Source organism: Lactuca serriola, chromosome 4, assembly GCF_051521515.1.
Source record: "Lactuca serriola cultivar US96UC23 chromosome 4, Lser_US96UC23_V15, whole genome shotgun sequence".
In the NCBI taxonomy this organism is placed as follows: domain Eukaryota; kingdom Viridiplantae; phylum Streptophyta; class Magnoliopsida; order Asterales; family Asteraceae; genus Lactuca; species Lactuca serriola.
Genome location: NC_136411.1, coordinates 229,484,216 through 229,556,304, shown reverse-complemented (window position 1 = coordinate 229,556,304; position 72,089 = coordinate 229,484,216). Strand labels below are relative to the sequence as shown.

General features: G+C 34.9%; 3 protein-coding genes, 1 non-coding gene and 1 pseudogene across 6 annotated transcripts; 1 reads left to right on the top strand and 4 right to left on the bottom strand.

The window, feature by feature from the left end:
- Window positions 1-8,032: 8,032 nt before the first annotated feature.
- On the bottom strand, window positions 8,033-9,888 carry LOC145096812 (allene oxide synthase CYP74A2 pseudogene; annotated as a pseudogene).
- A 10,925-nt stretch (window positions 9,889-20,813) lies between these two features.
- Window positions 20,814-23,358, bottom strand: LOC145099224 (protein FAR-RED IMPAIRED RESPONSE 1-like). The gene is made up of 7 exons (XM_079036816.1): window positions 22,968-23,358; window positions 22,693-22,873; window positions 22,385-22,580; window positions 22,082-22,206; window positions 21,780-22,015; window positions 21,637-21,701; window positions 20,814-21,434 (listed from the first exon to the last, which is right to left on the bottom strand). The coding sequence occupies exons 1-7, from the start codon at window positions 23,356-23,358 to the stop codon at window positions 20,814-20,816; spliced, it is 1,815 nt and encodes a 604-aa protein (XP_078892942.1).
- A 17,476-nt stretch (window positions 23,359-40,834) lies between these two features.
- Window positions 40,835-47,805, top strand: LOC145096811 (glycerophosphodiester phosphodiesterase GDPDL5-like). Of its 3 annotated transcripts, XM_079034170.1 has the most exons (17): window positions 40,835-41,680; window positions 41,766-41,845; window positions 41,973-42,056; window positions 42,137-42,187; window positions 42,456-42,524; window positions 42,662-42,772; window positions 43,715-43,764; window positions 43,868-43,960; window positions 45,078-45,190; window positions 45,267-45,851; window positions 46,102-46,345; window positions 46,458-46,496; window positions 46,576-46,813; window positions 46,886-47,039; window positions 47,185-47,232; window positions 47,314-47,460; window positions 47,542-47,805. In XM_079034170.1, exons 10-13 carry the CDS (start codon window positions 45,843-45,845, stop codon window positions 46,746-46,748), a joined length of 465 nt encoding a protein of 154 aa, XP_078890296.1. In that variant the 5' UTR covers window positions 40,835-41,680; window positions 41,766-41,845; window positions 41,973-42,056; window positions 42,137-42,187; window positions 42,456-42,524; window positions 42,662-42,772; window positions 43,715-43,764; window positions 43,868-43,960; window positions 45,078-45,190; window positions 45,267-45,842; the 3' UTR covers window positions 46,749-46,813; window positions 46,886-47,039; window positions 47,185-47,232; window positions 47,314-47,460; window positions 47,542-47,805. The 3 variants fall into 3 exon arrangements, with proteins under 3 accessions (XP_078890296.1, XP_078890294.1, XP_078890295.1); XM_079034168.1 differs by lacking the exons at window positions 43,715-43,764; window positions 43,868-43,960; XM_079034169.1 differs by lacking the exons at window positions 43,715-43,764; window positions 43,868-43,960; window positions 46,886-47,039.
- Window positions 42,895-44,853, bottom strand: LOC145099223 (RNA-binding KH domain-containing protein RCF3-like). The gene is made up of 4 exons (XM_079036815.1): window positions 44,570-44,853; window positions 44,092-44,476; window positions 43,692-43,940; window positions 42,895-42,948 (listed from the first exon to the last, which is right to left on the bottom strand). The coding sequence occupies exons 1-4, from the start codon at window positions 44,851-44,853 to the stop codon at window positions 42,895-42,897; spliced, it is 972 nt and encodes a 323-aa protein (XP_078892941.1).
- A 936-nt stretch (window positions 47,806-48,741) lies between the features above and the next one.
- LOC145103576 (small nucleolar RNA R71) lies at window positions 48,742-48,848 on the bottom strand. Its single transcript, XR_013706660.1, has one exon. It is a non-coding gene; the product is annotated as a small nucleolar RNA R71 (small nucleolar RNA).
- Window positions 48,849-72,089: the final 23,241 nt, after the last annotated feature.

The window sequence follows — 72,089 nt, the reverse complement described above, 5'->3', positions numbered from 1 at the left end:
AAACAAAAACCAAAAGCTTTGATACCACTAATGGGTTTTATACAAACAATCCAATGTGTGCATGCAACCCTAATTTTGGATCTATTTTTTCTCTATTAGACATGAAAGCATTGAACACAAAATAGAAAACCGTAATATACATCTAATATTTTGAAATCTACATTACAAAGATTAGAACATATAACTTTGTTGCTATATATTAATAACAACCAATTCTTGAAGATCCTTGCTTTTTAGAACAAGTACCACAAGCTTAGTACCTCTAATAGCTTACAAACACACTAGGGCAAGAGGATGAATATGAGAGAGAGGATATATAAGTCACTTGCTCAAAAATTCGGCTCTTCTAGGGTTTCTTGGAGGTGCACGAATTCAATAGGCCAAGAGGCTCTATTTATACTTGAGGCTAGCTAGGGTTTTGAGGTAGAAATCCTAATCCCTTAGCTTAGGGCCTAAGCAAGTCCATAGACTCCCTTACCTAAGGGCTTGGATGAAAATCTCTAGAACCTTCTAGGGATTTTCAGCCTTCCCTAATAAGGGTGATCCAATGGCCTAAAACCATAACTATTAAATAATTACAAAACAACCCCTGCACTTTTAATCAGTTCCTTTGATCCCAAAATTAACTTCTGATTAAATACTAATTAATAATATGACTTCCAATTAATATATTATCCTTATAATATATTAATAACTAATTTTTATGCACCAATTTATTATTCCAAATAATAAACTCAATCTCTCTCTCCAACAGTCATCCTGTCTAGTTGCCAGTATGAAGGCAACCCAAAAGGATCATGTTACTATCAAATCAAGTACATACCAATTATAGTTATGGGATTAGACACCTAATCCAAGACATTTATCATAAGGATATGGGCCATGGGGAAGGAGATTTAGACCCCTTAGATGTGGATAATGTAGATTAGATGATCCAAGAGTTCGGATTTTGTTTTAGAGCCCAAGGGTATAACCGTAAAGTGTTAGTTTAGGATTTTTATGAATTTTGGATTTAATCTCATGAAGTTTTAAGGTAAAGGAGAGTGGATATAATTATAGAGCTACTCATTGCATTTATGTATATATAAAACATCGAAATAAGACTTAGAACGAAGAATTTATGACATTTGGAAGATTGATGGTTTTGGTCCCTAGCCGAGTACGCTGGGTGTACTTGCTCGATGGTTTTGTCGCGGAGGCACCCACATATGTGGGGTGTACGTGGGAGTACGAGGGGCATACGGCCAACAGGGTCAAACCGTAATTTTTAGGGCTTGTGCCATATTTAAACACCTTAAGTTGCTTTAGGAGTTTCTTATGACTAGTCTCCACCTCTCCAAACCCTGAAAATGAAACCCTAGCCTCCCTTTGAGTGTTTGTGAGCCATTATTATGGTATTGTGGTGTTTTGGTTATTTAGAAGAAGGTGAATCTTGGTGGTGAAGCTTTGGTGGAATTGGAGCTTGAAGATCCAGAATCTTCATCAAACTTGCAAGCTTTTTGAGGTATAAAGCTTCTACCTTGGTAACTCCAATTGCTAGATCTAGTTTAGGGATTTGTTTTGTTATGTTTTGGCCCCATAGGTCCTCCTTATGAGTATGAGTCACTCCAGGAGTTGGAAATGCTAGATCTAGCCTCTCTAATGTTCATTATGCATAAAAATGCAATCTTGATGAGTTATATTGGCACATGCATGAGTTTGGGTGCTGATTACGGATTTTATTGAGTATTGGGTCCCACCAAGTCATGAAAAGGAGTAAATTTGCCACGTTTACGTGTTAAGACATCATTTAGGAACAGATCTGAGAATTAGACATAATAGCTTAACCGATTAAGCACTTAATGGTGAGTTGGGTTAGTAGTGGAGTATACGGGGCATACCCAGCTTGTACGCAACATGTAATGGCCAAAGGAGGCGTATGCGGGGCGTAAGTCTGAGTACGCGGGGCGTACTCAACTACCATTGACTTTTGTTGACTTTTGCGATTTGAGCCATATTTGGACTATTAAGGTTTTGGGCCTTGTTGGGCCAATAGTATTTCCAACTTTAGGTCATTGTTAGGCTTTGGGCCTTCTTGGATTTGGACCCATAATGGGCTTTAAATGTCATTTAGGAATTTGAGCCATATTGGGCTTTTGGAGCCATTGGGTTGGGCCTCGATTATTAGGCCAAGTGAGGAAAGGGTAAAATGGTCTTTTACCTTGGGAGTGGGACAAATGAATCAGATTCCTAGTTATGGTTTATGGCCCAATTATTAATAGGATTTTTATTTGATTGATTAGCGTGTGGATTATCCGGATCAGCAGTCTGAGCGTTTATCTGATTTTCAGCTGTTTAAGGTAAGTCTCCTCACTGTACTTGGCGGGTCAAAGGCACCAATACTGGCCCATGATTTATTATGATTAGGATGCTAGTTGTCTATGTGACTCTTGCATGTGTAGTATGTGATATGTATAACGGGCGGGGTCCGATGCCAGGCGAGGCCTGATGGGTGTATTGTATGTTATTTATCTTTGTGATTCTTGCATGTGTTTATGTATCTATATGAATGTCGGGCGGGCCCGATGCCATGCGGGGACTGATGAATATGATGGTCGGGGCCAATCTCATGTTCTAATAGATCTGTTCCAAACAGGGCTCGATGCCGAGCGGGGCCCAATGGTTGTGGGGCATGACTCATTGTATGTTTGATATGTATGGTATGTGGTATTTGGGGAAACTTACTAAGCTTTGTGCTTACGGTTTTAATTTTTTGTTTCAGGTATTTTTGGATCGAAAGGGAAGAGCTTGGGGTGATCGCATTCCAGACATACACACCATGAATTCTGTTTTATATGACTCTGATGTATTAAGATGATTGATTGACTTACTCTGATTTTCCTTTATGGTTTCATGAAAGCATTTTGGTCAATGATTTTATTATTATTAAAATGAAATTTTTGGTCTTAGATTTTTGGACATTTCAAAATATTTGGCAAATCAACATCTTTTGCTTCATTGTCACCCATGTCATCATCAAAAAGATCATATTCACCTACATCCTTAGCCATCTCAGAACATGGGCAATTATCCTTTTTGAAAAAATAAGGGTTATTGTTATCATCCCCATCCTCTGTCTAACCTATATCGGAATCATGTTGGATATTATCAACTACTTCATCATAGATATCATCAATTACTTGCTCTCTTTCTTTGCCCAGCCACTCTCTTTCTGTGCCCAACCACTACTGCATGTTAGTATTACCAAAATGGTCTACATATGTAAGGATTTCACAACCAAATTTATATGCAGTTTCTATAAAGTCAGCATAATCAAGCACAAACTGAATTAACCTTAAATCTTTTGGAAAATTAACATAAGGAAGGCAGTAATAGAGCTTCTCACTACTTTTTTTTGTGAATCTTTCGACAAACCCATATCACTCATCCTTGTCCATACCTAAGAAATCAATGTTTATCAACTTTTGATTAATGCCATCTGTGTAGTGTATATGGTACATGGAAAAGATACCTTGGCAGTGTAGACCGTCAATGATGTTGTCCATGTTTGAAGAGAGAAAATGGAGTAAGGGTTTTTAGTCAAAGGAAAAGGATAAAGTAAATGGGTAGATGGCTTAGTCTAATTAAAAACCTAAATAACACAGATTGAAAAAATTAAAGGAGGTGGCAAAGATGTCATCTGTTTACCCGCCTCACTTCCTTGAAAATGACCAGTGACTAAAAACCCTTACTCCATTTTCTCTCTTCTAACATGGACAACATCATTGACGGTCTGCACTGCCAAGGAAAAGGATAAAGTAAATGGGTAGATGGGTTAGTCTAATTAAAAACCTAAATAACACAGATTGAAAAAATTAAATTAGGTGGCAAAGATGCCATTGGTTTACCCGCTTCGCTTCCTTGAAAATGACAAATTAGACCGGACAAAAACAAACTTATGCCACCCATAAAGCAACAAAAAATGTTTAGGGATTAGTTAGACCAATTTTGTAAATATTATAGGGCTACAATGTCATTTTCCCATTACAGAGATAAGTTTAAAGTTTGTATATTGATGTTGCTAAATCTACTTCAAACTGTGTTAAATTAAAGTATACTAAATCGAAATATTGCATATCTATATAATATCTAACTTAAAAGTATTTTTGTTGATTTGTCGTAAAAAATGAGTTTGTAGGCCATCTAGCACACCTAATGGAGCTCTAATTTGGGAATAACTTCCTCTAGGAGACATTTGTTTTCCAACATAACGTTAAATTTAGGGTGGCTTTTCGATTGGCTGCAGTTAGGAGTTAAAATTTTGCCGCTTCATGGCATCTTCTGATCTTCTGCTAATATTATGTTGTACCCTATCGTCTGATTCATTGTGATTGGTGTACTAATCATAGTTTTGGTGTAAAACCCTAATATGATTGTTTTTTTTTCTTTTTTCTTTTTAGGACACTACTCACCATCCGTTACACAAAATCAGTTAAATACAAATGTTATCCTGACTTTCTACACAATCATATGAGAAATGTTGCTATAGCACTTGTATAATTAGTGTCGTTTGGTTCATAGTTAAGCCATAACATTATAATTTTTAATAGAAATAGAATATTAAAACCATTTCATACAAAAACAATTAATATTTCCTATAATGTGCCTTTCCATTATCGACGTGTCTTCTTTTGTAAGTTCTTTTAACCAATTTCGCAATGTTTTTATTCTCTACTTTTATAAATAATTATCAATAGATAATTTTTAAGGGAAAATGAACAAATGCCCTACGGAATGTCTATGATTGACCCTTTAAGTCCCTAAATTAATTTTGTGGCTTTATGAGGAAACGAATTGATATTTGTCAGGTCGATTAAGTATCTTTTTTAGTTTTGAAGGGGTAAACCGGTAACATTTTGGCCAGCTCACCACATATATGTTGATTGCCGCATTAACCAAGAAACCTCCGTCATTAAAGCACCCCCTCACCCATTAAGCGTTGTTAAACAAATTTTTTAGTTTTGAATTCACTACTTAAATGAAACCAATTTAGTGGTATATCAGGATGTTGGAGATGATCTAACCCGTCTTGTCGATCCCATATTCCCTTGTACACTGATTTCCCAGACGATGTGACAAAATTTTTCCCTATTCTTTGTGTTTCGACTGCTTCAATCTGCTTCTGGTGCGTCTTCTTCTTCCTCTACCTCGATGCTTAAATCCTTAATTTCTCATTTTATCTCAAATTTCATCAGTATCTCTCTTTCATTTTCCTTCAAAGCTTCCCCCAAGCCCCAACTGCAATGATTTTATGATCTGGTACTACTGAAGCAAATCATAGATATAGAACAAACTAGGTCATCTTCTGATTTCTACCGTAAGTATAGATGTTATGTATTGATCTTTACTTTGCAATTGTTTTTTGTTTTTGATTCGCTGATAGCTTTTATGATCTGGTTTAGTTTTCTTAAATTGATAGTTTTTCGATTGGTTGTACTACTAAAGCAAATCATAGATAGAGAACAAAATAGGTCATCTTCTGATTTCTACTAGTAGGTATCGATGTTATGTATTGATTTTTAATTTGCGATTGTTTTTTGTTTTCGATTGGTTGATAGCTTTTATGATCTGGTTTACTTTGCTTAAATTGAATGGTTGGGTGTAAACAGGGGAACGATGGTCGAGTAGTATCGATTGTATAGTGATGGAATTCAAGATTTAGAGGGAAAACAAAAGTTTTTTTGGTTGTGTTACAATGATGGAGAGAAAAGAAGTGGTGGTAAGAAGAGAGAACCCTTTATGATTAGAAAATAAATTCAAAAATAGACAAAGGAGCATCAAAGATTATACATGTAGCACACTAAACCCTTAAGTTTGACTATTTGGCTGTACATGTGGCACACTAAACTTTCTACTTAGGGATGGCAAAAAAACCCGAACCCGACGGGAAAACCCGATTCCCGAAGATTTTGGGGCGGGTCGAGGCAAGCTTATCGGGTTTCGGGTCGTTATCAGGTATTTTTTTCGGGTTCGGGTTAGGGAGTGGGGATGCCTGCCCCGACCCGCCCCACCCCGAATATATATATATATATATATATATATATATATATATATATATATATATATATATATATATAAAATTACATTTCATCCCTTCAAACCTCTAACCCTAAAATCACACATCCTTTTCTCTCCATTCCAATTTCCAGCCGACAACAAAAATTGACGTAATCAAATTTTCATCTGTATTCTCTTCTCTCGATCGGAAAAAAGTGGAGTTTCATCTGTATCTCTTCTGTCGATCGGAAAAATGGAGGAGTTGTCGACCCTTGGAAGTCTCATCTACCTCGTTCATTTCATTTGTGGCAGGCAGGACCACAGGAACCAAAAATAGCAAGCAGCGAGCCAGCGGCCTTCAATCTGAATCGAGTTTTGATCGATGCTAGCCATCTACCTCGTTCGTTTTCATCTGCTCACCACCTGCGATAACGACCTGCTGATTCTAGTTCTAATCTAGCCGACAACCATCCAGGTAAGGTTACGTTATTTTTTCTTAATTCGATGTAGCACAACTGTTCTGAATCTGTTCTCATGATCGTAGCTAGTCGAATTTCGGCTGATTTGAGTTATGATTTTTGATTAATTTGATTCAATTTGAGTTCTGATCTAGTCGATGTTGTCCCAATTTTGATGAATTTGATTCAACTCGTCTATTTTCTTTCCTATTATAAGCATAGCGTAGCTTCGATGTTGTCCTAGTTTTAGGCATCAGATAACACACCTGTGATCTGTGAAGCTGTTAAGGGTATTATAAACTTAACAGTTGACAAAATGTTATCTACTGTTCTTAAGGTCACTTCAAACAATAGTGTTGGTGGTATGGATTGAAAAGGTTATATTGATTTAGTTAACTTTTATGCAGATCCCTTCATCAGATATATAAAATTATACTTTCATGCCTTCAAATAATGCTTTTATGTGAAAATGGAAAGTGTGTTTTGTTTAAAAAGTAACATTTGATAAGTTGAAATACTTGAACTAGATAATGATACTTGATCATTTGCATTGTTTGTTGCCTTATATTGACATAAATAGGAAATTTTTTGGGAATAGCAATGCACTTTACTCTCGTTAAAGATATGGTTGTATTTGATTCACACCTTTCAAACTGTTGTATTTGATTTCTGTTATGCTGAATTGAATTCTGTTTTTTGATATTTTCCAGGGGATATGAATTCAAACAGTCAGATTCGTGCTCCAACTGAAAGTAGTCAAGAGGTGGGAGGTTCATGTTATAATCAAGTAAATACTGATTTTGTGGATCAACAATTTGGGATGTAGAAGAGGTTGCTTGATTTTAAGTTTGTTTTAATGTTTAAGTGTAATGTACTGTTGCGATGAATTTAGTTTTTCATATTTGGTTCAATTATGTTAAGAACTTATTTTGTATTTTAAGCCTTTGTAAGGTTTTAATTTCTTATTGTTCTATTGTAGTTTTTCCATTTTCGGGTTTCGGGTTCGGGTTTTCGCGTCTATATCGGGTTTTGGGTTCGGGTTCGGGATCGGGGAAATTTTCTGCCCCGATGGGGCGCCCCGATAAGAAACCCGTCGGGTATCGGGTCGGGTTCGGGGCCAAATTTAACTATCGGGTTCGGGGATGGGATTTGTTGACCCGCCCCGAACCCGCCCCGTTGCCATTTCTATTTCTACTTTAGGTAATGGAGACTAAAAAAAGGTAATAGAGACTAAAAAGACAGGTTGCTCACCACTTTGTGTCCTCATGAAACCACGAAATTAATTCTAAGATTTAAAGGGTCAACCCTATAACATTTGTAGGGCATTTGTGTCATTTCTCCATAATATCTAATATACTATTCCAAAATGTTATCAAAAACATTTTAATAAAAGCGAAATATTGAAACCATTTATACAAAAACAATTAATATTTCTTATAATCTGCCCTTACATTGTCTTCTTTTTTTTTTCATCAATTTCCCAATGTTTTTATTTTCTACTTTTATAACTAATGATCATCAATGCATAATATCTAATATACTATTCCAAAATGTTATCCATATCTATATCTTCTTTTGAAAATACCAATTCACCATTATTGATCGAGGAATGCAAAACTATTTTGATAATGTGCTTGGTGGTCAGGACTCACGAGTCAGGACCCCCACTGCTAGAAAGCATGGGAACTAGGGAAGTCATACATAGTTTTCCCCATCCTTTTTATTTCTTCGTCTTTATTTGGAAAAAAAAAAAAAAAAAACAAAAAAACTCATTCCATTCCCAACATTACCCTCTCCAAGATTCTCAAATTACTCATCAGGTACTAGCTTTCTTTAGGGACGTGATTGTGATACTCGAACCCAAAGCAGACGTAGCCACGTCCACGGTGAAAGAGTCATATCGCCGGAAAATTTCAACCACGAACAACCTTGTTATCAGCACAACAAAGCTTTTTCCGGCACATTGCTTATTTTCGACCGTTGTAATCTCCGTCTCCGGCCCATTTGACCACCACACATACTTCAACAGCTTTTCTCCGTCCCCAACAAATCGATCAGCAACAAACTCTTCAGGTCTGTCAAACACTATCGGGTCCTTGGTTGCAAATGGTTGGTACCCGAATAACATCTCACCTTCTTTCACATTGAAAACAGCGTCATGTGACTCAATGGTAAGGTCGCGTTTAGCTCTCCCATATTGGAAAGTTACCGGTGGATCAATCCTAAGAATCTCGTACACGACGGACTTCATCAACGGCATCTGCTCTATCGCCGCCATTGTCACCATTCCGCCGCCGTAGGATTTGATAGCACCTCTGATCTCCTCCGCCAACTGCGTCTGCAAATTTTCACCAGCAAGGCCTATCCATTTGAGTGTACTCGGGAATAAGATCTTCATCCCACCGAATGTATTAAAGCACACAGCGAATAAGATATTGTTTACTGCTTCGTCTTTTGGGATCCCTAGGTTTTCTGCTTGCTCGATGACTGTAGTTGCAGCTGACAAGAAGTAATCGTAAAGTTTCTGGTAACTTTTCTGTATCAGAAAAGCCGGCAGCCGGAAAGTATGGAGCAGAGGTTCCTCAATGTACCACGGTAGGCCGAGGGTGAGTATCGGGCTGAGATTGAAAAACACCCACTTGTTAATGAGTGTCGGACCATCTTTTCCGATTTTTGTATCTTCCGGGTTGACTTCGAAGTAAGCTCGGCCGAGGAACCGGAAAGCTGCTTGTTCACCGACGTCGTTGAATGGAGCTTCGCCGGTTTTGTCTAGCTGTATCTCAAGAGTATTGAAGAGTTCGGTGTAAGTGGATTGGAATTGTGGAATGACTCTGCTGCTTGAAGATTTGAGCATGAAGAACATGAGGTTTTTAAGCTCAGCATGTCTAGCTTCGGAAGGGTCAAGGTAGGAGAGTACACGGTAGCCTCCGGTGAGTTTGGTGGAGGGCATGTAGGTTCCGGTGAATACGTCTTTCTTTTCCACTTTGGATACATCAAAGAGAGTGGGAAAGCTTTTGGCATCGAGGAGGGCGATGACTTTTGGGTCGCCGCTGATGAATGGGCCAGGAGGCATGTTGGTCCGATACACCGTCGACCGGAATTCCTGAACACGGGACTTGAAGAACTCGACTGGGCCGCCGGTGCCGTAGAAATACTGGAGTCGATCTTTGATTGGACCGAAAAAGGGAATGCCATAGGAACCAGGGATGACACGGAGAGGAGGGTGATCGGCGGAGATGGTGACCTCGTTAAGGGCTGGGGAAGCGGCAGATTGGTTTTCTGAGGGGACTGTGACACCGCGGACAGCGGTGGTGGGTGCAGCCAAGGAATTGAGAGATGAATACTCCATTTCTTAGTGTGAGGAAACGGTGGGCGCGTTTGCATGAGTTCGCATGATCATATATATAGAAATAGTAGATCCGACGGATAGTGAAGAAAATATATATATATATATATATATATATATATATATATATATATATATATATATATATATATATAGTGTAATATATATATATATATATATATATATATATATATATATATATATAGTGTAATATATATATATATATATATATATATATATATATATATATATATATATATATATATATATATTACACAATTCAAGCGTTCAGATAAATAAATAACGAATAATTTCTTTACCAATACAGTCCTAAGTATAATCTAAACATATTTTGAATTTTTTTGAAAAAGGCCTTTGACGTTGGTCGGTAAATGTCCGGGTTGAAATTAGGTTAAGTCCAATAGGAATGCACAAGTTGGGCTAGCCCTTGGCTGCCTAACAAAGGTTTCTAATCTAACACATAACTAGAGGTATGCGATATATATATATATATATATATATATATATATATATATATATATATATATATATATATATATATATATATATATATATATATATATAGAGAGAGAGAGAGAGAGAGAGGGTTCAATTGAGAAAAAAAAGTTGAGAATGGGGGAACCATTTTTAGCCAATCATTTAATGAGTTTAGAAAACGCACGGTGACAAACTTATAAATAATCCAAATACATTAATGAGCGGTGGCAAACTTATAAATAATCCAAATACATTAATGAGCGGTGGCAAATTTGTAAATAATCCAAAAACATTAAACCGTAAGGGCACTTGAGTAATTTGATAACACGTCAAATCTCGACAGAAAGCACCATTTCCCTCTTTGATACATTATTACACGAAAACCATTTGCAGAAGAATTGATAAGAAGAAAACCATTTGCAGAAGCATCAAATAACATAAACGAAGAAAAATGTCTTCCGATGAAAACATGAACGAGACCATTTCCTTACTCTTGACAATAAAAGGTAACCATCGGCGTTTTTTCTCGAGTTTTTAACGATTTCAAATCATTTCTAAAATTATCACTTGATTACTTGAAATTTCTCGTAATCTTCGATACTTATTAGTTGATTTAGAACTAAAAACATTGTTTTCACACTGTTCATTCTTCAAAAAAGGTTGTTTACTTCAATTTTTTGTGATACTCGTTGATTCTCGTAACCCTTCTTCGTTATTACATTATTTAATTGAAACTAGTGTGTGAACCCGTGGTGAACCACGGGTCACATAAATTGTTGTTTTTTTGCCACCGTTTTATACAACGATGACCATTACTATGACAGATTATTGATATAAGGACCAAATCTGTAAAAATTTATGCTAGAAGATAAATATTATTATAATTTAATTTGCATTCTATACCGTTTATGTACACAAACCATATTATATTGAAAGAGTATAATGTAATTACAAACTAAAACAAGATAAGAAATTTTAGATTTTACAAAACTTTTGGAGAATTACAAAACTAACATGTAATTTGAGAAGTCAATCACATGGAAAAGTTAACATTTTTATATATAAAAAATAATAAAATGTTTGAAGAGATTGTATGCAGTTACAGTTTAAAAAATTAAAAGAACGACGATGTATGTTAAAAAAATGTGGTAGCAAACTAAGCCCATAATAGCATTATAATTTAAAAAGGAAAAAGAATGGCAATATACTTTTATTTTTTTGGTTGTCTAGATTAGATTAATCTAAGCTTTTATTATTGTATAAGATAATAAAACAAAAAAATTCCATATTTCACTCATTTTGAATCAAATCAATGAAAATAATCATCTTTTTCTATAGAGAACTGATATCAAATCTACTCAAATTCAAACAATATGAATAATGACTTCAAATAAATATATTAGTTGTGAATTACCTAACCAAGTATGTGATTATCATTTTGTTGGGTATTTTAGTAATTTAGACACAAATCTAACACCCCTTTGTTTCTTATGGCGATATTAAAAGTAGCAAGAGGGGTATTTTGGTAATTTTAACAATATTTTGTATGCCCTTTGTTTCTTATGGTGTTATATATATATATATATATATATATATATATATATATATATATATACCATAACTTGTAGCAAACTAAGCCCGTAATAATTTTTGCACAATAAACTACTTGTTTTGATGGATGGAAATTGAAATGCATGATGATATACAATTGATGAATGATATGTGCATGGATTTGTTTAGTTTTTTTTTTGTTGTTAACTTGCATATGCAGCCTTAACTCTGCTTGATTATGGTGTGCTGACAATGTTCAAACTATTAGAAATGCAATCTGGCTCTTACATAGAGAATGATCGCCCATTTTTATGGATTTGTCTTGGTTTGCAGCTACTCTTTCAGTCAAGTGAAGAAAACTGGCCAGGTGAGTTGTTGTAACTTGTCACTATGTTCTGTTAATTGATTGACTGAATATTTGTCTTAATTTTTGTTAACTGAATCAATGATTTATTGTTTGGTGTCTCAGTGAAAGGTCTTGGTTTGATTCCTTGTGTGGTTGAATGTTGATTCTTTCAATGGTTGTATAGTGCCTCATATTGGCTGGAATGCTTTGCAAATTAAAAAAGATTCAGCTATTTTAGATGATATTGCAAACCGCCATGTATATTTTGTCAATTCTTATCGTGTTATGTTTCCTTGGCATTACATACTTCATTCAAGTAGTTGCTTGTCTGTAAGAACAACTAAAGGAGACCAGTATGATTAGAGAGCACATAAAAGACTTTATGGGGTTTATATGCAATTCACTCAAGGTAAATTTACACTTTTGTCCTTGAACTTTTGCAGGTAAAGTAATTGATTTCAGTAATGTTGTATGAGCCATGTAAACTTACTTCAATTTAACAATACAAAAAAACAAAAACCTTAATATTTAAAGGGGTTAAAAGTGTTGTTTTCGTTTTGAATTCATAATGCAAACACTATTAAATTATTTTAAAGCATCTTTAATTTGTTTGAAATGAAGGATGGAATACAATTGATGGAGGATATGTCCGGGGGTTTATAGTTATAGGTTCTCAATTTCATGGCCAATAAATTTTCGTTGTAAGAAGTTCTGAAATAATATATATTAACGATTACTTGTACTTTATCCTTCTTTAAATCCATGAAATTTGTTGGTATTTTTGTGTCTGCAGATTTGGCCATCAAGGTAACAGAGAAACACTAATTTTGCACGATTTCATAAAGAGTGAGAAAAAGTCGCCTCACTTTGTGAGTATGAGAGAGAGAGAGAGAGGAAGAGACTGCATTTGATACCTTAGGAATCACAAATTAAACCCCAATTGATGAAAGTGGAGAAAATTCTAATTTTGCACAAATTCAGAGAAAGAGAGAAAAAAAAGTTGCCTCATTGTGTGCGTATGAGAGACAGGAAGAGATTGATTTGATACCTTAGGAATCGAAAGAATGGGATGTTGGGTAGTTTCCATTGTTGAGGAATTAAGCCGATTTTTTGAGTGGGAACATGATTGAAGAAGTGTTTCAGAAATCACCAATATTTACATATGAGGAAACCATTTTTGTCGATGTTTTTGCCCAAATTCAGAAAGATCAGAGAAACTCCATGCTTAGATTGCTATCTTTGTGTGTATGAGAGAGAGAGAGAGATTGAAATTGACATAGCTTTTGAGTACGAAAAGTTGCAGAGATTAGGAAACGAAGAAAGAGTTGTAGAGTAGAGACTCGGAAACAAATATGGAGAAGTTCTAAGAATTTGGAACGATGGCGATGGGAATATTGGATCGGGCAAGGAAGTTGGAAATTTAGAAGGACAAAAAGAGTGAATGCATACATTAATGTGGTTAAAATTTGAAACGGATGAAGTTTATTGTTCATAATTGAAGGGAAAACACAAAACAGGGACCAAATCTTTAATACCTACAAAATGGTGTGGTTAAAATCTAAAGTGCACAAAAGGCACTGTTTGTAAACGCGATGCCTTTTAATATATAAAGTATAATTTTTGTAAGAATCATCCATTATTGTTTGATATATAAATGATTTTACATCATCTCTTCATTTTTCATCTTTATTCAAAATTATTTTGTAAAAATACAAACATTACTTAACATTTCGCTTATGTTTTCCTAATATTAACTACTTACCGTTACAGAAACAACACCAACAGTGAAGAATACATATAAACGAAAACCAAGAACAAATCAAAAAGGTAAATAAAATATGTTTTGTTTACTTCTGAACAAGAGCAAAACTAATATTCATTTGTGAATATGTATGTTATATTCACATATGAATAGAACATAGCTTGATGCCATACATACATTATTCATATGTGAATACAGCAAGAATCACTTACATATGTTCTATTCATATGTGAATATAACAAAACATAGTCATATTTGAATAAAAAAATATGAATACATATGTTTTATTCAAATATTCATTCGTGAATATGTATGTTATATTCACATATGAATAGAACATATCTTGCTGTCATACATACATTATTAATATGTGAATACAACAAGAATGACTTACATATGTTCTATTCGCATATGAATATAACAAAACATATTCATATGTGAATAAAAAAATATGAATACATATGTTTTATTCAAATATTCATTCATGAATATGTATGTTATATTCACATATGAATAGAACATAGCTTGCCGCCATACATACATTATTCATATGTGAATACAACAAGAATCACTTACATATGTTCTATTCATATGTAAATATAACAAAACATATTCATATGAGAACAAAAAAATATGAATACATATGTTTTATTCAAATATTCATTCGTGAATATGTATGTTATATTCACATATGAATAGAACATAACTTGTTGTCATACATACATTATTCATATGTGAATACAACAAGAATCAATCACATATGTTCTATTCAGATATGAATATAACAAAACACATTCATATGAGAATAAAAAAATATGAATACATATGTTTTATTTAAATATTCATTCGTGAATATGTATGTTATATTCACATATGAATAGAACATAGCTTGATGCCATACATACATTATTCATATGTGAATACAACAAGAATCACTTACATATGTTCTATTCAGATATGAATATAACAAAACATATTCATATGAGAATAAAAAAATATGAATACATATGTTTTATTCAAATATTCATTCGTGAATATATATGTTATATTCACATATGAATAGAACATAACTTGCTGCCATACATACATTATTCAAATGTGAATACAACAAGAATGACTTATATATGTTCTATTCACATATGAATATAACAAAACATATTCATATGTGAATAAAAAAATATGAATACATATGTTTTATTCAAATATTCATTCGTGAATATGTATGTTATATTCACATATGAATAGAACATAACTTGTTGCCATACATACATTATTCAAATGTGAATACAACAAGAATAACTTATATATGTTCTATTCACATATGAATATAACAAAACATATTCATATGTGAATAAAAAAAATATGAATACATATGTTTTATTCAAATATTCATTCAAGAATATCAAACTCATTTATCTTCTACTTACTATTGAATGAAGGTAAGAACACTAACATTTCCGATAAAGATTCACCAACAATGAGAGAAACAAGATCATTGCAGAAGAGGAAAAATGCGAAAGGTACAAAATTCCTATCATATCTAATGTATTCATATATGAATAAAATTGTATATATTAGTTATATTTTTGTAATAAATAAATATTAATAAATCAACGAGCATATATCATATTTATATATCAGTAACTTATTCAAATATTATATGTTTTCATTTCCCAGATAAAAAAGAAACAAAAGTACCAAAGAAAATAAAGCATCAAAGCAGAAAAAGTCCATCAAAAAGGAAAACTCTTGACAAACAACAACTACAAGATTCAGACTCTGATTTTGAAAGTAGTCATCCATCGAAGAAGGCAAAAAAAAGGAGTCACCAACAAAAAAGACAAAAAATAAAACCAATGGTAAAAGAATTTTACTCAATGAAAAACAGATGTTTACTAGAGGCATTACTATCTATAATCCTTGGGATGAGCAAAGAACAAAAAGAATTTGTAAGATCTATTGGTTTTGGAGCTTTGTTAAAAATAAAAATCACAGATATACCACTGAAGTTGGGATTTTATGTTCTTCAAAAATTTGATTCTGAGAGAATGGTGATAGATATTGAAAGAAAGGAACTGAAAGTAACAGCAGATTCTGTTCATGACATGTTGGGCATACCAATTGGTGGAACCAAACTTACACAACTGGATCAATGGCCTAAGGATGATACAAGTTATGATGAATGGAAGCAACAATTTAAAAAAGATTCAATCATCCGACTGAGTGCAATAAAAAATGTTATTGTTTCTACCACACAAGATGATTTCAATTTCAAATTGAACTTCTTAGTTCTTTTTGTCAACACGTTTTGCGAGTCAATATCAATGGGAAGATGCAACCTGTTTCCTTTGAGTTATTTCAAGAAGAACAGATATCAGCAACACAGACTGGTGCAACTATGTTTTGGACTGTCTTGTCAAAAAAAAAACTCATACATACCATACTCAGATACCAACTTCTTTGTTGGACCTTCAACTTTCTTGGTGGTAAGTTATTTTAATGTTTATACTCAATTTTTAATAATATTGATTATTCATAAACTAATAGCAAATATTCATATATGAATAAGAAAAATATATTTGTTCACATGTAATTCTTTACATTACTTATTCATATATGAATAAGTAAAAAATAATATTACTTCTTCATATATGAATATCAATTAGTTATCATTTATGTACTGTTGTTCTATGCTGATGACATCCACTCAGAAGCTTTAACAGTAACACGTAAACGTCCAACAATTTGTTATTGGAGTTCAGAGAAGATTAGATATCGAGAGACATTTGAACAAGAAAAAGGTAGATTTGGACTTTGAGAATTAAACAAATAATTTGTTAATGAACAAGATGAAGGAGATACAGATCTCGAAGACAATGATTATGATAAAGATGAAGATCATTATGTTGAGGTAATTAGTTTGAACATATTAATAATATATGATTACATTAAATTATTATATTAAATTCTAATCATATACTTCTTTTTGTTACATAGGCATATGAATCAAAAATATCAAAAATGCTTAATAGTTTTGAGAGGATGAAGGAAAAATTGAATTCAAAGCTTAATGATGCGATAAAAAAGTTCCCTGAAAAGGAAATTTTAGAATTTTCAAAGAAAAGATGACAAATATGATTGTTGAAGAAAAAACTGAAAGCACAACACTTTTTAATTTTCCAAGTAATGAAACTAGAGTTGAAGGAATCAATTTGACACCAATAATGGGTCAAAAAACAAATGATCAAAAAGAAAATGAAGATAAAGAGGGAAATGGTAAAGAAGACAGTGATAATGATGCAAGTCAACCAGAAGTAGATTATTTTCTTGATTCAAATGAAGCAGAGAATGAAGGAATAAAGAATGATGCAGATAAGAATAAAAAAGAAGGTGAAATTGGAGTAAAAGAGAAAGATGGAAAGAGGAATGAAAATGAGAATGATGAAGAGGAAAAAGATGATCTTGATGAGGAAACAAATAATCATGAAGAGACTATTCAACAAACTGAAAATGAAAATTTGTTGGATAAAGTTGTTGACAACATTGTGGACAATCTCCTTGGAATTGGAATTTCAAGTTTAAATAGTCAATAAGATGAAATCTGGAATCACCCTGAAATGAAAACTAGTTTCGATAATATTGATATAGGTAAATTTTGTCTTACTTTTATTTTAAAAAAATATATAAAAATATTAATACACAATAACAATTTTGTTTGTTAAATTTTGACCAGGGTCACAAATGAGTACAGGTAAAACTAATACTCTTGTAGAAAAGGAAAAATCAGAAGGTGTACATGAACAAGGAACAAAAGTTGAAAAAACAAAGGGAGATGATACATGTAAATGAATGATTTAAAATATATTACAATATTTATATTGATTTTTTTTAATAACATTGTTTATTCATAAGTGAATAATACACTATATAAATGAATAAAAAATAAAAAATATCCATATATGATGTATATGTTTCAGGCAAGGAAAACTCTGAAGATAGAAATAAAGGAGGAATAGAAGCTAAGAACATGAAAGATCGAGGTGAAGATAAACATACAGAAACTGAGAAAGGAAATGCAGAAGATAAAGGTAAATAGTTGAATCACTAATAAATGAATATAATAAGTTTTATTATTCACAAATAAATAACGCAATATAAAAAAAAATATTTCTTTTTCATAAATAATGATATGCATTACTTATTCATAAATGAATACATTACTTATTCACATATGAATTATTTAATCAAAGTTCTTTATCTTTCATGAATGAAAAAGTCAGAATATGAAAGCAAGAAAGGAGAAAAAGCTGACAAGACAAAAGGTAATAAAAGAGGTAACAATTTGGATAAACATTTCAAAATATAAATTCAAATATTATAATTAACTTACAACTATTTATATGATAAATCTCCTGGCATGCAGATACTCATCCATGCTTTAGTCTAGGTCTCAGTCAAGATTCAGATCAAACTTCAAGTAAAAAGTCTAATGAATCTTCACCAAAAAAACCACTTACAAAAAAACAAATAAAAGACGACCATCAGAAGGTTGTTATCAAATTAGCAAAGAAAAATGTTCTTAATCCAAATCCAATCTCTATATCAATTCCTACTGAAGTAGGACCATCAAAGCATGATCTGGATCAACCAAGAGAGAAGAAGCTTGCTGATGCTTTCAAATCACCTTTCAAATGCAGAATAACAGACACAAAACCCAAACTGACACATCAGGAGAGTATTGTTTGTGAATGGTTTTTCAACTTACAAGGCAATACATCATAAGTAACTTTATTTTATATACATTTATATATGATTATTATATAGATAATAATCTATGCCATTTTGATTATATATTTGCAGAGATGTGGTTGTCCAGACAAAATATGGTCAGATAACAGAAAGAGCAATTATGGAAAGTCTATATGCAAACACAGAGATTTTTGGAGAAGTTTTAGACACTTGGTTTGATTTACTTAAACACCAAGAACTGGAAAAGGATTTTGGAAATTCACCATACAGACTCTTCTCGAAAGTTGGAGTTTTTGTAAGTTTATGTTCTAACCTTAATTCCTTCCTTATTGATAAATGAATATTATATTTTTTTACAACTGAAATTCACATATGATTATACAAATATGATGTATTCTTTAACATAATTATATATATTCAACTGAAATTCACATATGATTATATTGGTTACAGACTGCTTATCTAACTTCAACATTGTCTGATGAAAGAAAGTATGAAAAATTCAAGGAGAACTTTCATGACAGTACCAATGGATACAAAAAAATCTTGAACATAAAAGATATTGACATGGTATGTTAATTAAAGTTGTTTTTTTATATATATATTTTATCAACAAAATACTTACCATTATATACATAAAAACAGGTATTCTTTCCAGTTGTTAGAAGTGCTCACATTTTTGTGATTGTCTTCAACTTAAAGAAACCGTCAATTGAAATTCTAGACAATAGTGCAGTTGAGGGGGATTATGAAGGGAATTACGGAGTAATATTGAAACCTTTGGCATGTACCCAATTAACAACAACATAAAATAACCAATTTATTACATATCTAACTTTTATTTTATTTAATGATCAGAAAAAATTGTTTGTGAGATACTTTAAAGAAATAAACCATCCAAGAGCAAATGCAATCTCAAAAGAAAGTATCAAACCCCAACGACTTGAAATGTCATGGAGAATAGTTAAAAACAAAGTTGATTGTGGGGTCTTTGCAATGAGACATATGGAGACCTATATGGGACAACCACTCTCAAAGTGGAAACCAGGTCTTCATAAAGAAAGTGCAATTCAGCAAACTACTTTAGAGAAGCTCAGGCAAAGATATGCACACATAATGCTAACTTCTGAAATTAACATGTTGAAGGCTAAGGTGTTGGATCTTGCTGAAAAATATCAAAAAGTTGAATTCAAAATGCGTACTGATCATGCTACAAGGCTATGCAAACAATTCAAAAAAGGTTAAAAGAATATTGATGATTGCTTGTGAAGATGAAAGAATGTTGAAGTGTGATGCTATAGAATAGTTTGTGTTGAAGATGAATGGATTTGAAGTACATGTAAGATGATTCTGCGAAACAAGTTTTAAATGGTTTGTTAAATGTTATTGAACACCGTTTTAATATTTTGTGAAATGCTTATGAATAACTTTTATTATCTTGTGTTGAATGATTATGTAATAGAAACAACTTCGCTTATTTCTGTCAGTTTTTTATATTTAAATATTTTCAAAGTTTATTTATGTTTATTCATTAATGAATACGAATATGATATATTCATTTATGATTAAATTAGGAGTAATATGTCAGCATAACAAAGTTCATATATGAATATAACAAATTTCAGATATGAATATAACTAACGTATTAGTAGAAACAAGTTTGCTTATTTATGTCATTTTTTTATATTCAAATATTTTCAAACTTTATTTTTATTTATTTATAAATGAATACGAATATGATATATTCATTTATGAATAAGTTTAAATTAATATGTTAGTATAACAAAGTTTAGATATTAACGTAAAAAAGTTCAGATATGAATATTACTTATTTATTAGTATAACAAATTTCACATATTTGTATTCATTTATGAATAATTTACAATATCAATATAACTTATTTTATAGTAATTTAAAAACAAATATCAACATATCAATTTACCATATCAATATAAATGTGTATTATTCATACATGAATATTATTGTTTATTGTTTTTATCTGTATATATTCATAATGAATAAAACCAAAAAACATAAAAAAAAAAAAAACTAAAAACTAAAAAATCCCTAACTATCTTTTGTTGATTTAGCAGCTCCAACTCTTTCTGGACAAGTACGTAAATTGTGTGGAACTCGTTTTCCACATCCTGAACACATTCTATGTTCTTTTTTAGAATTTTCATATGCTACTTCACCTGCACTTGGAATTCTTTTCTTGATTCCAGAACCTTTATTGCTTTGAACTTCAGGAACATGAATATTAATCTCTTCTGGAATAGGAATAGTAACACCCAAAAGCTTGCATACGACTTCACCATCGGTCATGCTTTTCAATCCAGGAGAAATATAATCACTCTCAAATTCCTTCAACAACATTTGTTGTTTCTCAGCAAACAAAGCCAATTTCTTTTTGTCATCTCTTACAATATCCAAACATGGTTCAAAACTATAATATGAATTATTGACTAGCTTTACATTCTCACAATCACCTGAATCGGATTGAACAGAATTAAAACGATAACTTCTTGATATCACATCCTTTCTCCATCTCTTCAAAATGTACCTTTCAGGAATTTCTTTAACACCACATCTCATCATTATTGTAAAAGCATGCCTGCATAAAACACCCATATGCTTAAAATGTTCACAACTACAATTTATTTCTTTCTCTTCAGCTTTTATTTCAACCTGATACAAAAACAAAATTTACACATTTACATTCATATAAGAATACTCATATCAATACTCATATATTCATATATTCATATAATATTCATATATTCATATATGAATATTGATATCATATATGAATATTGATACTCATATATGAATATTCTCATATTCATATATGAATATTATTACATTTTTCATAAAAAACTAGTAAAATTACCTTAAATTCAGTTTTAAAATCACTTTTACTGTTGTTGTGTTGCACAATGTAAACTTCCCAACCATCTTCAATGCCAACATATGAGTATGTACAGAAAAAACATGCTTTATATATTTCATTTTGCACCTCAAAAAATAATGTACTTGTATAAACCTTTAATGCTTGCAGTTCTAGTTCTCGAGGTGTTTGCATTTTATATGATGCTTTCTTTGATGCCTTATCAAGCTCTCGTTGAGTATTCCTTTGCTTTTGAATGGCAGTGTCGTAATTCATCATGAAATTCAAAAGTAAGTTCCCACTTTCTGAGTATGTATTAAAGAATGAATTCATACTCTCTGACCTCGATGTAGTCTTCATCAAACCACGCATTGGAATATCACTAAAATATCCAGGTATCCATGAATCACGTATTGTAAACATGTATTTAAACCATCTTGTGTCTTACAGATTGAATTCCTTCATAAGCAAACCCCACTTCACCTCAAAAACATCAGGTTTCATATTAATGTCCCAAACAAGCTTCGAAAACCTTTTTCTAAAGTCCGTGCTCGTAAATAAATCACCTGATATCTGTATTAAAACAAAAATATTCATAAATGAATAAATAATAATAAGTAAAATAACAATCAATATTCATAAATGAATATACTAATAAGTAATATATTTGAAATATATTAAAATAATACTTTTTTTTCAATTTTTTCATTATATGCCACATACATAATCGGTGCTTTGAATTACGAAACACATTCTTAACAACTTGTTTTATTGCAGCATCTTGATCAGTTAAAACAAGTGTTGGTTCTTTCCCATGAGTTTTAAGAAATGTTTTAAGCAACCAAGAGTAAGACTCAATGCTTTCATTGCTTAGCAACTCATATCCAACAATAACCGATTTGTTATGATGGTCAATAGCAGTAAACGGAACAAAAACCATTCGATACCTAACACACAAAAAAAATGTTCATTAAAGTCAATTTTTGATGTATTAATAAGTGAATATAAAAATATTCATATATGAATAAGCTATAAAAAAAAGTAGATAAAATAACTTACTTGTTTGTTCGGAAAGTCGCATCAAACGAGATAACATCACCAAATTCAGCATAATATGCCTTCTCTATTTCATCAGCCCAAAACATACAGTCCAAAACATCATCTTCACAATTAAAATCAAATGAGTAATTTGGATAATGAGCTCGACGGTCATTCATTGTGTTTACTATCATTTGGGCATCTTTATAACCAATAACCTTGTTGATATATCTCCTTAAATTTTTATAGTCAACTACTTTTGGCTTTACAAACTCATACCCACCTCTCAAACTTGCCCTCAACATATGAGCCATAGTTGGACCTATTTTTGATGTGGAAGCATGCACAATAAACTCTTTTTCTGAATATGACATTTGTCTCGCTTTTTTTTAAATCGATTATCTTCTCAAGTGGATGGTTGTGAAGTTCATCAAACTGAAAAATTTTATAATCTGGAGTTCCATACACAAATTCAAATATAATCTTTGCTTGACAACCAATAGCTCTTGAATTTGAATTTCGTTTCCTCCTAACACCACTTGTACCTAATGTGTCACAAGATTTCTTTTTCTGTTTACCACCACGATTACATATAACATGTTTCTTCTTTATAATCTTGTTATCAAACCTTGACTGTGTGCTCAGTCTAACATCAAAACCACCAATTTCAGCATACTCAGAATACATTTTGATAGCCAACTTTAAGGATTTGAAGATTAAACCCTTAAATGGAATAATTTGAACAGGTACACCTGGCTTATAGACATGTTCTCCAATTATATCATCACAATATTGTGCATCATGTACTGAACTTGAAGATTCACCACTTAAAATAATAATGCATGAATAAAACAATAATATATATGAATACATAAAACTCATATAAATAAAACAAAAAACATTCATATATGAATACATAAAATTCATGAGGATTCAAAATATATAAAATAAAACATAACTTATTCATATATGAATAAAACGAAAAAAATAATAAATTCGAAATTACAATTATCACACGTTTATTCATATATGAATAAGACAACAATTTATTCATATTAACATATTCATATGTAAATAAATGATAGTCAACAAAATTAAAAACAACAAAATAATTCAATAACTGATACCTTCAAAAAAATGAGTTCTCAACATCTTCTTCTTCACTCTCACTAATAGAAGAATACAAATCACCATCAATAACACTAGAATTCGACATAATACTCAAAATGATCTATATAAATAAACAAAAACAATCTTAATATCAAATATATCTCACAAAAAAAGTCGTAAAGATGAAAACCTGGTTAATTTTGAATATATCTCACCTCAACGTACAAAATATCTGAAAAAAACTTAAATCATATATGATTAGATGATGTAATTAAGCAATCTCTCTCAGTACAGAACGTAAAAACTACAACGATATATCCGATTAAAAATTAAATCAGCTCCGATATTAAATAAATATCTCAAACTACTTAACAAAAATCCGATGAAATAACTCCAATACATATTCGAAACTTGATAATCTTGATAATGAACTTTAATGCAACAACTCCAAAACGAAGATCATAAGCGTAATTCCAAACAAATTATAAAAAACAATAATCTTGATAATGAACTCCGATCTATCCAATTTAAACGATATACATACCTAATCAAATCGGAAACTGAATACGAAGTAGAAAACTGAAACACAGATGCAAAACTTCACGATTAATGGAAAGAATACGTATAATTACTAACGAGTTATATAAAGAAAATAATATTGATATTGAATTCCAAATATCCGATTCAAACGAGCTAAATATATCATCAAATTGGAAACTGATAACAACGATCAGGTAAGTTCTATGTAAAAAAGTTGCTAATTTACAAAGGTACCATTAATGAAAATGGACACGCGCATTTTTTTTTTAATTTGAACATGTTAGATAAATGATTGGCTGAGAATGATTCCCCCATTCTCAACCTTTTTCTTTTTCTCAATTGAACTTACCTATATATATATATATATATATGTGTGTGTGTGTGTGTGTGCGTGTGTGTGTGTGTAGGAAAAGTGAATATAATGTTATGAGGATATAAGATTAGGTATCCAAACTCATTATATTATGTCGTTTTGTATCATATACATTGTAATTGTCCAATGGCCTTACTAAAATCCGAGTTATAACGAAGAAGTTATGACCAATCGAAGATCCGCAACAAAACCGGCAAAACACTGTTCAGAGTAAAAAGTGAGTTTTCAATAAAATGCTTTTTAGACTTAACAATCTAAATGAAAGTTGTAGAATATGTTAAACCGCTAACTTTCATAAAACGAAATGTCAAAATCTAACTTCGTATTAGGAAGTTATGATTTTTCTAAAGTTCAATATAGCAGTATACAACTAAAAACTCGAAATAAATATCGAATGATTTTTAACCGACACAACCTAAACGAGAATCGAAGGTCTCATCAATAGTAGTACAATGGTAAAAAGACAGACGAAAACGGACTTCGGATAAAGAAGTTATAAATTTTTAACGGATTTTCTTGTTCCGATCTGTTAAAAATAATAATATTAAAAATAAACTCAAAATTAGCCGACGAAGTCTAAACGAATGTCGTAGAGTATAATCTCACCTACGCGTATATATATAAAGAACGCCGAAAATGGAGTTCGTATGTTGAAGTTATGAATTTCGGAAGTTTTGGGCACAAAAACCAAAAAATCTTGAAAACCGGGAAATTTCGCATGGCTGGGATCCAGACACGTCACCTCGCATGCGAGATCGCTCGTGTCCATTTCTGATTCGACCGAAGGCGCGGCCCAACCCGGTTCCGACGCGCATCCGAGGCCACTGTGTGCTTCGCTTCTCCTTCAGACGGGTGCCCCCTCGCTTCCGAAGCCGCCACATGTCTGAGTACGTGTCGCTTTCTCCTCTCTTCGGACCGAACCCTCGCACCTATAAAAAGGGTGCGAGATTCTCCGGTTCCTACACCACTTTTACACCATTTTCACCCTTTTCACATATTTCACTCCTATAAACCTCCTTACAAACCCCGAAGCCTCGGTATCGTATCCAACACTTAAATAACATTCCGAGACGCCAGAAGTCAGCAAAACTAGAGTCTTTCGGTATCTAAACCCGACCCTCGCAAAGCTTGATTTCCAACAATAAAGCCTTCTTTTTCTAATAGCAAAGTTCTACCCAATTCACAGTCTATCAAGTGAGTTCATACCCTTGTATTTTCATAGATTTTACTATTTTAAGGGGGGGGGGGGGTACAAGTCTAACATAAAGATTTTGTGTTACAAACAAATGATTTCAAATTGTGATAAAATGACATTAAGTCATCAAAAGTATTTCAAAATATTAAACTCTTATATAAGCTTATATTTTCCCGAAAAGTCATATATATATATATATATATATATATATATATAAGATTTAAAAGACTTATGACTGATAACTTACTGTATTTCCTTTTCCTTGTTTGGATGTGGATTTAAGGTATCGATTATTTGTCCGACTATCGTTTCAATTTTAGTTATATATATCTTGTATATATATAAATAAAAAATGTTATTTCAATACCCTTTGTAAACATGTCGAGCTAGGGGTTGCACTCATGAACAATTAATACCAATATAGAAAGTACATATAAATTATAATAGGTATAATTTATGATTAAAGAACGCTAACTCACGAGTCAAATGTACTAGATTATACTATTTATAAGAACATGGATTTATACTATTGTACAAGAACAAGAGTTTGATTTAGAAGTAAACAAGACTATACATTTAGAGTATACTAAATAAGGAAAATACTATCAATCATTTATTTCAGAATGATTGGGTTTTTATTATACACATAACGTTTATATGCTTTTTATAAGACAACATGTTCAAGTTGTTTATTCATTTAAACAACATAGTTAAAGTCCTGATATTATAACCATAATCTCCAGTCGGGGATCAAAACAAGTGTGTATAGATCTATACTGGGATTGACAACCCCGCACTCAGACTGCTAGCTACAGCCAGGCATACACACCTACGAGTGACAATTGTTATCAATAGTTTTTAATGCCTTCAAAGAATTTTTTCAGGCCATCTAGTCTTAGTATGATTATAATAACTCATTAAAAAAATAATAACAATATGTTGGTGTATAATTAATTAACACGAGTATATTTCCAAAGTACTAGTTTACAAAAATACAGTTTACAGTACAGTTTACAATACCAACTGGTGGAGCCAGGTGCACTCACTTTTACATAATACAAATAAAAAACAATAGGTTTACAAATAGAATGGTTTTATGGGATTAAAACTACTTTTCATATACAATAGAAAATATAGGATTTTCTGGAACATTTTACATATTCAAAGAATAGAAAACGTACTTTTAAACATAAATATTTATGCACGCACTCAAATTTATGTTGATACTCTCTTTTCAAATTACTTGTATTCTCAAGAAAACTATAAACAGGTACTCCCCGAGCTTTTTGAGAAGATGGAGCCATTTTGAGTCATATCTTCTGTATTGTGCTATAACTATTTTTGGTGTCAATATATAGTGATTGGACACATGTAAATGATGGGTTTTGGTCATAAGACATCCTATGTGCTCATACAAACCCTAATGCTTGGATCTAGGTTTCTCTATTGTACATGCTTTGAATCCAAGACTATAAACCCTAATTCTAGTATATGGAAATCAATATTAACATATAATTAGGTTTAAGATATTACCTTGATTGTTATGTAGCAATAACAATCCTAATTCCTCCTTGAATTAGCTTTGGAAGGCTTAGAGTCACAAGTGACACTCCTCTAATGGCTTACAAACACCAAGAGCAAATGGAGAAGGTATAAAGAGAGAGGAGAGAGGTTTAGAATTCGTCCTTAGGACTTCTTGGGAAGGGTTGGCTGAATTCATAAGCCTTAGGGGGTTTATATAGGTGTAAAGATTAGGGTTTTAGTCCTTATCCTTATCTAGTTGCTTGTCCACCAAGCAACCATAAGATAAGTCCTAGAAATCCTTATCCTAGTCGAATTCTAAGGGATTTACACCTCAAATTCGTTCACCATATATATAAGATAATCCTTACCTTATTTTGTAACTATCACATAATTACAATTCAGCCCCTCTAGTTTAATTAATTACACTTGATCACAAAATTAATTCTTAATTAATTATTGACCAATATTAATTAAACAAATATGATTTATGCTTTAATATATTATTCTTATAACATATTAATAAATCATAATAACCTCACTCTCTATTTATTTCTCCAATCAAGTTGCTTTGGTGAAGGCAACCCAAAAGGACCATGCACCATCGGGTCAAGTACATACCAAAATAGTTATGGACTTAGACACTAATCCAACAGTCTCCCACTTGGATAAGTCTAATAACTATTATGTGTATGACTTCAGATCCCGATCTGCAATCGTAGCTTTCCAAAGCCGCTGTCAACTCTGATCCTATCAGATACGCGTGTCCTTAGATAAGGGATCATATATTCCTCCATTCTAGATATCATATAAGAAATGATTTCAAATCATTCTCTTTGTACTATATCTCGATTCCCGATTTATGACGACTGACTAATTGAACAAATCAAATTAGCCCTAGCCCGGCCGAGCATTTACGTTTGTCATCACAAAATCATCGAGGGGCCCAAAGATATCGCTTTTATCCTACTTTGAATAAAAGGAACGGATAAACTTTGATACAATGCTTGCTTGTACTCACGCACCGAATCACACACAACAATATGTTTTATAACACCAAGTTACTGGTGCGTTTACATATGATCAATGTGCAACCGATTTGCAAGATACAACTCACACATCTCAGTTTGAAGAATATAAGATGTTATCGTCTCACCAATCACTCGTGATACAATCCATGGAGCGATTCAAGTGAGCGTGGGTTTAATCCAATGCTCAAATCACATTCATAAGCACTCATGAACGTTGCAACAAACATTTTCTTATGTCTAATACACTTTTAGACAATCCACACACCAATTCACAACAGTCTTCATTCATATCTACTTCCAACATATGAACGACTATGGCCCGTTTGAATAATTCGATTATTCTTAATAAACTCAATTATTCTGGAAGTCAAAACATGCAAATGTGAAACACAAGAATAATACTAATCCCATATGGCCTCAACCCTTTGAGCATAAATAAAACACCTTTTATTTATCACCATATTGATTACTCATTATTTGTAGTTTCGGGTAATCAACTTCTTACTTGAATTACAACACTTGTCCCATGCTCTTAGCATGCACACAATGTTTACCTATGGTTCTTACTTTGTGAAATAGATCACATTGAACACATTTCCAATCATTCTCATTTCACAACTCCAAATCCTTTTCATAAGTAAAAGAATATCAAATTCTTACTACTTACAGAATATGCTAGATTCTAACATTCTTATGCAACTATCCTTTCGTAATGCCACTGCCCCAAAGTCACTAAGACTATTGCCAATGATATTACAAAGTCTTCTTTCGGAGATTGTTACAAGACAATTCCATAGATGTGATGTCTCTCACTCAAAGTACTTTCTTTGAACATCCTTTTGCATAGAAGTTTCTAATCTAGTCATAGATTTCTCAATATTCAATTCCCAATATGGACACACTTCCATATGTTTCATATGACAACTCATTCTTAATAGAATCTTATCTATTCGTAATGATGTCGATATGGTCCATCCAATATGGAAACATTTCCATATTTTCCAATACTACACTTCCAACTACTCACAAGCGACCAATCCTCGTCGAACTTGGATTGACCTTTGATAGTTGTTTAATTATTTTAGTCTAAACCGATTCTAGTCCTTTTTCCCTCTAAATGTGCTCGAAATTTGGAAAAATTTTAGAATGGTCAAACATTAAAGCATTTGCAATCGATCCTATACCCGAAGCGTATGGGACACGACGCATAATGTTTTATTTGCTATGTTCTCAAAATTCGAATTGTGAAGAGGGATGCCGTAATCATAATCGAAATTTTAAGAGCACACTTTGTACCTTTGACTAAATTTTATTAACATTTCTCAACCTAAACCTTTAGATTTGAAATGAAGCATAATATTCTCTCCCTTAATTATAGCAAAACAACTCTTCAACTATTGCGACTTTGCAAAGTATGACTCTTGTTTTCTATAATTAATATTGCTAACCTTGCAATACTTTCCTTAATAATCATACAATCATAACTTTTATGCTCCCACTATCTTGATGATTATTATAAAACATAACACTTATGCTCCCACTAGCTTCGACATGTATTCATAAACATCTTAACTTTCAGAAAAACAATGCTTATTGAATTTCTTAAGTTCATGTTTCTAATACTTAGTGTTTTGATAATCTTTTATCAAGGTTTCTTGAACTTATACACATTTGCCTTCGATAGTTCATATGTGTGTCTAAACAATTAAGACTAATTGCCAAACCTCACAATTCAAATTATGGAAAGGGATGCCGAAACCATAATTGAATTCGAGAATGCAATTTTACAATCACTATCTTCTTAAAATCAGTCTTAGTGAAAGCATTTCCTCACAATCATTTTCATGAAGGAGGAAATCTTATGACACTTAGATTTAAATGGTGTATATGTTCCTATCCATGTGAATTTGTCAAAACCAAAGTTTACGACGAATTCAAACTCATATGGATCGAACTTTCTTAATCTTGATTTCTTGCCTTATGGTAGCACAGCTGCCCACCACATCTTCCAAGTAGTTAAGCAGCTCACCTTTTCCTATCAATGTACTTTCCATTGATCAAGGTGCTTTGCCTTTTATGCGTTCAAAATGAGTACTCATAGAACTCACATGCATAATTAACTCGATTGGATTGGCACATAATCAAAATAATGTCAACACGATAGGTTTTAAACCTCAACTCGTGTGCTAGAGATGATTGATAAGGTTTATTTGATTTGTTCTTGAAACTTTTCAAGACCATTAAGACTCCCACTGACTCCTTGACATATAAGATTCTCTTGTCAAAAACCATTTCTTGACAAACAAATATTCAAGAGTTAGTGTAGTTTTTATCAAAACACTTCATAAATTGGTCTTAGTTGGTCTTTGTCTTATCCAAGACATCACAACTTTCCACATTTAATGAAAGTTACAAACCTTCTTAAAATCTTTCACTCAATGTCACAATCTTAACTTTAAGACTTGTTATTGGAATGAAGTATGATTGACTTATTGATTTAACCATTTCTTCAATTCTTGATTCCTCTTCTTAGACATACAATTGTACTAAGACTCACTTAGAGGATCAATTGAGATATGGTTCTTAATCATTAAGACCTACCATAAAGCATAAAAGGTACTCTCCCATCTTCTTAGAATGGAGAAACTTTTATCTTTCTGCCTACTTGATTCTTCTTATTCGTTCTGCTGTTGATCTAAACCCTTTAATCAATTCAAAATTACACTTAATATTGTAAGTATAATCATATTTACTAAACCTTTAGTAAATCATGACGAATATCTTTGTTACTCTTATGGTGGTCTTGATCAACACGCAACATTTTGTGCTCGATCTCTTAGTCCTTCGCTTGACACTTTGTCAATGAATTTGTCTAATTTCCAAATATGAAATTTCTCATTCATCGTGCAACCAAGTTGCATGATTCCAAATTTCTGTCCAATTGAAACTTGGGCGATGAGAAACTCTCCCTATTTGGTAAATTCTCGACTTTTACATAAACACCATAAATAAGAATCATATCCATTTGTTGTAGAAATATGCAAACACCAATTTTCATAACGATTTCATTGCAAGGAAATAAATAAATAAATAAGTCAAACGAAAATTTATTTTATTTATAAAAGCAGCGGAAAACATATGTCCTTACAATGCAAAATCCATTGAAAACTATGTATTTCGAAAGAAAAAATTCTAACAACTCTATCATAACTATCTAAGATCAAAATCTAATCTTCAAGTCCATGCGATCAAGATCCATTCCTTGTGATTAGATTCATCTTGCTCTTTCACCAAGCTTCCTTTCTTTTCACCAATCCTGTAAAACATTCAAATGCAATCTTATTACATTATGTATTAAGAATTAATGAATAGGAACTTAATGGAGTTAGATAGTGGATTTTACCTGAAGCGCAGCCATACTCTTTGACTCTCCCATCTTCTGGACTCTTCAGGCTCTTTGGGCAGACTTGTATCCAACGCCCTTTCTTTTGGCAGCAAACGCAGGTCGGTTCTCCTAGAACGTCTTCGGAAGCATGGTCGGTTGACTTTCCCAACAAATACGCTCCATTGCTTCGCCAAATCATTTCTGATTCAGCAGCAATGAGCATGTAAGTTAGGTCAATGAGGTTGTCTTCATGATTCATCATATAATACTTTCTTTTGAACTCATTATATGATTCATGAAGTGACTGCAAAACCCAATTCACAGCCAACTCATCTGGGAATGACACACCCAACATTATCGACCTATCGATGTGTGATTTCATTCCTAGAACATGGGCACACACGGGTTTACCATCTTCATGTTTCATTTCCAATAGGGCTTTAGTGATATTGAACCTTTCAATTCTTCGATCTTGTGGGTTAGGGAGAACAATAGGAGGAGGAGGAGGAATTGAAGCATGATTTCTCGTTCCTCGATTAAATCGTGGAATACCATCTTCATGTGGAATACTTGTTCCATGGGATTTGGGAAGACCATAGTTGTCGAACTTTGACATCTACAAAATGGGAGAAAACAAATTCAAGTTAGTTGATTGATTGAGTCCTTAGTAAATCACCCAAATGAGATACTAAGGCTAGGACCCAACACAATATTCTACAACTCGGGAGAGGGATGCCGTAACCCTAATTGCAGAATATTTGAAGGTAAGTGAATGACGATTCACTAATTTCCACCACGAAAAACGAAAAAGAAATTTAAGTTTTAAATCTATGAAAACTCCTAGATCCTTTGAGATTCATTGAACTTTCAATGGCATGTTTAAATCTCGATATGCCCCTCTTGTTTGTGACTGGGATGCCGAGGATCACAAAGCGGGTGTGAATAACCATGCAAACTTACATGGTGCACTCACATGTTACAGTCACCTATTCGATGTGCCGGTAAACCACACACGCTCCACCGAACTATGACAAACATTGAGTCACCCTTTGCTACCTTTGCTTAGACCCATTTATTGTGTCGGTTAACCACACACGCTCCACTAACGTCTTCGCAAGGGCACAAAGTGTAATTTCATGGAATTGCATCAATTCACTTTTGCCTAAGTAACTAAGATTGGGAATTTTATAAAAACATTTAGTTACTTTGATAATTCATTATACTTATAATGGAAGGTTTCGTCCTATCCTACCCGTTCGGCTAATGACCCTCCACTAGTCAAGAGTGCGGTGGGTAAGAGTGGATACCCATTCAATCGCCATTTTATAGGCAATTTCCTTAAACACCCCTTATAGACCAGCTTTGTGAATGAGGCCTACTAACGGTAAGACTGGCTTTTACTCATACATATATATAATGTTAGACTTTTAATGTTATATATAGTATAGGGTGTATTTTATACTTTCAAAATACTAGGTGGTTTAATTTAACAATTATACTTTTAATTCAATTAAATTGTAAACCTAAACTTTTATGGATTTATTAAACCTCTTTTAATTATACACCTTAATTAATTAATAAAACCATAAAGGTGTGATTTGAACCTTTTCAAAACTATGCAAGGGTTTTAGAATTTAACATTCCTAATTAAACTTTTAATCAACTTTTAAATTCCAAAACTTGAGGGCAAGTTTTGAAACATTTCAACACATTAGGTTTTCGAATTTAAATATACATCAAAATTAAACTATTTAATCAAAATTTAAATTCCAAAACTTGAGGGCAAGTTTTGAAACCTTTTTCAAAACATTAGTGTTTTAACTATTTAAATTTCAAAACTACAAACTTTTGGGGTTCAAATTTAAACTATAAAACCTAAAGGGCCATATATGAAACTTTTCACAACAACAAGGATCAAATAACAAATAATTCAAATTAACATTTAATTACATAATTATCCATATTTGATTTGTTTAATGATTTCTTGCAAAACAATTTATCAATTTACTCAAAATAAATAATCAATTATCTTATAAGGAAACAATTATCTTATTAATTGATAAATATCTTCAATTAGATCAAAATTATAGTCAAATATATCATATAATCGGATTAATAATGATCTAACATGATAAGGTAACTATCCATAAGCAAAAACAACAAGAAATCCCGAAGTACCCTCCTTCTGACGCGTTGACTCGTCGAGTCAGCCTTGGACTCGTCGAGTCACCTTGGACTCGACGAGTTCAGCTATGGACTCGGCGAGTCCAGCCTCCAGAATGCAAAAAATCGAATTTTTCAGATATACAATGCATCAATACAATTGAAACCAACCTGGCTTTGATACCACTGATGGGTTTTGGTCATAAGACATCCTATGTGCTCATACAAACCCTAATGCTTGGATCTAGGTTTCTCTATTGTACATGCTTTGAATCCAAGACTATAAACCCTAATTCTAGTATATGGAAATCAATATTAACATATAATTAGGTTTAAGATATTACCTTGATTGTTATGTAGCAATAACAATCCTAATTCCTCCTTGAATTAGCTTTGGAAGGCTTAGAGTCACAAGTGACACTCCTCTAATGGCTTACAAACACCAAGAGCAAATGGAGAAGGTATAAAGAGAGAGGAGAGAGGTTTAGAATTCGTCCTTAGGACTTCTTGGGAAGGGTTGGCTGAATTCATAAGCCTTAGGGGGTTTATATAGGTGTAAAGATTAGGGTTTTAGTCCTTATCCTTATCTAGTTGCTTGTCCACCAAGCAACCATAAGATAAGTCCTAGAAATCCTTATCCTAGTCGAATTCTAAGGGATTTACACCTCAAATTCGTTCACCATATATATAAGATAATCCTTACCTTATTTTGTAACTATCACATAATTACAATTCAGCCCCTCTAGTTTAATTAATTACACTTGATCACAAAATTAATTATTGACCAATATTAATTAAACAAATATGATTTATGCTTTAATATATTATTCTTATAACATATTAATAAATCATAATAACCTCTCTCTTTATTTATTTCTCCAATCAAGTTGCTTTGGTGAAGGCAACCCAAAAGGACCATGCACCATCGGGTCAAGTACATACCAAAATAGTTATGGACTTAGACACTAATCCAATAGTAAATACTTTTACTTTTAAATGCAATGGTTGTTTTGTACTTTGATTACTATGATGCATGTGTTGTGATACTACAAATGAAGTCCTCTACCCTCGGACGTTTCTGCCGTCTAGTTTGGGGGTGTGACAGATTGGTATCGGATTATTGTTTATAGTAAACTCAGTATATCAATCCATAAAAGACATACAAACTATAAATACAATGGGGCTGAGAGCTCTGACTAAAAGTATACTTTTTAAAAATTAAAGTATTTTTAATAGAAGTATACTAACACTCATTCATACAAGTACAGTATCACAATCATAATAACTTAAAAGTATTTGGATGTTGGAAATTGCAGTCAAACCTGGGCAGTTATGTAATTATATCTGGGATCAATATAGCCTGATCAACTATATTGGTTTGAGATACAACTAACATGTGTTTGGGAGTGATGGTAGTGTTGCGACATGTCTAAAACTTACCGACTGTACATATACAGAAGAGCTCTGGAACAAACATAAAGTTAAAATACTATAAGAGTATTTTAGGCACTATATACAAATAACAAACATGTGAAAACAAAAGAACCATTGTAAGTAGTGCTATAAATATTAAGGGTATATTACAGTTATATATAATTAAAGTTATATAGACTTAGAATATGTGATCTAGCTTCATTCCTATTCCTTGTTTGGTTGTGGATTTAGAGCCGAATCATTTAATCGAAGGTCAATTATAGCCAAGTTATATATAATTAGTATACACTTTGTAGTTATAGTAGTACTCAGGACAAGTCATACATAATTCATTATCTGTTAACTATTAGTTTCTCTCGTGGAAACTTGTATTTGTAATCTATCGTTACTAATTATGTTCTATATCTCTTATCCTTATTCCCGCACAGATCCAATGGCCGGATATCATTTACCAGGGGACCCTTACTTTCCGAACCACGATAACGAAGGATGGATAGTAGAGGATCCGGAAGAGGATCCAAAAGAAGAGGATCCAAAAGAACAGGATCCAGAACAAGAGGACGAAGAAGATGAAGATAAATATTCAGAGGGTACCGACACAGAACCCACAGTATACAATCCCCCACCAGTCATCCCACCTCCCACAGTCAGGCAAGGATTTCAAGGGCCAATGCCAGTTTAGGGAGATCACATATACCACTGGATTCGACAACAGGGCCAACGCCCACCCTATGGAATGTGCGGAGATTTCTAGAACCTTAGTAACGGAGGATCAGCCGGCAGGGCTCTTCCTGTCATTGTTCATTGTATAGCTCGCCAAACCGATCAGGCAAGGGTTTCAATAAACCGGATCCTGGAAGTCAATGCAACGACACAAATCAACGCTATGGATATTCGTCGTCGGGACGAAATTCAAGATGAATCCCAAACCCACACAGAAAGACTACAAAACCAAATGAATGTTGCCCTAACGAAAATAAGAGAATTAAGGGAGCATCAGATAGCTAATGGAAATTAAACACCAGGAAGCAGAGTCTAGTACTCGACATAGTACGCGACGCAAGTAGTGTTTATGCTATTTCCAATTTTGTTATAGATTAGGACTTTGGCTAAATGTTTTATTTTCAGTAAACTGGTGTATTGTAGACCTTTAGAAAGGTCCAACTTTCCAAACAACATATTGTATCCAAGATATCGAATGTACATGTACAAAACCATATATCAATAAAATGATAAGCATTTTACTTCAGCAAGAGTTATTACAATTTTCATAAACATCTTATTTCATAAATTTTGGTTATAGTGTAAATCTACGGATATGTTCTAGTGCTATTTTTCATGTTTTTTAGTATGACAATGAAAATTTCATTTTCGGTAGGTCGGTTTGATGTCGATGTTTTCCCAGTATTGTGGTATATTGTAGACTAGCTTTAAGGTCAAGTTTTCCAGACTATATGTACTCAATATACCAATACAATCGACATGCATTTTCATAGTCTTCGAAAAATAACCAATCAAGTTCATGTTATCTTTTTACAAGTTATACTTGTAATAGACTTCTATTACCAATTCATTACGAGATTCATATTGAACTAAGTGTTTTAGTTCAGAGATATCAAATTCATGTTTATTCTTGATATCCAATTGTCTTTTTCATCTTTTAACTTTTATAGTAAAAGATGCCTCCATAGAGAAACCCAAGGCGTGTCAATGTTAATGAAGCGCCAACACCACCTCCGCCACCACCTCCTCAGTTTGACACTGCCATGTTTCAGGCGGTGGTCACGACAACTATCGCAGCTGCTATGTGTCATATAACACCACTGTCACTAGTGGAACAGAAGTTGGTGCGCATCCCTCCAACCACAACGAAAATCACGGGCTCTCATGAGAGTGTACCTATAAGGACTTCTCAAACGCCAAACCCAGGATCTTTAACGGGATTGGAGGTGTTATGGCGTTAAGGCAATGGATCAAGAAAATAGAGGCAGTCTTCGAGATATGCTCCTATCTGGAAAGTAGCAAGGTTAAGTTCGCTGCTTGTACCTTTGCTGATAGAGCCCTAACATGGTGGAATGGCCATGTTAAGTCAATAACTCTGGTAGCGGCTAATTTAATAAGTTGGGAGAACTTGAAGATAATGCTCATGCGGGAGTACTACCCACGGGGTGAAATTCAGAAGCTCGAGCAAGAGATGTGGGGTCTTACTATAGTTGGTTCAGACATAACAACCTACACAAATCGATTCTACGACTTAGTGATCCTTTGTCCAGAAATGGTTCCTCTGGAGAGCAAAAAGATTGAAAGGTACATTTGGGGGCTATCTCCCCAGATTCAAGGAAGTGTCATTGCTTCCACGCCTGTTACCTTTGACAGTGCCAAAGAGCTGGCACAGTCCCTTATTGACCACAACGCCCGTCAAGACTCAGTGGTTGCGGCCCCAGAACAACCCAAGGGAAACAATGTCACACCCCAAAACCTAAACGGTGGAAACGTTCTTGGGCGGAGGATGTCATGTACAGTATCACAACAATGCATAATAGTAAACAAGCAACAACATCATCCACTGCATTAATAATATAATTTTAATACAAGTGTGTTCTGTGTATAGTTTATAAGGCACAAAAAATCGAAAATAAAAATAAAGACGAGTCTTGAAATCTTCGACTTCTCAAAAACCTGGTCATCGGTACCTGTCTACTGGTGTCCTGAGAATACAAGTTATTTTTGAAAGAGTAGATCAACATTAAAGCTGGTGAGTTCATAAGTATTTTAGTGTCATTGTTTGTATGAAAATATTTGATGTAAATGTTTGTAAGTGCTTGTAGTAAATGTTTGTATCTCCTAGAAAATTATTTATTTTCTACTAAAAAATAGCCTCCTACCAAGGCCCGAATGTTCTGCGTGTTGTTTGTTTGTAAAAGTGCGTATCTTTCCCAAGTATGGCTATCATTACCAAAATATAGTTTACATTACTGTTTATGTGAGAAGATCACAATGTGAATGCAATGGGAAAATAACGATGTACTGTAGTATTGTATATAAGTAACTACCAATGTACTAACTACCTTAAACCAGTTTGTTAATTAAGGTAAAATGTGATATGATTGTAACCATACTTGATCGACTAGTAAAACACGACGCTCGATGACGTCGAAATGGTATGACATTCGTCACTCGTAGACCTGCAGGTCCCACTATAGCTAGCAGCAAGGTGTAGGACCGTCAGTCTCGTATAAATCTATACACAAATTCACACTCTCCCTCCAGGAGACTCTGGTTACAAAACGTGACACATCAGTAGGTTGCCATGCCATCAAAATAGTGGCTCACATTAACGTTATAGTATTCTAGTGTTTGTATAGTATGTTCTCTCCGTTCTAGTGTATAGTAATTATATTGCCATATTTATACATATTTTTAGGCAATATTTAAGTACATTTATATATATATTTTGGTTATTTATACAGAATTATGATACTTATAAGGATAAAATATTATTTGCAGCCAAAATAAAGCATTTTTGAAGAGAGGGACCAAAAGTGACAATGTATGGAACATTGGAGGCTTGGAGTACAAAAGGTAAAGAAGATCACGGAAATTACCAAAACCACGACGTGGCAGAGATAACCATGATGTGGCATGAGTATTCTAGAAGAAAAGATTATGTGAAGGAGTCCTTGCCTGATACGGATAACTTGATAACCACGACGTGGAAGGGATAACCATGACGTGGCACGGGATTTTTAAGAATATATATATATATATATATATATATATATATTCTTGGTCATTACAAAGAGGAGATTTTTTGGTAGCTAAGAGGGGTTCTTGGAGACGAAAATTCAGAGGAGAAGAAGAACTCGAAGCTGGTTTCAACACCAAGGAAGTAGAAGTACATAAATTGATTCATAGTTTGGTACACTTTAACATGTTTTGGATTATAGTAATCGTTTGTTTAGTTGTTAATATGTCCAGCTAAATCTAGCTGCTTTAGTTAGCTAGATGAAGCTGGAACTCATGGTTTTAATGCATTAGATTTAACTTTAATTGTTGGTGATATGCTTGTGTTTATTGATTTTACCTAGCATGCTTGAATTAGTTATTTGATTACTTTGAATTCCTGTTCTGTGCAGTTAGTGAACACAATTATGCTTGAACTTGAATACCTAATAATATAGTGAACACTAGTTATTGGAGCTAAGATCAAACCAATCTTATATTAGTAATTGAAAAATTAAATTAAGTTGTGTTAGAGAACTCATATTATGACTGTAATTGTGTTTTGATTAATCAATCTTCATGGCTCCAATCTTATTTAATAATTGATTCTGTGTTAACTATTGTATGAACATAAATACAATTACACGAATTGATTAATAATTAGTAGATTTAGAACTAAATTACTAATATTATCTTAATTGGTCACCAACAGTAATAGTTATAGCTAATGTATAACCATTGAGTGAAAGTGGATTCGAACTAACAGAAGTGTTTTGTTTATTGATTAAGTTATTGTTAAAGAATTAAGTTCATCTAAACTTGCAAAATTAGATTAGAAAACCCTTTTAGCTTGTTAATAATTAGATTAATTTAGTAGTAAATAAAGTAATTGATAACACCGTTCTCTGTGATCGTCACCCGACTTACCTAAGCTATACTGTAATCTGACTAGGTTACTGCCTATAAGTGCATAGTTAGTCTAAGTTTGTTAGGTTATAAATATTAAAATTAGTGGGTACTTCCGTGCACATTAAGTTTTTGGCGCCGTTGCCGGGGAACGACTTAGTTTATTATTTATTTGCTTGAAGTTAATCGATCCTTTTTGTGGGGTAAAACCTGCAAAAAGTTATTTTTCCAGCAAAAGTTTTTTTAGCTTTAGTTTTTATTCTCTGTTTTCAGTTTTTAATTCACTTAATTTTTCGTTTCTAAGAAGGTTTGATTAATTTTTTTTTATTACAGAACTCACGACGTGAGTATATAGATTCACGACGTGAGAATTGTGATTTTAGTTTTTTTTTAGGTTTTAGTTTATTTTTCTTAGTACGGTTTTATGTTTTTATCCTTGTTGTTTAGTTTGCAGGAGTTCATGACCAAAGGCTCTAACACCCCTTTGGTAATACCGCTTGAAGATCCCGAGTCTGCAATTTACAAGAAGAAGACGCCCTTACAAGAATTCAAATCAGTGTTCTCAAAGAAATCAGGGGAGTCACTACTAGAAAAATACCCTTTAATGACGCGCAAACCATGACACGCGCTGTTTTAGGATACGCAAAAGTGTATACCCTAAAAATAATATCAGTTCTTCCAATCGTGAAGGATTTAGGATGCGTATTTTTGCGTGCCCCTAAAATTTGTGTCAAAAAAGGCGGAGGGCACCTGTCTTAAAATGCGTATCGTGAAATCATGTCACTTTATATTTTTTGTAATGAAACGCGCATCTTCATCAGCGGGAGAAGGAATTCCCAAAATAATTAGAAAAGTTGAAAACCCCGCCATGGCGATTTAGGGTTTCCGTCTCCATCTCTTGTTCACTTCTATCTTAACTTTCTCTTCCATCTACAATCTCTTTCTGGCGATGAAGGTTTCTCATGATTTTTTGATGTACTTACAAACCCTAGGTCCTGATGCGTGATGCGTGCGTATGTTGCACCTGATGCGTTCTTTGGATTTTTTATAAGCAATCGTGATATTGAATACATGTCCCCTCTCCCACCGATCAAGCTTCGGAATGATTGTTATCCCTCTGCCTTCCCCTGCGAATACGCTCCCATCTCCCATAATGTCAAACTCCTGAAACGGCCTCTTTCTGCTAATCCTACCGACAGTCCGACACCATTAAATTGGATCCCTAGATGCTCTGGTCATCGACTTCTGAGGGTATAAACATGTCAGATTCTGACATAGAGAAGGCAAAAAGGGTTGTTTTTTTTATCCAATTTTAATTTGCCAAGTGATGTTATAATCCTTGATCGCATAGTCTATTATGCTCATGGTGGTGATGTTGCTGTTGCGTTTCTAAGAGGTGGCATCCATATTTTTTCTGGTTCTAGTTTTACACATGTTGATAACTATTAGATCAATGTTTTTTCTGCAATTGCTTCTCCAGTATTTTCTTCTACAAGTTGTTGCTCTGTTTGGCATGATACAACCAAGGATTGTACTATGTTGAAGATTATTCGTGTTCTTCCCCCTGCTGTTCCTAGCAGTCAAGTGAAAGCAAACTCCTCAACATGGGAACGCGCAATTGCAGAAAGGTATTCTAATTTAATTTCTACAGAGCTCGTGACATTTGAAGCTATAAGAAATGCTGACATGGCATTTTGTATCAATACATCCCAGATTTTGATGGAGTCTTATGGTTGGAGTTGGTTGGTGGCATGGTGTTGGTTGTACACAAAGTGCTACTGAGGATGGAATTGGTAATAATATTAATTAGCAATGTTTGTAATCCAAAAAAACTTTAGGCCTAAAAAATTAGCTAGTGAAGGACAATTTTGTCATTTCAAGAACATGTGTTGATGTTGTGGTTGTTATCTTGTTACTCAGTTTCACTGAACAATGTGATTGCGGTTCTGGATGCGGATTTTGCATTCTCTTCCTTCCACTTAGCACAGACAACAATATGGGCCTGTATGTTTGTTTAAGCTATTTCTCTAATTTATGGATGGTTCTTTTTCTGTTGGATTTAATTAAAAATAAAAAAAATACAGGGATTAGACAGGATAAAATGCAGGATATTAGAAGGAACAAATGCTCAAGAGGTGAGAGCAATGGTGATGGATATGCAAGTGTGATTGTTACTTGATATGTTGGGGAAAGGAATAGAATTGGCTCTGGTTAATAGAGAAAACAATTATAACGTGAAACTGCTTTTGTGACATGTTGGCAACATCATAAGGCAGAATGAATTTCTTTCTTGTTATCTAAATCAATATCTTTGACCAAATTTCTTTCAATACAAAGGGTGACAACTAAATTTTGTTGACAGAGAGCAGTAGATAATTTGTGCATTTGTTGTGCTGCCTGTAGGTTGATGCTGATGATGATGTAATTTTAATGATGCAAAGGCATATTGGCTCAGACTACCAGCATCCGAAGGTATATATATATATATATATATATATATATATATATATATATATATATAGTATTCTTTTCATAATATCATTATATAACTAACTTCAAACCCTTTTTTTGTGTTTTAATACACATTTTCATGATTGCACCTTAACCAGGGGCATGAGCTTGTAATGGATGTGCTATACCACCTCCATGCTGTCAGGGTGTCAGATTCAGCCTAAGATTCTTCAGGGGTCGTTGTATATGAGAAGTTCCTTCTGGAAGTGGTAAGAACTGGCTATTTAATTGATCCACATAAAACTTTTAAACTCTTTTTTAAAAAAAAAAAGAAGTGGTTTGGTTCAACATCTACATCTTGGGTTCAAAAACTGAAAGATTTGGAACATAATCAGTTTACTTGCAAACAATGAAACATATTGGCATGAAGTACTTTGTCACCACACTAAAACATATTAGTTTTAAGTTTGGAAATCATATAACTTTTTCCTTAAAAGTAAAAATGGAGTACATGAAAATAACCTACGAGCAACTGTATCTTCTATATTTTTCAAGCACACTAAAAGTTGTTATCAAGACAACAGGATAGGCAGGGACCTGTGGGGGAGCTTATGATTTAGCATTTAGATCTTAATAACCATTATATGATTGTTTTTTCACATATTTAGCTATCGCTCTCAGCCAGAAATTCATGTATCTCGACTTAATTTTGGTTTCACCATCAACCACAAGATGCAAATGAATAAGTTTGACGCGATTGATAACAAACTACTAAAATAATAAGTGTACCCAAACTAGCATATTACGAAGTGAAGTTTCATATTTAGTTATCAAAATAATAAATGGGTGTATTGGTAACCAAGTTTTTAGAGTTTTTAGGAGCTGTTAAAAAAAACTCGAACTAAAAAAAAGGTTTCGTTCGAGAGTACGGACCTACTGCTTTTATTTTTGAACAAAATACTTTTAATCCAACACTTATAAAGAGAAAATCATGTTTACCATAAGGCTATCTTGGGACATGACAAGGAAAAGTACAAGTATCAAGTTGTTGATACAAAGACTATTAACCAAATTGGTCACATTATCTATCTTTGCACATGTATCCAGCCAAGCTTTGTTATTTTCTCTATGTTCATTTCCACCTGTCACCAAGAGAGAGAGAGATAGAGAGAAATAACAATAACATGCCTGAACTACTTCTTCATTTTCAGCAGCATACTGTGGAGTTTGATCCTTTCGTAAAATACGAATAAAAGCATCAGTTGAGTTTCTCATTTCAGATATAACTGCACCACCCTTTCCAAGGATACATCCAATCTGATGTGCAGACACAATGACTTTTGCTGTCACTGGCTTGGTCTCAGGTGCAGCCCTAAATATCCTTGTCTGTACACGAAGAACTGCATCTTGGGGAGCACATATCTGCTCATCTGGGACCTACAATCCATTTCTTCAATGTAATTTGATACTTGATATAATAAACTTCAAGTTTTCAATTGAAATTTGCAAACTAGAATGGTGTGTGTGTGTGTGTATATATATATATATATATATATATATATATATATATATATATATAATTGGGTACCGCTGGTCCAGATATGGTAATGATGCAGTCATCTGACCCACCACTTCTCTCAAGGACTTTAATGTCACATCCAGTCTCGTGCTTCAATTCCTTCACAGTAGCCCCTCCTTTTCCAATTACACCTCCCACCTTCTCATCGGAGCATATCAAACGGTACGTTAGCATGTCTGTGAAAGGACCAAAACGCCCTCCCTCATGATGCCCTGCTCGTCCATTTGGATGATGTGGATGTTGCTCACAAATATTGCTATTATTCACAATCACATTGTTGGAAGCCAAAGAATCACTCTTGTCCCGAGCTCCAGCTGGAGCTGGATGATCCAGAAGCTGTTGTGAAACAGATTCAAGCCCTTTCCTAACTGCACTCACTTCCCCAGAAATTTGTTTGTTATTTAAGACAAAAGAAAAAATTGTGAGTTTGATGGCAGTCAACATGGGTTTTTAGATAAATCCTGATTCAAAAATAAGCTTTACCTGAACCAATTCGTCAGAAGAAGATGCACATGCAAGAAGTTTATCCCTTGGAAGAATCCTTATTTGTTCCCTGCTTTCAGAAGCCATTCGCTTGATTACACCAACAGATTTTCCCAAAAGGCAACCCACTTGAATAGAAACTACAAGTAGCCTCACAAAAAATATTTCTTCATTCATCTCTGCTTCTTCCACCATTCTTTCAAACACACAAAACAGATCCTTCTGCACACAAGAACCTAAATATTTCCAAAACTCTTCCACTTTTATCCTTATTTTCTTGAGATACATTAACACCAGTACCCTTCTTTTCTGGTTCTCACCTTTAAGTCACCTTTGTAAATGGTGTTGTGATTTGAATGATGTTTATTTTTCTGTTTTTCTCCATTATGTCATCTATTAATATATGATTTTGAAGATATCCTTTACTAAAAGGATATCTTACTATGTATATATGTATACATAGTAAGAACATCAAAACTTTCAAACTGTTTTAAAAAGTGATCATTGTCCAGGCTGTCAGCAACCGAATTTGCCCAAGAGAGAAGAACCTGTTATTTACATTAATGGAAAGCCCTTTGTGCTTCGTGAGGTTGAAGGACCCTACAAAAACATGCTCGAGTATACGGTATATAATAATAATCATCTCTCATTTTTAATGTTTATTATTTAAATATAATCAAGTGTCAAGTGGTTTAATGTAGGGAATTGACTGTGATAGAGTGGAGATAATGGAAGCTCGATTGAAAGAAGATATTCTCAAAGAATCTGAACGTTATGGAGGTGATATTATGGTCATTCATGAAACTGAAGATGGAAAGATATTTGATGCTTGGGATCATGTAAGGTGTGATGTGGTTCAGACCCCACTGGAGGTATTCAGAACTTTAGAGGCAGATGGGGTGGAATGTCGAGAAGCTTTAGATGCGGTGATTAATAGATGTTAAGAATTGCAAAACATACAACATAAGATTGAGACCCGGACGCTTCTTTAGTGCTCCTGTAGGTAAGGCTGTAAATATTTTATTTTCATAAAATATTAATTTTTCTCAACACTACAGTTGTGTGTATGTAAATTGTAATTAATGTCTGTATATGAAAGGATATTTTAGTCATTTACTAAGAAAAGGGTATGTTATGCTTTGTTGTAAAACAAACAACTGAGGCACTGGCGGAACAGGTTACATAGGAGCATTTTGACAATGGACTGATATACCCTATGTTCACTAACATCCATAAGATTTCCGCTCATATTGCTGCCAGGGTGGCAGCCAAAGCATATGAACTTGGTGAGAGACCTTTTATTGTTTGTGATATATATATATATATATATATATATATATATATATATATATATATATATATACACACACACACACATACATACTGTTAAAGTTAAACTAAGCACATGTGTGCTACTAGAAAAACTAATTTTCAGATTTCTAGAAGTGAACAAGACTGAGCCCTCAACCAATCAAACATATGGCTCACTTTTAAGAAATCTGACATTTATGAATACATTTGCTTCTGGTGTTTTAGTTCCCTAAATCATACATATGGCCTGTGGACAATGACTTCTATTTACAACCATCTACCTCATTGATCTTGGATGCCGACAAAGAGGGTTTACAAGTATTTGGTTCAGATTTCATGAATGATGTGCTACTTGCATATAATTACAGTTATGACCCTGTAGAAGCGTATCTGTATTTTGTGGATAATGGCAGATTCTCTATGGATGGTGTGCTTTCCGATAATCCAGTGACTCCATCAGCAGGTTTTAGTAAGTTTTGAACCCTTTAAATCTCATAATATGATTTTGCATATATTGAAAAAGGTTGAATGCAAGAAATAACATTCTATTTTCATAAGCTAATATTTCTACAACCATGCAGGTTGTTTTTCTCATATTGGGAAAAAACATTCTCAGCCAGGTGTGTCATTTTATACACAATCATTTGACATTTATATATGTTCATCATAAATCATTAATTAAATCCCTTATTGCTTTAGGAAAAGGAAAGCCTTTAATTATCTCATTTGAAGGAGCAATTGGGGAGTTTCCAGGGTGTAGTGATTTAGCATACAGAAAAGCTGTTTTAGATGGAGCAGATATAATCAATCGTCCTGTTCAGATGACCAGTGATGGAGTAGCTTTTTGGCAACCTTTCATCCAGTGTTCCTGAGCTTCAATCTGGAAATGGAATATATACATTCAGCCTCACATGGAGCCAGATTAAGAGCTTAAGACGTAAGTATTTTATTAGTGTCTTTTCATCAACTTGTCCCAATGGTGACCATTAAAGCACCTCTGCATTCACAGTTGATCTGTTGTGAACCAAGAGTTGTTGTGGAAAGAGAAGTGCTTTAGAATACTTGTCACTTTTAACTAGAAACTCATCCCTTGCACCACTTCCTGAATGCAACATTCTATATTTTCCATTAAAATTCTTTGCAAGAACAATTCACCCGATCAGGTAATGCCAAATAGCAACACACTTCCCTTTTTTATTGTTCATTATAGCATTACACTTTCATTTCTTCTTATTATAATATGAAAATTCACTCAATTATATATATATGCTTTTCATCAACATAATTGCTTCTTCTTTGTATGGCTAGTTCTCCTCTGTTGACCATGGAGTAAGCAAGTTGTCTCTTCTGTCAAAGGTTAGAATCACGAATTACAATCAAGACTTGTGATTAGTTGTATATGTTGGACAATAGATTATTTAACATTTTTTGTAATAGGTGTTTGCAGTGACTGTGAGATTCATTCAAAAGGATCCAGAGGAGAAGAAATCATCATTCAACCTGAGACCGTATTTCAGGTTATTCATTGATTGGCTGCTTGACCTTAGTACCCTTGATCCGGTTTTTGAAGGTGCAAACTTTCAGGTGTGTATTCACTTTTCTCTTTTCTCTTTCATATCATCTTGTATTGTATAGCATGTCAAGTTACCGATTTGCCTTGTGCAGGTTCGTCAGCTCTAGCAACCTCCTTCCATGCTCTGTTGCCTCTCAAAGTTCCTGTATGCATTCAGGTTATTCTCTCAGAAAGGAAATTGTCAAAGGAGATGTCAAATGAGAATTTAGTCATGGGTTTCTTTAAATGTTATACATGTTTTGTTTTCTATAATAAATATTATGCAATATTAGCAATGTGTTACATTTACTTACTATTGGAATGCTTATTTGTATTTGACATATTAATTCAATGAATTATCTTTATTATTTATGGTATTTTATTTTGTATTATGAGACTTTTAATGTGTTATTTAATTTAAAAATTAGTAAATCTATCAAAAATATATAATTTTAAAAACATTTAAAATTATGACATGCAAAAATGTGTGTCGTCTTCCTTTATGACAGGGGCTTCCATGATACGCATTGCGTGTCATCGATACGCACGTTGTAAGGTTACGACACGCAAATGCATGTCTTCTTCCTTTATGACAAGGCCTTCCTTGATACGCATTGTGTGTCATAACTGCGCGTCGTAAATGCATGTCATAAATGCGCGTCGTAAATAGACGACGCACAAAAGCGTGTCGTCTCTCGTTATGCTAGGGCCCTCCTTGACACACATTTGCGCGTCGTCTGAGCGTTTTACGACACGCATTGCGAGTCGTAAAAGGCTGTTTTTATAGTAGTGAGTCAAGTTCATCCTCAAAGAACAAGAGCAAGCTTTTACACTTGGATCAAATACCTGTCCAAACCGAATCCGAATACGATACCGAGCCTGAATTTGAAGAACATACGAGCGAACCCGAGAACGAGCCAAGGAACGAGATGGAAAATATTGAAGAAATGTCCATGGGAGCTTACAGAAAAATAATTTGAGATGATGTTGGTCCAGGCTTAGTACAACCTGCAATCCCTGCCACTGCCACATTCGAGCTGAAGGGACATATCCTTTCCAAACTAAAGGATATCCCATTCTATGGAAAGGATCATGAGGATGCGCTCAAACACTTAGATGAAGTGAATGACATTGCCGATTACTTCAATGTCCCAAATGTTAACAGAGACACCGTTTTGCTAAGGATGCTTCCCGTTACCTTTAAAGGAGCTGCAAAGGATTGGTTAAAAGCACTCCCACCCGGTACAGTAACTACTTGGGCTCAAATGCGTGAGTAGTTTCTAGACCAATTATGTCCACCATCCAAGATTGCTAAACTTTAAAAGGCAATAGCCAACTTTGAGCAAAACCCAGGAGAGTCACTTTATGAAGCGTGGGAACGTTACAAGGGGTTGTTAAGGAATTGTCCTTAACATGACCTTAACATTCAACAAGAGGTGTCAATATTTTATGACGGGGTAAATGTAATGACAAGACAACTCCTTGATTCTCAAGGACCACTTACAAAGAAAAATCCGGGCGAAGTCAAGGAATCAATTGAAGAATTCGCAAAACACTCCCGTGAATATCATAATCCAAGGAATGAAGGCATTAAAGGAGTTGGGGGGTGCATAACCTGAAGAGATGGCTACGGTGATGGCAATGCTTAACACTATGGAGAGGAGATTGACACAAATGGACCAATCAATTCATGCAATTAGAGTTGGTTGTGAGAGATGTAGTGGTCCACATTTTACAAAAGATTGCAACTTGGACGAATATGCAAACAAGAATGCCCAAGTTTGCTATTCGAGTGGGGACAAGTATGATGAAGATTAGAGGAAACCAAAGAAAGAGTGGCTCCCTTATGATGAATACAAGAAGCAAAAGGAAGAAAAATATAGACAAACTGGCAGAGGCTTCTACCAAAAAGAACAACCACCAATTGAGAAAAAACCCGATCTAGAGAACATGTTAGTTAAGTTTATGGAAGCTTCAGAAAAGAGACACGAGGCTGCTGATTCTGCTATTGATGAAAAAAGAACTTTGATAAATAATCATCACGCATTGATGATAGAACAACAAGCTTTGATAAAAAATCAACAAGCCTCCATCAATAATCTTGAAATGCAACTTGGCCAACTAACCACTTTGGTTCATTAGAAGTTGTCCCCGAAAAATCCTGAAAACAAGACTCAATCTCACATAATGGCCATACATACTGAAGAAGAGGCAATCTCTGAGTTCCTATAAGCATTAGAATAAGAACCACAACAGCCCGATCCAAAGCAGAAAAAGCCAAAGCTCGAAAATGAAATTGCTGCTGAAACACCTGCACCACGACGTGGCACTTATCGGGCCACGTTGTGGCCCCTGTCCGAACAGAAAGTTTCTGAGCCTGTCTTGTTTTACAGACCACCTTTACCATTCCCGTCTCGAGCGCATCTCAGTCCACTGGAAAGGGAACATCTGGAATTTATCCAACAAATAAAGGGTATTCCTATTAACATTCCTTTTATTGAGTCAATTGCAAAAATTCCAGAATATGCGAAGTTCTTACAAGACCTGTTAGCCACTCGGCAGCAACTAAAGAAGAATTCTAGAGTTATTCTAAGTGAGCAACGTTCAAGGGTTGTGATACCTAAAAAGATGGGGGATCCTGGATGCCTTACTCTTCCATGTGAGTTGGTTAACAACATGAAGGTTGATGCTTTAGCCGATTTTGGGGTTAGAATTAATTTGATGCCTTATTCATTTTATCAGAAGTTGGATATTAAGAAGTTGAAGGCTACAAGAATGACTATTCACATTGCGAACCGTTCAGTGACGCAACCCCGGGGCATTGTGGAAGATATTTTAGTGAAAATTGGGAAATTCGTTTTTCCAATAGACTTTGTGGTATTGGACATGAAGGAAGATCCTGATGCACCAATTATTCTTGGTCAGCCGCTGTTAAACACTGTTGGAGCTCTTATTGATATTCGCGAGTCTAAACTCACTTTGAGGGTTGTTGATGAAAAGGAAATTTTTGGGATAAAAGATGGCTTTCAAGAGTATCATGCTCAAGAAGAGGTGTTCACCGTTGATGAAAACAATGAACTTGAAGAATTAGAGAAACTCATGGAAGAGGAAATCAAAACAATTCATCAAGTTAAAAGAACAAAACCAAGAGCGTCTGTTTCATGTTTAGTTGAAGTCATTGCTTACAAGAGTCCACCTTCTTGGGTGAGCAAGGAAGATGATGAGATGACAAGTGATGAAGAGGAGGTTACTGCAAAGGTGACAAAGCCAGTGGTGAAAGAAGGAAAGAATTCTATGAAGTGCATGGAAGAGACTAAAGGGACCAAACGCAAGCTTGATGAAGACGAGGTCAAAGCTAAAAAGTAAAATTCGAAAAAGGCATACAAAAGACGAGTTCAAGCTTACAAAAAGTGTTTCAAGGAACAAAAGATCCTAGTGGTGGATTCTTCAGAGGACTCAACGTAGGAGGCACGGAGTCCAGCTCATGACTCCATAAAAAAGAAGCGCTTCTCGGGAGGCAACTCGAGCTTGGTTTGCATTTTTTTTAATTATTGATTTTTAATTAGGAAAGATATCAACTTATCGTCTAATAATTAATACTTAGTAAGAATTAGCTGTGGGGTGCTTTAATTAATAAATGGAATACAAAGTAAATAGATAAACTCGTTATTTTACTCATTTTTTGTGTCCAGACAAAAGTCACGTCGTGGTGGGGCAATACCACGTCGTGGTTCCAGGTAATTACGAGGATAATATGAAAAGTGTAACATATGAGGTTCTTTTAAAACCCACGACGTGGCATTATCAGCCACGACGTGGCCTTTAAAAAAAACAAAAAGGGGGGGGGGACCAGTTCTTTAACTTGTTGACCACTAAATTTTTTCTCATTTGTTGCTGCCTCACGAACGGAGACCAAGTGCCCCACAGCCGATAAATTTTTCTCGCATTTCTTGTCCTTTAACTCCATACGGTATGTGTTTCACCCATTCATTGCAGATGGTACTTTCAATTTACACATTTTTATAGTTAGGGTTATGTGTAAAACAAAATTCCGAATTTGGATGAAATTGGTTAATGTATTTTAGTTTACATACCTTAGATTATCATTAGGAACAAACCCCAACTGTTAATTTTGGCTAAAATTGAGTATGTGAAGTCGATCTGCGCACCACGTCACGATTCAGAAACCACGATGTGGCGTTATTAGCCACGATGTGGTTCCTGGTCAAGCATAAACTGTTTTATTTTTTTTACTTTGGGTGTTTTGTTTCTTTTGGTTTTCTTTTCTTTTCAGGAATGGCTCCAAGACACAATGCTCCACAGGAAGATGCCCAAATTAATTTGGCAAGCATTCATCCTCTATATCGATTTCCTCAAAATATTTCTCGGGATTTATTGACTACGTACGAGAACCGATTGGGGTGGTTATATAATATAGAATTTGCAATCGCGCCCATTGTAGATTGGGGATGGTTGGGTGAAGTGGGTCTGGTCTCTGACTTGGAACGTTACTGGACAAAAGTGTATGAGGGGTTAGATTTTACTTTTACTTGTCACAGGTGGAGGAATCTTTTTGCCATCCAAGAACCCGTTTACCGGGAATTGTCCGTAGAGTTCTTTGCTACGGTTGGTTTTGAAGAGAGGACTGTCGACTTTGACTATAACAGGGCACTGATTTTCCGTTTAGGCAGAGTTTATCGGGAGTGCAACCTTTGAGAGTTTGCTTGGCGAATGGGACTTTATATTGAAATAGAAACCCAATCTCCGTTCTTTGTACCATTCTTACTTGGGTGTGCTCGGGATTTTACTTCCAGCCTATTGGATGTTCACTTTTCGAGAACTATTTCCAATCACGAGTACAATGCTTGTGATTCTAGTGAGTCGCAAATTCGAAGCCCTGTATACCGTTTCCTGCATCGCCTTATTACCTTCTCCATTAACCACAGGCATCATGGTGACAAAGTTTCAATTCAGAATTTGTTCTTTTTATGGAGTATCATTACTCCCGGAGTTTGTTGTGACTTGCCGTACATGCTTGCAAGGTTCATGAGTAGGAAAGCTGTTAGTTCTCGGCAAGGGAGTCCAATCACGGGAGGACATTTGGTCACCCGTCTTGCTCGTTCATATGATATTTTGTCTCCAGAGTTTATGCGAAATCTAACATGTTTTCCCGATAATGAATTGTCGCGTCAAGTTATGGGGCTTATGCGGGTCGTAGTCAATGTCGGGGGCGGGTTTGTTATACCACCGGTAGATAGGGAGCAGGAGGAGGCGCAACCAGAGCAACAACCACCAGCTAGACCTCGGCGTAGAAATGTTCGAGCTCGGGGAGAGATGGAGAGAGAGCGTGTTGTTCGACAGCATGTACAAGGAGTACCCACTGACCCTTTTCAGAGTCGGGTGGGAACCTATTTGGATAACCTCCGGGGGAATGCTATTTATCATACCCAGTTGGTTGAGGGTATTTATTCACATTTGGGTGTGACTCGACCACCATCTATGCCACCTCATTACCCTTATTATCCAACATGGGAGGAGCTTTGGAATTTGCGAAATGATGGGGAAGGACCGAGTGGAGTGCAGGGGCGAGAAGATGATGATTGATGTCTTCTTTATTTAGTTTTATTTAGTTTTTTTTAATTTATTTTAAGTAGTGTTATTTTATGTTTGAATTTGGACTTTGTTACACTATTATGTTTCTCTTTTCTTTCTATTGGGTTCTTCCTTTTTCAGATTAGCGTTGGAATTTTCAGAAGGACGTAAGGCTATGTCGAGAGTCGTGTTTGTCTAGTCAAATCGAGGGTCGGTTAAGGTCTAAAATCATAAGTCAAAACCCACAATTAAAAATAAGTGTGGGGTACGTTGAAGGGAGAGAGGATAACGTTAGAAAAGTATCTTTACATAGAAGAGTCTTAACCCATTAAGACATTGGTCAAGCTGCTAGGATGAATAAAGCAATGAGGAATTTTTTTTATGAAGTCCAGTTTTCACGACGTGGTATTCTGCACCACGACGTGGTTTCTGATTTTATATTCATCTTGAAGATCCTTAGTGTGTTTTACCTTGAGGCTTGTCATGTTTCTTCTTGGGATCATTATGAAGACTATTTTGCCTCGTTTCCTCCTACATATAATGTGGTGTATTCTTTCCCACATTTTTCTACATATTTGCACCCACTTTTATTGAAGAATTGAAGTTTCGAGTCGTGTTCGTGGCTTATTTATATTATAATCCAGTTCAACCCCAAGTTCATCTTTTGGAGAGGTCCATGTTCGAGATGCACATTCCATCCGCACTTTTGGAGATGATCACGCCACTATCCCAGCGGAGTCTGTTCCTTTTTCTCCCTTCTCTTAATTTTTATATTATTTTAAGCATACAATGAGGGCATTGTATGAAATAAGTGTGGGGTAGGGGGTAGAAAAAGTAAATTGCTAGATAATGGTAAAATTTTGAAATTTGGAAATTTTTAATAATTAAATCTAGTAATAATAATTTGAACTGTAGATGCCAGTGTTATATGGGATGATCCGATAAGAGCTCAAATGTTTAGTTGAGCCAATACACGTTATAGTGCATTTGTAGCCTCCCTTATTTTAGTGAAATCATGGAACAAAAACACGACCTTGCTTAGTTTGAAGGATGCAATATGTTTAGCATCGTGTACCAGAAATGTATCTAGGAAAATTATTATCTTTAACCAATAAAGGTTGAAGTTGAGCGCCCCTGCTTAAGCATGTAGGGTTTTGAGTGAAAAAAAGTGAGTTACATGTTAAAAAGAGAGAGAGAGAGAGAGAGAGAGAGAGAGAGAGAGAGAGAGAGAATTACAAGAAAAGTTTGAAGAATTTTTGGAGCATCAAAGTCAAAGTATGAAGAACAAAAAACCAAAATTCCAAAGAAATTCAGAAGTTGAAGATACCCAAAAATAGAAGATCAAATATCAAAGAAGTGAGGAATTCCAAAAGGGCTCCATAGTGGAATCATAAATTGTAATTGTCTAGATTATGTATGCTTGGGTTGCTCAACCAAAAATACATTGAGGTTAGGAGTTTTTATGTGGATGGATTCGGAGGGATGCATAAAATGAGCATTGTTCGGAAGAAGTGGGCGAGTGTTTATGAAGATTGTGAGTATTTAAATTATGGGGGGTATTTTAGGAAAAACTTAGACACAAATGCATTCGTTGAGGTCTTGGCATAATGGCTGAGCTGGAATTGGATTGTTTTATGAAATGCTAGTGATGAAGGTTGGAGTTTAAATAAGTAGATTTGCTTGAGGGCAAGCAAAGCCTAAGTGTGGGGTATTTTGATATTGCCAAATTTATGCATATTTTAAGGCAATATTTAAGTACATTTATATATATATATATATATATATATATATATATATATATTGGTCATTTATCTAAAATTTTGATACTTATAAGGATAAAATATTATTTGCAGCCAAAATAAAGCATTTTTGAAGAGAGGGACCAAAAGTGACAGTTTATGGAACATTGGAGGCTTGGAGTACAAAAGGTAAAGAAGATCACGGAAATTACCAAAACCACGACGTGGCAGAGACAACCACGATGTGGCATGAGTATTCTAGAAGAAAAGATTATGTGAAGAAGGAGTCCTTGCCCGATACGGATAACTTGATAACCACGATGTGGCAGGGATAACCATGACGTGGCATGGGATTTTTAAGAATATATATATATATATATATATATATATATATATTCTTGGCCATTACAAAGAGGAGATTTTTTTGGTAGCTGAGAGGGGTTCCTGGAGACGAAAATTCAGAGGAGAAGAAGACCTGGAAGCTGGTTTCAACACCAAGGAAGTAGAAGTACATAAGTTGATTCATAGTTTGGTACACTTTAACATGTTTTGGATTATAGTAATCGTTTTTTTAGCTGTTAATATGTCCAGCTAAATCTAGCTACTTCAGTTAGCTAGATGAAGTTGGAACTCATGGTTTTAATGCATTAGATTTAACTTTAATTGTTGGTGATATGCTTGTGTTTATTAATTTTACCTAGCATGCTTGAATTAGTTATTTGATTACTTTGAATTCCTTTTCTGTGCAGTTAGTGAACACAATTATGCATGAACTTGAATACCTAATAATATAGTGAACACTAGTTATTGGAGCTAAGATCAAACCAATCTTATATTAGTAATTGAAAAATTAAATTAAGTTGTGTTAGAGAACTCATATTATGACTGTAATTGTGTTTTGATTAATCAATCTTCATGGCTCCAATCTTATTTAATAATTGGTTATGTGTTAACTATTGTATGAACATAAATAGAATTACACGAATTGATTAATAATTAGTAAATTTAGAACTAAATTACTAATACTATCTTAATTGGTCACCAATAGTAATAGTTATAGCTAATGTATAACCATTGAGTGAAAGTGGATTCGAACTAACAGAAGTGTTTTGTTTATTGATTAAGTTATTGTTAAAGAATTAAGTTCATCTAAACTTGCAAAATTAGATAAAAAAACCCTTTTAGCTTCTTAATAATTAGATTAATTTAGTAGTAAATAAAGTAATTGATAACACCGTTCCCTGTGATCGACACCCGACTTACCTATGCTATACTGTAATTTGACTAGGTACACTTCCTATAAGTGCATAGTTAGTCTAACTTTGTTAGGTTATAAATATTAAAATTAGTGGGTAATTCCGTGCACATTAAGTTTTTGGCGCCGTTGCCGAGGAACGACTTAGTTTATTATTTATTTGCTTGAAGTTAATCGACACTTTTTGTGGGGTAAAACCTGCAAAAAGTTAATTTTCCAGCAAAAGTTTTTTTAGCATTAGTTTTTATTCTCTGTTTTCATTTTTTAATTCACTTAGTTTTTCGTTTCTAAGAAGGTTTGATTAATTTTTTTTTATTACAGAACTCACGACGTGAGTATATAGATTCACGATGTGAGAACTGTGATTTTAGTTTTTTTGTAGTTTTCAGTTTATTTTTCTTAGTACGGTTTTACGTTTTTATCCTTGTTGTTTAGTTTGCAGGAGTTCATGACTAGAGGCTCTAACACCCCTTTGGTAATACCGCTTGAAGATCCCGAGTCTGCAATTTACAAGAAGAAGACGCCCTTACAAGAATTCAAATCAGTGTTCTCAAAGAAATCGGGGAAGAAAACAGGGGAGTCAAGTTCATCCTCAAAGAACAAGAGCAAGCTTTTACACTTGGATCAAATACCCGTCCAAACCGAATCCGAATATGATACCGAGCCTGAATTTGAAGAACATACGAGCGAACCCGAGAACGAGCCAAGGAACGAGATGGCAAATATTGAAGAAATGTCCATGGGAGCTTACAGAAAAAGAATTTGAGATGATGTTGGTCCAGACTTAGTACAACCTGCAATCCATGCCACTGCCACATTCGAGCTGAAGGGACATATCCTTTCCGTGCACATTAATTATGCTCTCTTTGTATAGTTAGTCTAAGTTTGTTAGGTTATAAATATTAAAATTAGTGGGTACTTCCGTGCACATTAAGTATGTTCTCTTTGTATAGTGTAGTGTATGTTCTCTTAGTTTCTCATCATACTATGTTCTTTCTATTTCTCATAATAGTATGTTTGTATTGACTCATGAATAAACTGACTCTTGTATGTTTGATTGTACTAGAAGTAGTGAGTAGTAAATCCCTAAACTATACCTATTATAGTTTACTAGTAATGTTGTTTGAATGTCTAAGTATGTTTGTACACCTTTGCTACCCAAAGGCGCTGAACTAATGTGAGAACTTTATATCTATACATATATACATAATATATAACTAAGATTCAAACGACACTCAGACAAATAACTAGATACCCTAAGTCCACAACCAAACAAGGAACATGAAATAAAGTGAGTTATCAGCCCTAAGTCCTTTAAATCTTACTTATATAACTATATCTATATAGAACATGATTTTGACAATATAAATAAGTTTAAAAGAGTTTTAACCATTTGAATGGTAACAGATGACTTGATGTCAGTTTATAAAATGTTTTGAAGAGTTTTCTTGATAAAACAGTTTGATGTATAAGAAAATCCACTTGTTTGTTAGTTATTAATCACATGTGATTGATATAATAACTATAATGTTTCTACTTGTATTCCTGCCCCCCCCCCATAAAAGCATTTAAAATCATTTAAAAGATAATTTAAGGGGTATGAACTCACCTGTAGTGAGTGATGCGAATGTATGATCAATTGTAAGATTTTGAGTGCTAAGTGAAATCTCGGGCACAAACGGATCCTATCATGCATATAATGATACATATATGTATATGTTTCGTGTTTATACAATTAATCATGCAAGGAAACACCTTAGGGACAAAGAAACACTTGAATGGAAGTGCTACAATCACATGTGATTGCAGTTAAAGGGAGTTTACGGCCACACTTGGTGTTCACGGCCATGATGTTCATGACCCAAGGTGTTTTCGGCCAAAGGGTTTACGACCCTATGAGTTTACGGTCGTAAACTCATGAAGTCTTGTGCTAAAGGGTGTTTTATGGTCCTATCAAGCTTCAAGGAAGTGTTCTAGACCCAATCCTAGATGGCCAAACTAGTAGCCTTAACAAGGGTTTACGGCGAAGGGAGATGCTTTTGGCCGTAAACTCTCATTGTTCTTGGAAAAGGTTGCTTTTAAGTGTGTAAATGAAGATCTTCTACTTGATAGCAAGTATAGGAAAAGGATACTTACAATATGGAAGCAAAAAGGGTTGATTTCGACCCAAAGAACTAGTGTGTGTTCTTGGTGTTCTTGAAGATCTAATCCAAAAGATGAATTTCATAGATGAAATTAAAGGGGGATACTAGTTAAGGAGATGTATCATCTAAACAATGGATGAAACACTTACATTTTCAAAGATAAAAATGAAGATCCTTATGATACTTGAGAGAGAATTCGAGTTTCTTGACTTCAAATGGTGAATAATGAGGAAAAGGGACGAAATATCATACTTAAGGCCATGATTTTACCGCCACCTTAAGTTTACGGCCGTAAACTCATGTGATGTGGAGTTTATGGCTTGTTTGATGGTTTTGAACTTCAGAAATACTTCCTAACACTCATTCCATGGATGTACTTGGATTAGAACGCTCAAACAGACCCTAGACAATGCTAAAAGATAGCATAAACAAGTCTAACTTTGATTAAGTTGAATGGGTGTACAAGATACAAATTTCGGGTTGTCACATCATCCCCCCATTAGAGAGAATTTCATCCCGAAATTAGAGTTTAAGCAATTACAAATTATTTAGCGAAAAGATGAGGATATTTCAGTTTCATTTGATCCTTGCGCTCCCAAGTGAATTCAGGTCCTCGCTTGGCATTCCAGCGAGCCTTTCCTATCGGGATACGATGGTTTGCTTGACCTCTCGGTCCATGATCTCTACTGGTTCTTCCATGAAGTTTAGGCTCTCGTTGATCTCGATCTCATCGAGTGGAATTACAAGAGTCTCGTCGGACAGACACTTTTTCAAGTTTGAGACGTGGAAGGTAGAATGTATGTTACTAAGTTCGCGAGGTAGTTTGAGTTTGTAAGCTACATGGCTGATTTTAGCGATAATCTCGAAAGGCCTTACGTATCTTGGATTTAGCTTTCCACGATTTTCGAAGCATATCAAACCCTTCCAGGGTGAGACCTTCAATAGAACATGGTCGCTAACCTGGAATTCCAAAGGCTTCCTTCTCTTTTCTACGTAGCTTTTCTGTCGGTCTCTAGAGGCTTTCAATCATTCACGGATTTGAACGATCTTCTTTGTTGTTTCCCGAATGATTTCCGGACCTATAAGAGTACTGTCAGGAACGCGTCCATTAGCTAACAGGGTGTCACCCACCTCAGCCCATCATAGAGGGGATCTGCACTTTCGGCCATAGAGGGCTTCAAATGGAGCAACCTTTATGCTCGTGTGATAATTATTATTATAGGAGAACTCGACAAGGGGTAGATGAATATCCCATGCCCTTCCAAAGTCAATCACACAGGCTTGCAACATATCTTCTAAGGTTTGAATAGTCCTCTCACTTTGTTTGTCCATTTGCGGATGGTAGGCTGTACTCATGTCCAACCTAGTTCCTAGGGAATTTTGTAGCGACTGCCAGAACCTTGAAGTGAATCTACTATCTCTATCAGAGATAATGGATATGGGAACACCATGCAGTCGCACGATCTCCCTAATGTGGGTTCTAGTTAGTTTCTCCATCTTGTCAGTCTCTTTGATGGGTAGGAAGTGTGCGGACTTGGTTAACCTGTCTACGATCACCCATATGGTATCGAGACCACTCGTTGTCTTGGTCAATTTGGTTATGAAGTCCATCGTGATCCGCTCCCACTTCCACTCAGGTATCTTCGGTTGTTGAAGTAAAACTGATGGTTTCTGGTATTCGAACTTAACGTTGGCGCAAGTAAGGCATTTACTCACGAAGGTAGCAATCTCTACTTTCATGTTAGGCCACCAGTATAGCTTTTTAAGATCCTGATACATATTATCCGAACCTGGGTGGACGGAATATCGAGTGTTGTGCGCTTCTGTCATGACCAAGTCTCTGAAGCCGTCGAGCTTCGGTGTCCAGATTCGATCCAGGAGATATAAGGCTCCACCACCCTTGACTTCCAAGCTCTTATTCAACCCTCTCAGGGATTCACCCGCCACATTTTCAGGTTTTAAGGCTTCGAGTTGAGCCTTCTTAATTTGTATGGACAGATGTGAATGGATAGTCATAGTCAATGATTTGACTCTACGACCAGAGTATTCTTTCCAACTTAGGGCGTCAGCTACTATGTTGGCTTTATCGGGATGATAACAAATTTCACATTTGTAGTCATTGAGTAGCTCGACCCACCATCGTTGCCTCATATTGAGCACTTTCTGGTCGAATATATGTTGAAGGCTTTTGTGATCTGTAAAGATAGTGCTTTTCGTATCATACAGGTAGTGTCTCTAGATCTTCAAAGCAAACACAACTGCTCCTAACTCAAGATCATGTATGGTGTAGTTGACCTCGTGTGTCTTTAGTTGGCTTAAGGCATAGGCGATGACCTTACCTCATTGCATGAGAACACAACCGAGTCCTTAGTTGGATGCATCGTAATAAACCATGAAGTCTTCTATCTCTTCTGGGAGGGATAGTATCGGTGCGGTGCATAAGGCTCGTTTTAGCGTTTGGAATGTCTTCTCTAGTTTCTCTTCCTAGTCAAAGGCCACACCTTTCTAGGTCAATGTAGTAAGTGGCTTCGCAATCCTAGAGAAGTTCTGAATGAACCTACGATAGTAGCCATCGAGGCCTAGAAATTGGCGAATTTATATAGGCGTCTTCGGTGTTGACCAGTTCTCAATGGCCTTTATTTTGGAAGGGTCCACATGAATTCCCCCTTCACTAACAAAGAATCCAAAACTCGTATTTGTAGAACTTCGTGTAGAGCTTCTCTGATCGTAATGTTTCCAAGATCTGATGCAGACGCTTACTATGGTCATCCTTACTACAAGAGTAGATAAGTATGTCATCAATGAATACAATGATGAACTGATCCAAGTAAGGCTGGAATACCCTATTCATTAAGTCCATGAACACTGCGGGCACATTAGTAAATCCGAATGGCATCACAACAAACTCGTAGTGTCTATAACGAGTTCAGAAGGTTGTCTTCGGAACATCCTCCACAAGCACTTGTAACAGGTGATACACAGATCTCAGATCTATCTTTGAAAAGTAATTCGCCCCTTGCAGTTGGTCGAACAAATCGCTTATGCAAGAGAGAGAAGGAAACGATTCTTGATGGTAAGCTTGTTTAGTTCTCTATAGTCGATGCACAAACGAAACGATATGTATTTCTTCTTCACGAATAAGACCGGTGCTCCCCAAGGTGAAAAGCTTGGTCTAATAAAGCCCTTGCTGAGCAATTCGTTAAGTTGACCGGATAGCTCCTGCATCTCTGTTGGTGCTAGACGATAGGGCAATTTGGCTACAGGGGTAGCTCCTGGAACTAAGTCTATTCTGAACTCGACTTGACGCTGTGGGGGTAATCCTGGTAGTTCTTCTGGAAAGATGTCGGGAAAATCGCTTACCACTGCGATGTTCTTTAAGTCCTTCACTTCTTGGCTCACATCAACAACATGAGCAAGGAATGCGCGACATTCCTTTTGCAAGTACTTCTGGGCTTGAATACTCGAGATGATACGAAGGTTCGTGTCGGGTTTGTCGCCATAGACAACTAGAGTTTCGCTAGACTGCAGATTAAGGCGAATGGCCTTTTCATAACATATGATGTCGGCACGATGTAGACTCAACCAGTCCATGCCGATAATGACGTTGAAACTTTTAATTGAGACCGGCAAGAGGTCGATTGAAAATCAATGGCTATCTAGAGTTAGACTACATCCTATGTATATATTGCTAGTGCTCTCAGTCTTTCCATTAGCCATTTCTATAATGAACGGTTCTTTAAGTGCACGTGATATTTGCTTAAGTAAGTGAGCAAATTTTTGGTTCATGAAACTCCTCTCCGCTCCACTATCAAACAGTATGCATGTATATGAGTTATCGAGGAGAAACATACCAATGACCAGTATAGGGTCGGTAACCGCTTCCTCGTGGCCTATAGCCAAAACTCTTCCCACTCCGCCAGTGTTCCCTGCCTTCGGGTAGTTCCTTTTATAGTGACCCACCTCGCCACATCCGTAGCAAGCCTGGTCCACACCAACTCTAGGGACTTGGTTGATCGGCCTTGTCGGAGCTTTGCAGAAACGGGCAGTGTGCCATTTCATGTTGCAGTTAGTGCACTGCATGTCCCGGCAGAGTCCTTTGTGGTGGAAGTTGCACTTTGGAGAGCTCCCAACATACTTCTTCATCAGTTTAGTAGCAGTAGGGGTTATCGCAGCATGAACGGCTACGACCTGCTGTTTTTTGGCAGAGTTCTGCGCCACGTTCTTCCTCTTATTATCCCAGAATTTCCGCTTGCTGTGAGCGGCTTTGGAAGGTTCTGGGATGGCTAGGGTTGTTGTTGTAGTTGGGGCACGGACTCCATGATCAATGAGCCGTTGTGCCAATCGCTTAGCACTATCGAAGGTAGTGGGGTTTGAAGCTAAAACATTCCCCTGAAATGGAGGCACCAGCCCCTAGATATACCTCTATATCTTCTTTCCCTCAGTAGGGACCATTCCCGAACATAGTGCCACCAGAGTGCTGAATCTGGCAATATAGGCCACTATGTCGGAGCCCTTCATGGCCAGGCTCCAGAGTTCTTGTTCAAGCTTCTGAACTTCGTCCCCCGGGCAGTAATCTTCAATCATGAGGTCCTTAAGAGCTTCCTTGCCCATAACATTAGCCACTATTAGAGTTAGTGACTTGACATGGCTATTCCACCATGTTAGGGCTCTGTCTGCGAAGGTGCAGGCAGCAAATTTGTCTTTGCTTCCTTCCGGACAGGAATAGATCTCGAAGATCGATTCCGTCTTTTCAAACCATTGCGAGAGGGCAATGATTCCGCCAGTCCCATTGAAGGACATGGGCTTACAGTTGGTGAAGTCTTTATACGAGCACTCCCTAGAGCACGTTGGAGCATCATCTTAAGTGGAATGCACAGTTGTTCCACTCCCGCTAGTTCCACTAGCACTGAACTGAGCTAGGGCTGCCGTAACAGCCGCATTCACCGCAGCTTAGATAGTCGCCGGATTGTATTATGGAGGAGGTGGAGGTTGCATAGAAGTTATCAGAGGGTTACTCCTTCTCACTCTCTGTGGAGGCATAGTTCGACTAAAAGTTTACAAAGATGAAGATGATAGTAAGAATCAATTGTAAGAATAATGAAAATGGATCATGGACTAACTCTCCATAGTCCAACAAAACAAATGAGAGTATGATTGATATAGAGATCTAGCAGTAGAAACTTGAAATTACTTGAATATGGATTTCCCAAAAGATTTGATGGTTGTTAATAATATTGGCATTAATGATGTAACAAGTTCGGGAAAATGACCTAGAAGTAGGTCTTACATCAAACCATAATCAGGAAATTTTGACAACATAGGGACCTAGCAACAGTACTAGATGGATTGGAACATTTACAAGGGAAAGTGCTACTTAGAGCATAGATACGAAGGCTATTTCTTAACCCAAAAGAAAGATAAGTGGAGCGTCTTCTACCGGCGATGGGTACCCCTTGGACGAACCCTCAATTCAGCCAGCTGACGTTCCACATCAAGGAGTTGTCGCTCATAAACCCTTTGGCGTACTCGGAGCTCTATGACTTCAGCCCGAGTTGCAGCCAGTTATTGTTGTAGAGCTTTATTGTCTCTCTTAGCTCTCACACGAGCATCCTCCAGACGAATGATGTGGACTTTATTAACTGTCGCATTGGCGTCAACCTCCATGATTCGATGGATGGCTGTCCTACCTTGGTCCTCATTACGAGAAACCATACGGACCAGAATGGGCAGGAATCTGTCTGCTGAGCCTCCCTCGCTCAGGTTGTAGAAGCTTCGGTCACCATTGAATGGTATAGGCTAACCCTGCTCCTGGATCCATGCTCCCAAATATTCCGCCCACAGAGGCGTCGGGCCTTGAAAAGCCGGACGAGCGTTAGGATTCGGGATCGGAGCCACCAGAGGTACATCATTGACTTTTGGTTCAGGGTCAGAATCCTCTGGAAAGTCCTCTACAAAGTCATCATCCAAAGGGATTGGATGATTCTCTTCTGGCTCCTCGTCGAGCCATCCATCATTGCCTGGGTTGGGGAAGTATGGGTCGCTAGGGAGATTAAATCCATCCATACTAACTACGCGAGAATATGGGTTAAAGAAATAATAAATAGATGCACTAATTAAGATAATTATAGGATGATCGTTATCAGTTACTTCAATACTTTCATAGTACATACTAGTTACATGTAATCAAAACAGGATAGACCTTCGAATAAGTGACCCTAACTCCAAATCCACAACCAAACAAGGAACATGAAATAAAGCAAAGATCACAGATTCTAAGTCTATGACACCTTAGTCACATATAACCTTAGCGTATCCACCAAGCAACTATTGACCTACTAATAAAGACCTTTAGTTCTCATATAAGTAATTATAGTAACACAAAATACTTCTATAGTATTTTAGGTTTATGTTATGTTCTATTGTTTTCATTGTAGTAGTGTTGGTAAGTTTTTAAACTTGCCGCAACACCACAAACATTCGCAGGCACATGCTAATCACGTCTCGGAAAGATATAGTTGATCAGGCTATATCACTCCCAGATTTGATCATATGTCCCCAAGCCTACTTGTGTTGTCCAACAATCGCAATACTTTTGTTCTGCCCTAGTGACACTGATTTTAGTATGAATGCAGGTATGTATACTTAGTTAAAAATTTTATTATTTAAAAGTATAAAATCTTGGTCAAATTATTTAAATCCCGTTGTGTTTATAGTTTGTATATCTTTTATGGGTTGATATACTCGATTCACTATAAACAAAGCTCTGATACCAATCTGTCACACCCAAAAACCTGAAAGGCAGAAACGTTCTGGGGCAGAGGACGTCATGTATAGTATCACAACAATGCATAATAGTAAACAAGCAACAACATCATCCATTGCATTAATAATAATTTTAATAAAAGTGTGTTAAGTGTATAGTTTATAAGACACCAAAAATTGATAATCAAAATAAAGACGAGTCTTGAAAGCTCCATCTTCTCAAATACCTGGTCATCAGTACCTATCTACTGGTGACCTGAGAATACAAGTTATTTTGAAAGAGTAGATCAGCGTTAAAGCTGGTGAGTTCATAAGTATTTTAGTTTCATTGTTTGTATGAAAATGTTTGTAAGTGCTTGTAGTAAATGTTTGTATCTCCTAGAAAATCCTATATTTTCTACTAAAAACTAGCCTTCTACCAAGGCCCGAATGTTCTGCATGTTGTTTGTTTGTAAAAGTGCGTATCTTCCCCAAGTATGACTATCATTACCAAAATATAGTTTACATTACCGTTTATGTGAGAAGATCACAATGTGAATGCAATGGGAAAATAACGATGTACTGTAGTATTGTATATAAGTAACTACCAATATACTAACTACCTTAAACCAGTTTGTTAATTAAGGAAAAATATGATATGATTGTAACCATATTTGATCGACTAGTAAAACACGATGCTCGATGACGTCGAAATGGTATGACATTTATCACCCGTAGACCTGCTGGTCCCACTATAGCTAGCAAAAAGGTGTAGGACGGTCAGTCACGTATAGATCTATACACAAACTCATGCTCTCCATCCAGGAGACTCTGGTTACAAAACGTGACACAACGGTAAGTTGTCATGCCATGAAATAGTGGCTCACATTAATGTTATAGTATTCCAGTGTTTGTATAGTATGTTTTATTGTATTGTATGTCATCTCTTTTCTATTGTATAGTATGTTCTCTTTGTATAGTGTAGTGTATGTTCTCTGAGTTTCTCATCATAGTATGTTCTTTATGTTTCTCATAGTAGTAAGTTTGTATTGACTCATGAATGAACTGACTCTTGTATGTGTCATTGTACTAGAAGTAGTGAGTAGTAAATCCCTAAACTATACCTATTATACTTTACTAGTAATGTTGTTTGAATGTCTAAGTATGTTTGTACACCTTTGCTACCCAAAGGTGCTGAACTTATGTAAGAACTTTTATATCTATACATATATACATAATATATAACTAAGATTCAAACGACATTCGGACAAATAACCGGATACCCTAAGTCCACAACCAAACGAGGAACAAGAAATAAAGTGAGTTATCAGTCCTAAGTCCTTTCAATCTTACTTATATAACTATATCTATATAGACATGATTTTGACAATATAAATTAGTTTAAAAGAGTTTAATAAAGAGTTTTAACCATTTGAATGGTAACAGATGACTTGATGTTAGTTTATAAAATTTTTTGAAGAGTTTGCTTGATAAAACAGTTTGATGTATAAGAAAATCCACTTGTTTGATAGTTATTAATCACATGTGATTGATATAATAACTATAATGTTTCTACTTGTATTCCTCCCCCCCCCATCAATAAAAGCATTTAAAATCATTTAAAAGATAAGTTAAGGGGTATGCACTCACCTTTAGTGAGTGATGCGAATGTAAGATTGATTGTAGGATGCTAAGTGCTAAGTGAAATCTCGGGCACAAACAGATCCTATCAAGCATATAATTATACATATATGTATATAATTAGTGTTTATACAACTAATCATGCAAGGAAACACCTTAGGGACTAGGAAACACTTGAATGGAAGTGCTACAATCACATATGATTGCACTTAAAGGGAGTTTACGGCCACACTTGGTGTTCACGACCATGATGTTCACGGTCCAAGGTGTTTACGGCCAATGGGTTTACGGCCCTATGAGTTTATGGTCGTAAACTCATGAAGTCTTGTGCTAAAGGGTGTTTTAAGGTCCTCTCAAGCTTCAAGGAAGTGTTCTAGACCCAATCCTATCCTTAAGAAGAGTTTATGGCCAAACTAGTAGCCTTAACAAGGGTTAACGGCCAAGGGAGATGCTCCTGGCCGTAAACTCTCATTGTTCTTGGAAAAGGTTGCTTTTAAGTGTGTAAATGAAGATCTTCTACTTGATAGCAAGTATAGGAAAAGGATACTTACAATATGGAAGCAAAAAGGGTTGATTTCGACCCAAAGAACTAGTGTGTGTTCTTGGTGTTCTTGAAGATCTAATCCAAAAGATGAATTTCATAGATGAAATTAAAGGGGGATACTAGTTAAGGAGATGTATCATCTAAACAATGGTGAATAATGAGGAAAAGGGAAGGAATATCATACTTAAGGCCATGAGTTTACGGCCGTAAACTCATGTGATGTTGAGTTTATGGCTTGTTTGATGGTTTTGAACTTCAGAAAATACTTCCTAACACTTATTCCATGGATGTACTATGCTTAGAACGCTCAAACAGACCCTAGACAATGCTAAAAGATAGCAGAAACAAGTCTGACTTTGATTAAGTTGAATGGGTGTACAAGATAGAAATTTCGGGTTGTCACAAACAATAACAACAACAACAGCAAGAAGAAAGGCTGGAATAAGAGAAAGGGAAAATCTTCTCAGGAACCCTCAAAGAAGCAACACTTAGTGGAGGTCCATGCAGCTACTGTATCTGCTGCTGGTCCTGCTAATCCTGCACCAGCTATGCCTTATGTTGGTAATCTCCCCAAATGCAACAAGTGCAATTTTCACCACAACGAAAATTGTCGGGAAATGCAGTGTCGTAACTACAACAGAAAAGGGCATACTGCCCGATTTTGCAAATCACCACCCCAACCGATCAACCAAGTACCTGCCGCTGTAGTAGGTCAAGCATGTTATGGATGCGGGGAAGTTGGGCATTTCTAAAGAGATTGTTCAAAAGCTGGAAATGCCAGTGAAGTTGGGAGAATTCTAGCAATAGGTCACGAAGAAGCTGTGGCAGACCCGGCGGTGGTCACGGGTATGTATCTTCTCAACAATACTTATGCATGCATTCTATTTGACTGTGGTGCTGAGAAGAGCTTCGTGAGCTATAATTTCAAACACCTGTTAAATCAAAACTCCCAACCACTAAATGAAACATTCACGGTAGAAATGGCTAATGGGAAATCTGACTACGCTAACGACATATACCTAGGATGTATCCTTACCTTGAATGACTTCTCTTTCCCAATAGACCTTATGTCGGTCTCTATCAAAAGTTTTGATGTCATTATTGGTATGGACTGGTTGTGCTCTAACCATGCTGACATCCTATGTTATGAAAGAGCCATTCACCTGAATTTTCCAACTAACGAAACTCTTATCATCAATGGCGACAAACCCGGAATGAACCTTCAGATCATTTCTTGCATTAAGGCACGAAAGTACCTTCTCAAGGAGTACTACTATTTCTTAGCTCACTGGTCCGGAAATCATTCGTGAAACTACGGAGAAAATCGTACAAATTCAGGAGCGACTTAAAGCTTCCAGAGATAGACTATTAATCTACGCTGACAAAAGGAGAAAACCCTTGGAGTTCCAGGTTGGTGATTGTGTCTTGTTAAAGGTATCACCCTGGAAGGGCATGATATTCTTGGAAAGTCTCACCCAACCTGGTTCCGACGCGCATCCGAGGCCGTCGTGTGCTTCTCTTCTCCTTTTGATGCGTGCCCCCTGGCTTCCGAAGTCGCCACCTGTCCGAGCATGTGTCGCCTTCTCCTTTCTTCGGACCGAACCCTCGCACCTATATAAAGGGTGCGATATTCTCTAGTTCCTACACCACTTTTACACCATTTTTCACCCTTTTTCACATATTTCACTCCCATAAACCTGCTTACAACTCCCCCCCCACCCCCCGAAGCCCCGATATCATATCCAACACTCAAATAACATGCCAAGACGCCAAGAGTCAGCAAAAATACAGTCTTTCGGTATCTAAACCGGACCCTCGCAAAGCTTGATTTCCAACAATAAAGCCTTATTTTTCTAACAACAAAGTGCTACCCAATTCATAACCTATCAAGTGAGTTCATACCCCCCCCCCCCCCCAGTATATACATAGATTTTACTATTTTAAAGGGGGGAATACAAGTCTAACATAAAGATTTTGTGTTACAAACAAATGATTTCAAATTGTGATAAAATAACATTAAATCATCAAAAGTATTTCAAAATATTAAACTCTTTTATAAACTTATATTTTTCCCCCAAAATCATATATATATATATATATATATATATATATATATATATATATATATATATATATAAGATTTAAAAGACTTAGGACTGATAACTTACTTTATTTCCTTTTCCTTGTTTGGATGTGGATTTAAGGTATCGGTTATTTGTCCGACTGTCGTTTCAATTTTAGTTATATATATCTTATATATATATATATATATATATATATATATATATATATATATATATATATATATATATATATATATATATAGGTTATTTCAATACCCTTTGTAAGCATGTCGAGCAAGGGGTTGCACTCATGAACAGTTAATAACAATACAGAAAGTACATATAAATTATAATAGGTATACTTTATGATTCAAGAACACTAAGTCACAAGTCAATCATACTAAAGTATACTATTTTACAAAAACATGGATTTATACTATCGTACAAGAATAAGATTTTGATTCAGAACTAAACAGGACTATACATTTAGAGTATTCTAAATAAGGAAAATACTATCAATCATTTATTTCAGAATGATTAGGTTTTTATTATACACATTACGTTTATATGCTTTTTGCGAGACAACATGTTCAAGTTGTTTATTCATTTAAACAACATAGTTAAAGTCCTGATATTATAACCAGAATCTCCAGTTGGGGATCGAAACAAGTATTTATAGATCTATATTGGGATTGACAACCCCGCACTCAGACTGCTAGCTACAGCCAGGCATACACGTCTACGAGTGACAGTTGTTATCAACAATTTTTAACGCCTTCAAATCATTTTTTCAGGCCATCTAGTCTCAGTATGGTTATAATAACTCATTAAAAAGATAATAACAGTATGTTAGTGTATAATTAACTAAACAAGAGTATATTTCCAAAGTACTATTTTACATAAATACAGTTTATAGTACAGTTTACAATAACAACTGGTGGAGCCAGGGACACTCACTTTTACAAACTACAAATACAGAACAATAGGTTTACAAATACAATGGTTTTATGGGATTGAAACTACTTTTCATATACAACATAAAATATAGGATTTTCGGGAACATTTTACATTTTCAAAGAACAGAAAACATACTTTTAAACATAAATATTTATGCACTCACTAAACTTTATGCTGATACTCTCTTTTCAAATTACTTGTATTCTCAGGGAAACAATAAACAGGTACTCCCCGAGATTTTTGAGAAGATGGAGCCATTTTGAGTCATATCTTTTGTATTTTGCTATAACTATTTTGGTGTCAATATACAGTGATTGAACACATGTAAATACTTTTACATTTAAATGCAATGGTTGTTTGTACTTTGATTACTATGATGCATGTGTTGTGATACTACAAATGAAGTCCACCACCCTCATACGTTTTCGCCGTCTGGTTTAGGGGTGTGACACTTATCCTCTCAGTACACAAATCAACGAACATGTCCCATCATGATTTCGATCCTATTCATATGGGGGGAGGGACCAAAATCACTTCCTCACTTCTACACTTCTAATCGAAAATACAACTTTTGCTCCCAAGTTCTTCAGCCGAAAACCCCTATTCTCTCTCAACTATCATCCGAAAATCCTTTGAATCTCCATCGGATCTTGCTTAGAACATCAAGTGTTCTTCATTTCTTCAACCTACCACCTTCCTTTTTGGTGATCATCAACCGAAAACCCTTGAATCTCCTTGGTTTCACCAAGAACACCAAGATCTTCATGTGGCCGAAAACCCACAGGCTGGCCAAAAACGCATACCAGCCTTCCAAAGTCCCTTCTAACACTCTTATTTGTAAGTGAAACTTAAAAATTAGTCAAATTCCTTATCATACTTATGATTATATTCACTAATTGTATACATATATTACATGAAATGCTTTCAGGACTCATTTTTGCCTCGGGATCTAACTTGTGGAAAAACATCCTATATCGAACCGTCTATCTAATCACTCACATAAGGTGAGTTCATACCCATACAATTTACCTTTTTCAAATGTTTTTAGGGGGGATACAAGTAAAACACAATATAATTGTGTTAAAACTTACATGTGAAAACAATCTAATCAAGGAATTCTTATGCTTATAAAATTTGTTAAAATCATTTTCAAACTCTTTTAAACTATTCTAACTTTTTGTTTATACAAAAATCATATTTGTTTGTATATTTATGTATAATCATGCTTTAACGGACTAATGAGTATGGCTAAATACCTTAACTCTTGTACCTTGTTTGGTTGTGGGCTTAACGTAGGATCACTAGTCCTACTGTCGGCTAAATCATAATTATACATGCTAAATATATATATATATATATATATATATATATATATATATATGAATATTAAATCTCATTTTCAAGAACATACTTAACTCAATTGCATATGTAGGGTAAATGAGTCTTTTCTCTAAATCATTTATAGTTCAAACAATCATACTAGTAAACTATAATAGGTATAGTTTAGAGAATCAATTCATACTATTTTCTAGATCAGAGAAACATTACATGAATCAATACATAAATACTATTACTTTTCATTACAAAGTATGCTATTCATTTACAAGAACAAGAAGGAACTTTCATACTATACGAGAACAAGTTAACTAGAATGTGAAATAATACTATTTCAAGGCACTTAGCAATATTCTTGCTATGTCATGTTTTATAACCAGAGTCTCCTGGAGGGAGAGCGTGAGTTTGTATATAGATCTATATGGGACTGACAATCCAACACCTTGGTTATTAGCTACAGTTGGGACCTGCAGGTCTACTAGTGACAAATGTCATATCTTTTTCGATGCCTGAAGAACGTCATGTTTTATACTAGTAAATCAAGTATGGTATAACCTTAATCATATTAAAACCTTAACTAACCAATTTGATTACAAGGTAGATATTTCTTCAGTAGTGTTATTTTAAACAATACTGCTGTAAATCTTCAT

What these genes read in the sequence shown, in the direction of transcription:
- LOC145099224 (XM_079036816.1), bottom strand. Translation starts at nt 23,358, where the DNA reads ATGTATTCTGAGTATGCTGAAATTGGTGGTTTTGATGTTAGACTGAGC. An exon ending in CTATGGCTCATATGTTGAGG is followed by an intron (nt 22,874 to 22,967) that starts GCAAGTTTGAGA and finishes TTGGTTATAAAG; the next exon opens with ATGCCCAAATGATAGTAAAC. An exon ending in GCGACTTTCCGAACAAACAA is followed by an intron (nt 22,581 to 22,692) that starts GTAAGTTATTTT and finishes TTTGTGTGTTAG; the next exon opens with GTATCGAATGGTTTTTGTTC.
- LOC145099223 (XM_079036815.1), bottom strand. Translation starts at nt 44,853, where the DNA reads ATGTATCTCAAGAAAATAAGGATAAAAGTGGAAGAGTTTTGGAAATAT. An exon ending in TTACCATATCTGGACCAGCG is followed by an intron (nt 43,941 to 44,091) that starts GTACCCAATTAT and finishes AATGGATTGTAG; the next exon opens with GTCCCAGATGAGCAGATATG. An exon ending in AAAATGAAGAAGTAGTTCAG is followed by an intron (nt 42,949 to 43,691) that starts GCATGTTATTGT and finishes AATATGTTTTAG; the next exon opens with TGTGGTGACAAAGTACTTCA.
- LOC145096811 (XM_079034169.1), top strand. An exon ending in GACTCCATCAGCAGGTTTTA is followed by an intron (nt 46,346 to 46,457) that starts GTAAGTTTTGAA and finishes ACAACCATGCAG; the next exon opens with GTTGTTTTTCTCATATTGGG. An exon ending in GAAAAAACATTCTCAGCCAG is followed by an intron (nt 46,497 to 46,575) that starts GTGTGTCATTTT and finishes TTATTGCTTTAG; the next exon opens with GAAAAGGAAAGCCTTTAATT.